The sequence below is a fragment of the Plectropomus leopardus genome, chromosome 8 (assembly GCF_026936395.1).
Source record: "Plectropomus leopardus strain MGB_pleo_1.0 chromosome 8, ASM2693639v1, whole genome shotgun sequence".
NCBI classification, from domain to species: domain Eukaryota; kingdom Metazoa; phylum Chordata; class Actinopteri; order Perciformes; family Serranidae; genus Plectropomus; species Plectropomus leopardus.
Window position 1 is genome coordinate 3,204,245 of NC_142183.1, and position 66,867 is coordinate 3,271,111.

At 40.2% G+C, this 66,867-nt stretch overlaps 1 protein-coding gene across 3 annotated transcripts; it reads left to right on the forward strand.

The window, feature by feature from the left end:
• The first annotated feature begins 494 nt into the window (after window positions 1-494).
• On the forward strand, window positions 495-33,755 carry arhgef37 (Rho guanine nucleotide exchange factor 37). 3 transcript variants are annotated; one of them, XM_042493493.2, is made up of 17 exons: window positions 495-633; window positions 2,778-2,877; window positions 7,601-7,800; window positions 8,135-8,235; window positions 10,880-11,367; window positions 14,076-14,205; window positions 15,178-15,325; window positions 15,461-15,660; window positions 15,811-15,941; window positions 17,603-17,707; window positions 18,598-18,711; window positions 18,922-19,091; window positions 19,990-20,137; window positions 20,254-20,382; window positions 23,152-23,347; window positions 24,096-24,265; window positions 27,973-33,755. In XM_042493493.2, the coding sequence occupies exons 5-17, from the start codon at window positions 10,891-10,893 to the stop codon at window positions 28,186-28,188; spliced, it is 2,334 nt and encodes a 777-aa protein (XP_042349427.2). In that variant the 5' UTR covers window positions 495-633; window positions 2,778-2,877; window positions 7,601-7,800; window positions 8,135-8,235; window positions 10,880-10,890; the 3' UTR covers window positions 28,189-33,755. The 3 variants fall into 3 exon arrangements, with proteins under 3 accessions (XP_042349427.2, XP_087936873.1, XP_042349428.2); XM_088080747.1 differs by having other exon boundaries at window positions 8,138-8,235; XM_042493494.2 differs by lacking the exons at window positions 495-633; window positions 2,778-2,877; window positions 7,601-7,800 and having other exon boundaries at window positions 7,962-8,235.
• Window positions 33,756-66,867: the final 33,112 nt, after the last annotated feature.

Consider the following 66,867-nt stretch of genomic DNA (forward strand, 5'->3'; position numbering starts at 1 on the left):
TTTTTGTAATGATCTAAAAATGTTATGCTTTTTTTGTTATTAATTAGATTGGGAGAGGAAAGGGTTGAATTGAAACCAATAAAAAATATTTATTAAAAAAGGGGTGTGAGCCTTAAATGTTTTGCGTGTGGATAAAGAATTTCCCCATAAAGATAAAAAAGAATTAACAACATAATTTAGACAATTGTGACATTTATCATCATAATAGCCAATTGTATCTTTGAGGGTATATGTATATATGTGTATCAATTTAAAATACATTTCAAATGTTTGAGATTGATATTTTGTATCTATCTTTATCTTTTTTTTTACATTATTATTTTTTTTCGCTGAAAGCTCTCCACCACATCTCTTGTTTTCTATATAAATTTGAGGCTCCTTTTTTTTTCTTTTTTTTTTTTACAGTTTTTATTATTAAATTGATAACCAGGCTTTTACTCTGAAAACCCCAATGGATACAATAAGGCTTTTATTTTGTGAAGTGAGGACCGGACGTGCTCGCTCGTGGTTGTCGCGCGCTGACAGGCAGTTAACATGACAACAGGTGAACGGGAGTTCATCGTCAGACACGCTGAGACAGCCGAGGACAGCAGGACGGGATAAAGACATGAGCAGAGGGACGGGGACAGAGAGGTAAGCGTTTACTGACATGTCTTTGTCTTTGTGTCCTGTCTCTGTCCAAACACGCGGCGGAAGACAGACCGCATCATCCCCAACCTTTAACCAAACGAGGGGTTCGCCTCTTTTTCCCGCTCTGTGGCAGTTTGCTAGCGACATTTGTTGTCTTTTTTTGTCTCCCAACGGACATTTGAAACATTAACGATGTCAAACTTGACCGCGTGGACGAAGACAATTCTCAAAAACATTAAAAAAGTCAAAGTGTCGAGTGGACCGGTGTCCGCCCACCTCTGCTCCCCTTCACGGTGAAGCCAAAACAAGCGTGCTGCTCTCTGTATTACCGTCCTGAACAACGCTAGCGAGCCTAAATTCAGACAGGCGGCGTCTTTGTAAACTAAATATACTGTTTAATGGAGGACATTTTGGGGATTTTTTTGTGAGACACATCTTTCATTACTCTGGGGGTGTCCTGAGGGTAAAAAAAACAACATTCACCAAAGGCACGTGGAGCCATGGTTGTCAAAGGAGGAATATGTGCACATATTTCACAAAATAATAATAATAAATAATAATAATAAAATCGTAGTTAGATAGCACCTTTCACACATGGAATGCAGATTCAAAGAAATATGAGAGATATGAATCCAACCATGAAGTATACAGATTACAAGAAGACAAAATAATAATAAACACAAACACAAAAAAAATAATATTAATGTTAACCTCTAATATACAAGTGGGTGTGAAATGTTTAAATGTTTACAAGTCATGTTAACCTTTAAGATCTGAGCTAATTGGCTTGATTTCTTTCAAAAAAATTGCAAGAATTTAGTTAAATTAAAACGGTTACAAGAAAATTACCTTAAAGTAAGCATTATAATAATAATAATAACAATAATAATAATACGCCAAGTAAGTGTTAAACAATTACATTTTTATATGTATGTTTTTTTTCTGTAAGTTAATTTGAAAGATATATTTAAGAGAATTGTAAATATAAGTTTCTGGATTTGTTCTTTGATCAAATCTAATAATTCCTACCAGATAATTTTCAGGTTATTTCTTGGTCACCTATAACTCATTTTTTGCAATTTGCGCAAAATGCGCAACAGTTCTTGCTGAGGTGCTTATTGTGTTTTTTTTTCTTTTTTTAAGAAATAAAAAAAAAAAAAAAAATTCTCTATTTTTTTTTTTTTTTTTTAGTTTTTCTCAATGTCATTTTGTGCCCTCAGGCAAAAAATGTCATTCCTGTAATATGTTCACTTGTTGCTCTTGGAGCTTTGAGCTCAAATTTCACATTAACTTCTTAAATACAAGTGTGTGTCAAATGTGTACAAATCATAATAACTCTTTAAAACCTTGGCTTGATTTCTCTGAAAAACATGGGAAGAGGGCGGCAAGCAACTTAATGAGAAATGGCCAAAAAATTAGCAAACATTTAGTTTTTAAAAAGTTACAAGAAACTAACCGAAAAATAAGCAAAAATCCCCCCAAAATACAATCACATTAAGACCTCAAAAAAGTGTCATTATTATTTTTTTTTAATTATTATTACTTCCTTCTGCAACATAATTTGAAACATTTATTTAAGAAAATTGTAAAAAATAGTTTTCTGGACAATTTTCTAGGAAAGTTTTTTGATAATATCTAATAGTTGCCCCCACCTAATTTTCAGAACATTTCTTCATCACCGTCACCTATTTTTTTGCAGTTTGCAGGACATTTTATGCTGAGGTGCTCATTATGTTTTGGCAGGTTTATTTTAAAGAAATTAAATGAATTTTCTGAGGTGTCAGAGGTTTAAAAGCCAGATGAAGGCTTCTGAATGCAGCACAACAAACTGGTATGGATCCAAGTGTTAAAGGGATAAATGCATTTAAGTTTAGAGTCAACTATAAACATGTATTTTCAGTTTCCACAGTCTATTTTAATGTACAGCATGTCATCCTCATGCCTTGTTACCAGGGAAATCTGTGTGCATAATATGTCATGTGAAGCTACTGAATAAACACACAACTTTTTAGCTTTTCTTTCAGATTTTCTTGGCTGATATAAAACAAAAAGAACAGACTGTAAAGTCTCATGAGAAATAGCACATAGTGTACAGATGTGAACAATAATGTTTAGTCTGTCTGAATTTGTTTATTTCTGTTGTCCAGTGATTAGGAAGCCAAGCTTACCACGATGTTTTCGTCTCTTTTTGCTGCTTCTGTTGACCAGACTGAAACTACACTGAGAGAAGAAACTTAACGCACAGAGGTAAAAATATGATTTTTGATACGTTTATCTCCACTCTGTTTAAGGGTTGCATTGGTATACCGGTTTCAAGGCATACGGTATGAAAATTGATGGTTATCATACTGTCTGCATTTACTAATCTATGGAATTGGGCAAAAAACTACAACAGGATGGAGAATATCACCTTTATTTTAGCTGTTTTCAAAAGTGAGACTTCATACACAAAATGGTTTCCAGTTTCAGTTATAGTAAAAAAAACTTTTGTTTTCAGTCATATTGTGGTTGATAGATAAACTTTATTGTCCTGCCTAAATGGTGACAGAAATTCTCCTTTGACAAGGTCAATACCATACACACAGTTTGCATAAAAACTCAATTAAAACATCTTAAAAACGCACTTAATAAAATAAAATTAAATTAAAAGTTAAGTTAATGGTACACACCTATGGTGGATGTAACCAAATCTTCTTTTTCATCGTCAGTTCACAGTTCAGCCTTTGAACCGTAAATTTAAGACTTTATTTAACTCCAGTTAGTTTGACTCTTTTTTTTTTTTAGTGACCTTTTCTTAACTCAGTATATTTTGCAGTACTTACTTGGTCAGTACTGAGTTGTCATCTGCAACATATTTATTTTGGAAAGAATACCTATAAGTACTTAAAGGTGTGCTGTTCAGGATTGTTGTTAGTGTCTGTAAACATGCTGAGAAAGTGAAAGTAAAGCTTCGTTCTCTTTTGGTATTTTACCTCACTGCACTTGCATTTCTGTGGTGCTGTGTCTCCTGGATGCCTGCTGCTGCTGGTCTTACACCTGGTCTGAACCTCTTTCTAAATCCTTGACCTCAGTTTAGATCTCTGGGGGTACATGCACATGAACATCCTGAACACAGAAAATAAGAAAAAAATAAGAAAATCCAGGCAGAGGGCAGAGTCTGTGCAGAAAAATACACTGCCACACACACTGAGAGTCAGTGATGATTGAGAGGGATTACTGCTGTATGAGTCTGTACACTGTATAGATATTTATCAGGAAAACTTTGCATAGTATACCTTGAACTTATTCAAAATCAAGGTTAACTAGCTGACATTAGAATAACTCACCATAGTCACACTGCTCCCATTTATCTTCCTCCTGGTGGCTGCAAGGTCACCAAAACTCCAATACTCAAAGAGCTTCTAAGACCACAGTAAAATGTAAAAGCTAAACAAGCCAAATAAGATAAACCACAATAGTTCAGACCAAAGAAAGCAAAGGAAAGGTTTGATTTCACCGTTAATCTGCTGTCACTCACAGTCATCCTAAAATAATCCTTCACTCATGATGTGTTAATGCTGCAACACCTTGAGACCAGAGAGTGTTTACTGCTGAGTGAACCGGCAGGACGTGATCATCACACATGTCAGCTTCAGTTATGTCCTCTTTCCTCAGCTGCTTGTCACTTGTCACTGCAGCGTAAACACCTTAATATGGGTTATAAATAGACTTCATTTCCAGTTCAAAGGTCCTCTTTAAGTGATGTCCAGGAGCAGCACATTACAGCAGTAATCTGAGCCAGTCTGTGATCACACATATTGATTGTTTCCCTGATTTCCCAACGTGCTGATAGCTGATATCACATGTCTGATCTCAAAGACTGTCATACAGTAGTTTCATCTTACCGCACTAACAAAGTCAAGCTATGCCTTTGTGTGAGAACAGGCATGTACGGCCAGGAAGTGGACCAACCCTGCAATTACAGAAAACGTGGGTCTACATTTAGCCTCCTCGCCAAGTCATCACTCCACCCAGCTCTGACTCCTCTTTCACCTTGCTGTTCTCGAATCACCTTCTCACTTCAGCCATGACGTTAGTCACCCTCCAAGTGCTCTTCAGTACATGAAGAGCTCGACACCAAGCAAAACTTCTGCACATTGATATTTAAATTTAAAGCAACGGTTTGGATCTTTTGAAGTGGGGTTGTTTGAGGCACTTTTCCATAATTAGTGTATTTCGTACAGTAGATGATGGTCAGCAAACCCCAGTTTGGATAAGCAGTCGGGAGTAATGACAGCAGCAAAACGTATTTTAGCCATCTAAAAAAAACCCTCAGTAACAGTTTAAGTATATGCTATATTGACAATGTTTTCAGTGGCTAATTTTAGTGGTGTGTTCACTGACAGTGGGAATGCAGCTAATCGTCTATACTTAGCAGGTTTAGCCGTGTATGAAAAACCTGCATGCAGGTGCTTATTTTGGTGGAAAAGAGGTATATGACACAGGCAGCCAAATCCAACTGTGAAGCCGTTAATGTTTTCAGTTCTCTGTCTATGCTCTCGTCAAAGTCACCAGACTCCACTGACGAAAACAGTCATTTTAGCTCACTGAACGCAGGAGCCGCTGGTCGACTGCTTCCATGATAAATCAGTATGTTTGTGTTGTTGTGAGACTTTGATGACTCCAGACCTGCTTATTAAAACACCAAAGAGACACAATAACACAAACGCAATACCTGTTTGAGGTGGAGGTAGAGCAGCAGCTCCTGTGTTCAGCGACATTAAATGACTGTTTTTTTAAATGGAGTCTGGTTATCATGAGAGTTATATAACAACTTCACTTCCTTGTTGGATATTGCTGTCTGACTTCATGGTAAAGCGGCAAAAATCTTCTAAATATAGTGTACTCTTAAACTGTTAATGATTTTTTTAGGTGTAATATATTTTGCTGCTGCAGGAGTGCATTGCTTAATATTTATCATCTGACTATGGATAAATACATCATATAACCCTACTTCAAAAGATCTGAACCTTTAATTAATCTGATAACAACAAGATAACGAAGCACAGCGCAGCCTTGGCAGATGTGATCTCAGTGCTTTCTAGGAACGAGACATTTTTCTGAAAGGCATATTTTAACTCCGAGGACTACGTTTGCTGTCAGAGTCACTGCAGAGAGTTTGATAAATGTCTGAGGTGCATTGACACTTTGCACAGGTCTCACTGTTCTGCAGCACACCTTAAGTTGTCGTCAGATCAGCATAAGTCAGCTGATTTAAAACAAACAAACAAATAAAAACCCGTCCTGCAGCATTCCTCCCTGACATACCGATGTGCTAAAGATTAGCCGCTGCCTCCCTCATTCCAGACGAATCGAGTCTGACTGCAATGAATCCCTTCATTGTCTGCGGGTTCATGCTAACATCTTTTTTAATTATTCTCAGGGCTCAGAGGCACAGACTAAAGTAGCCTGTGAGAAGTAGAAACAGTAAAGTATTCTGTTGAATTATCTGATTCTTGGGGGGGGGTTATATAGGAAAATACTGAAATATTTGTGGTTTCAATCAACAAACTTTTATAACTGAATGAAAGAAGTTTTGATTGCATCCTGTCTGCTCTGTCAGTGTTAAAACGCCACCCTTTTAGTTTTTGGATTTGCAGCATCATGGCCTGTCTGCACCTCATCAAACATCAGCTTTTCTGTGTGGAAGGAGGTTTATTGTGAGAGACGACAGATCGATCTTGTGGTGTAGAAGAAGCTGAAAGAAACGGTCACTGACACCTTGGTTTGGGACATGCCGCAAAATCTAGGGCAGCAGATCCACACCAACGGCCCGACATTAGGCTGGTTTCCGTTAACCCTCAAATTTCACAAATTGAAAGTGGATATAAAATACGCCAAATGGAAACACATCCATCTCCATGGTTACTGGGATGTTATTGTAAGCTGAGAAATTGCACTCAATGGAAACACAGTCAACTTGTGTTTATCAGTATTTCAAAAATTTTGCTTAAGTTTTGTGCAAATCTGTAATGGAAACCCACCGTTGGCCTGATGTGTCAGGGTCCCTAAACCCCATGCTTTGATTGATTGATTGATTGATTGATTGATTGATTGACTGATTTTTTAATGGATGCCGGAGACATGAAGCTATAAACTGATTCGCTGCATGATGGCCGATGTGCTACAAACCACATTTGAGCTTGCCTCAACTTTTGTTCAGTGCTTCAGTGACAAATTTAAGCATTGATCAATCATTTGTTTTAATTTCTAGCTGTGGTGCTGTTTAGCTAAGTTAGCTGATGCTACTTTAACTTTATATTGATTACTTTGCACATGGAGATGCAATGGAGCGGTGAAACGTGATGTGTGACCCAGACATTAATCAAAAGCATCAGTATTTTTGTGAATAGATACGAACTTTAGAAAATGTTCTGTTGTGGCGCTTTGAGTCAAGCAGCAGAGACGCACACAAGCCCAGGACGACTCAACTATCGAGCGCTCGAGCAAAACTTTTGACAAATCTTTGTGCAACCTATTTTCAAGCTGTTTCCTGGGCTCGCTCAGGGCTCGTTTTTGTTTATGATCAGGACACTTTTATGCTTTCCATCTGTCAGTTTGATCCCTCGCTGTATGTTAGACGGTCTTGTTTGACTGCATTTAAAAATGCTTTGAGCTCCACAAGTGAAATTCTCCTCCACTGTTGTGACAGGTGCCTCTAATGAACAGCAGATATCTGCACGGCTGGATACCTTCAGGGGAAACTTACTCTTTATTGAATGGAAGTAAACGGCTTTAACGTGGAATCTCAAAATACACATTCCTCATAACTTTCATTTGAATACTTTTGTGCTAACTAGTAGCTGCCTGGTGGACATGCAAGCACCTTCTTTACTTGTTTGAGATAAATCACATCTATAAATCTTTTATTTCCGGCTGAATAAATCCAAAGGAGTGAGCTCTGGATCTCTTTTTTGTTACCTTCCACCAGAAAATCCACACAATCCCTCTGCAATTGGAAGAGGATGGGACGTCCCGCCGAGCTTTTGTTTCCTGTGAGAGAAGAACTTCCATCACTTCAAGGCTCCGTCTTCATTGGTCCGTGTCGTGTCTCATGAAATCTCTCTAAGTGTCGTCCAATTCGTCCTTCACTCCACTGTGGGGACTTACAGCCAATGAGCGTCGGCCTGGGTGAGTGCCATTTCCTCTTCCCACCAGCTGCTGCAGTCAATCAGCTTATTCAGCAGCATTAGTGTGTGTTTGTGAGTGTGTTAGTGTGTGTGTGGCAGCCCTTTCCTCCCCCCTCCCCTCTTTTTCCTCTACAAAACATGCGGCCCACCCTCCTTTCCACGCCCATCCCCCCTTCCCTCACACACTCACACACTGTGTTTTTCTCTCTCACACACACACTCGTGAATATACACTCACACACTCCTGCCACATGAGGCCCAGCAGCAGCCTGCTGTTAGTGAGTCACTGGAGAAAGTTACACTGGTGTGTGTATGTGTGTGTGTTTTCAATGCAGCAGCGTCTCCTCTGCAGCAGATTTCTACTTCACTCGGGACGGAGCACAGCAAGACGGAGACTCAGAGGGGACATCGAGGTGAATCCAGGAGTCTGCACAAGGTAATGATCGCCTGATGTCACGTAAAGGTTTTTTAAAGATACTGCTGCCGTCAGGATGGTGCAGAGTTTGCTGTGATTTTGGTTCTGCTTGTGTGCAGCAGATGTTTCCGTCTGGAGATCTCACACACTTGTTTTGGGATGTTGAGAAAGTTTTTGTGTCAAGTTGTGAGAATCTGTTTTTCTGTGTGTTTTGGTGAATGATTGTTTTGACATAATTGTTTAGGAAGATTAGAAGTAATGCCAGTATTAGGGCTGCAAGCCAAGATTCTTTTCATTGTCGATTAATCAGATTATTTCCTCGATTAATTGATAAGTAATTTGGTTTGTAAAATGGTGAAAAGCATTGATCGGTATTTCCAAAAGCCCAAGACGTCATTCTTAAATGTCTTGTTTTGTCCAAAACCCAAAGATATTTAGTTAACTGTACATTTAAGAAGCTAGAATATGAAAAAATTACATCATTAAATTCAGTTTAATCGATTACCAAATCAGCTGGCAGTTAAGTTAATCATTGACACCTAATCAATTAATCAAACAACCATTGCAGCTCTAGACAACACTTTACCCTGGTTTCAGTAACCGTCCCAAACTGACACTCTTATGAGTACTTCACTTTTGGAGTGATGACGTTTTCTACAAGCTACTTCATTTAAATAAAAGCAGCCAAAGTACTCAGTACTCACCAAGTACATTTACTCAAGTACATTTACTCAAGTACGATTTTGAGAGACTTTACTTTAGTTCATTGATTTTGTGGCTCTTTATGCTATAGCCAATTCCTTGTTTCATGCCACCACATTTCAGAGAGAAATATTGTACTTTTTACTTCACTTTATTTATCTGGAAGCTGAAGTTAACATTCATTTTACAAATTAGGATCTTTCTGAATAAAAAACCCATAAGAGCTCATAAAATATGTTTTATATGATGTTAAATCAAACTATCTAACAGATTAAACAAGTACAGCTACTGTAACATTATGTATAAACAAGTGCCATGTGCTAACTTTGCCTAAAAATTGAGTGCAGACATCATTTTGATTTAGATGAGGAGCAATCAGATCAAACAGGTATTCTCTGCCAGCTTTTGGTGCAGTTTTGATTGTAGCTGCAGATTGATTTCTGTCAGTGCTAAATAAAGTTTTGAGGATTGACGCCCAGCTCGAGCTGTTATCCTCAGCACTGGGTCACCATATGCTGATAAACCCTAAACCCTTTGTTTGGGGAAAAGATAAATCTGTGAGGTAGGATTAAATCAAAATGAGGAACAAAAGTCACAATAACAAAAGAGTGGCAGACACCCAAAAAACACAGTGTGATGTGCATCCATGCAGATAATGACAACAAAAAAAGACTGAAAAATCACGAGAACATTATATGTTGTGGAAAATATATCACAAACTCAGAGAGAACCACAAACTGCAGCCTTCAGTTACATTAAATCACCCCGTCACTAAAGCAGAAACTGAACATTACAACAGTCATGATGGTATGAATTAATGCAGCGCTGTCATTCGAGACAGCTTCGCCAAGCTAAAAGAAACAAGTTAATATTTTTCCTTCTTTAGACGAGATAAGGACAGATTCACACTGTGCACCAGCTACAACAAATGAACAGGAATTTCTTTGTGTGACATTGTCACAGAAACATCAGTTTATCATTTATTGACGCAGTTTGGGAACAAACAGACAGACAATGAAACACGACACAGCAGTTTTACTGTGTGCGATCATGCTGCAGGGTGCAGCTGACGGTGAGAGTTTAGTTCTGCAGTTACCCTGCAATGTTAATAAATAGTTGTAAAGTATCAGACCGATGTCTCTGAGTATTAAACCACTAATATGAAGAGTGTGATTGATTTTTTTTAAAAAAAATTTTGAACATGTAAAAAGGAAATAAAGAAAATTATACAAAATACAAAATAAGACCTTTTTAGGACGACATTTTGGGCTTTGGGAAGCACCAATTGACATGTTTCACCATTTTCTGGCATTTATGAACCAAATAACTAATTAACCTGATGACCCCAAAGGCGTGTTAATTATCACTGCTCACTGACCTTTATGTTTAGGCCATAATAGCTGATTAGGGATCCTAGGTTCTTCACTGAGTGCTTATCCTTTTCTGGAGCACAAGTTTCTTGTGTTTGAACACAGAATTGAGAAAATAATTCAACAGTGGAAATAATCATTAGTTGCAGCCCTTCTCAAAGTCATGTATCACTAAGGCATTGTTTTGGTATCAGTTACGACACTCAGTGTCAAACTGGCACGAGTATTAAAAAGTGCCCCACCCTCCGGACTGTGATGCACGGAAGAAACTCAGAGCCTTGTTGTTGATGTCGTCATGAGTTACTCCTCACACAGACCCTATAATTTAATGACTGAGCCAGAAATAAAGCTGCCATTAGAGTCTGTCCTGTAAAGCCACAGAGGGCTGCCCAGCTGAACCATGTAATGGCTAATTGTCACAGTGGCGGCGGCTTTAGTCGCTCTGTAAGCAGCTTGCCAAACTCCTGGTGGGCCGACATGTGGTGCTCCTGCTCAGAGGGTCCAGGACAATGCATGACCCCCCCCACCCTTTGAGTTCAGGTGTAGTGAGTTTTCAGCCAACACATTTTCTAAACAGTGTTTCTCTTTGACAGTGATCTCAAACATGGAGGTGCCGCGGAGGCCTCAGTCCTCCTTCACTCTGGCTCTCCCCAAACCGGCCTCCTCTGCTCTGCCTCCCCTCACAGCTGTGGAGAAAGTCACCAACACAGATCCAGTGAAAGAGAAACTCCAGGAGGAGGAGGATGCAGAGAGAGACACGTTTAAAACAGAGGAGGACTCGGATGTTTCTGTGTTTGTGGAGCCACCGTCAGAACTTTTAGATACAAACTCCTCCGCTGTGGAAACGAAACTTTCCTCACAGGATAGTTTCTCAGAGGACAGCGTGATGTCAGAGGAGCGCCTGGCGGAGGAGGCGGCCGAGGCCAAAAAGAAGTGTGAAGAAGAGGAGGCAGCAGCTAAAGAGAGGGCGGCGCAGAGACAGATGCTGGCCTTAGAGGAGCTGGTCCAGTCTGAGAGGAATTACCATCGACTGCTGCAAGTGAGCACTGTGACCATCAGGAGCAACCTGCAGAAACTACAGGTACGAGTGACGTGTCTGCAGAGTTTCGATGCATCGGTTTGGAAAATACAAGGACCCCAAAAGATAGTTATTTTAAGTATATTTAATCTGTGGATTATTTTTCCCGTAGAAAATAGTAGAAAAGTGCCCATCAAGTATTTTGGGCCCAAAGTTTTATTTTGTTTTGTTTTGGTTCGCTTTGTGTGTTTGGTTTCAATTTTATTCAGTTCAATTAAACTCAATTTTATTTTATGTTATTTATAAAGCCCATTATCACAAATCACAATCTGCCTCAGAGGGCTTCACAGCGTGCAACAACGCTCTGTCCTTGGGCCCTCACAGAAACTAAGGAAAACAATCCTCAAAAAAGGTTAAAAGGTATGGAGGAAACCTCAGGAAGAGCGACCGAGAAGGGATCCCTCTTCAAGGATGGACAAACGTGCGATAAAGCTTAAACTCTCCTGTCAAATTAAGGCAATAAAAGAAAAAAAAAAGAACATTTAAATGTAGTAAAGACCAATAAAGTTATAGTATTTGACAAAATGATAGAAAATTAAGAGCGAGACAGCAAAAAAGAAAAAGAGGGGTAGAGACACTAACAATAACATAACAACAATAATAATAGATATAAAGTGATTAAATGTAATTTATGATGTCGTGTATTACGTGTTGACATTGTAGTCAGATGCAGGTTAGACAGCGCTGCAGTGCTGATGCTGCACCGGCTGTGTGACCGCTGAACTCGAGTGAAGAAAAGGGCCGTGGATGTGTTAGCTAGCTAATTATTGTCTCATTTTTGGTCTGACAATCAGAAAGAAATGTCTGCAATAAAAAAATATCAAATTAGTGAATGTATGGGAAGCACTGGTTATTGTTTGAAGCCTGAGCATACGCCCGCACTCGCTGGGCGGGAAAGGAAAGCTGCAGGAGGAGAGCATATTTCCCAATTCTGCATGATTTTTCATTTTTTCTTTTTCCAGAAAACTGCATACCGTAGCTTTAAATCTACCACATATCTGTATATCTAATATTTTTATCACAATTAAGGAAGCTGTCCTGATCATCTGCCACCATAGTTGTAAAGCCTGTAAAGTGTGAATACTGTACACAAAACAAACTGAAAAATGTGCAGTGCAGGTATGATTTTGCTGTGAAAAAGGCTGTAGGATCTGTAAGTCAATTGTACAGCATGTTTTTCATTTTGCCTTTTTAATTAATAGCTACATGTTGATTTGGCGCCGCAGCATCCTGAGGAACTGTTAAAGCCTAGGCCGCCCGCTGGATTATTACCGTAGCTTTTCATTATGTGTGAAGTATTGCTTATTACTGCTAAATAATCATTTATTATCACCGCAGTAATGACATGAGGCCTCATAAAACATAATGGAATCAGGCTTTATGGGCTGGAGGGACTGAGCTGTGGATGAAGAGGGAGGAAAAGAGATGAAAATAGAAAGGAGGAGTGGAAGAGCTGAATTATGACCTGACCAGCAGATTAACCGGTGAACAGAGGAGCAGTTGATGAGATGGACATAGAAAATGCAAACGTATGGACATAAAATGAAAGACTGGGTTGAACAGGGTATTATAAACACGTGACGGTGTGATGGAGGACAGACAGCAGGAGAAAGACTGAGGACACAGCTCAGTGAGGGACGGCTGGACAGAGAAACAGAATAAATATTTGAGTGAATGGTGCCATTGTGACACAGGAAAGTTGCTGTTTTGTTTTGTGTGACGATGTGCAGATTGTGCATTCGTCCAACAGTGCCCACTATTCTCTCATTAGAACAGAATGGAGACAAACAAAACTGTCTCTATCAGCTGAGCATCAGCTTTTTTTTGTGAAGGAGCAGGCACAAATGCACGTTGCACAAGATAAACATTTCATTTTAATACTGTAAAAATTCAATTAACTGCCCGGGCTGAACTCAACAGGCTTATATTTTGGACAGGCGTCGATATGGGATGGGCATCTAAATTTCTTTCAAAGACTTGCTCAGCAAAGATGGAAATACAATCAAATTATGTCTTTAACTCTTCGAGACCTGGTCTAATTGTCTTTTTTTAAAATTTTTATTCAGAAACATGGGAAGAAGGTAATGAGACAAAAGAAGAAATGATCCAGAGGTTACCAAGAAATCTGGGAAAAGTACTATAAAATTACCTGAAAAAAATCCAAACAAACAAAAATAGAGAAAGTAAAACCACAAAAAAACAAAGCAAAAAAATGACCTGGAAAAAAATGCTTAAAAATTGTAATAATTCTGTAAACTAATTTTGAATATATACAATAATGATAATTATGAATGTAGCTCACTGGACATTTTTCCTTGGCTTTTTTTAAATCACATAAAGTCTCCTGTGAGAATGTTTTTTGTCTTTAAAACAATCAGGCTGGATTCAGGCTTCATGGGGTTCATGGACAGAGCAGATTATGAGAAGATGAGCAGAAAAGTAATGATATGTAGAGAAAAAAAATGAAAAATTAGGCACACTGGCATGGCTATGGACTGAGTTTTACATTTGGGGGAAATTAAAGAAAATAACCAAAAAGGAACTCACCAACTCGATCCCAGCAAACCCACGATCAGCCGAGCGGTCACGACATCTGATGGAGTTAAATGATTGTCACGTTTGCATGTCCAAGCTACATATTATATAAAATCTTCTTGCATGAAAATCGTGCATGACGTTCACTGGTTTGTTTTTCTGTCTTCCCGCTGCAGCCGCCTCCAGCCAACCTGGACAGCATGTTTCTCTACATAGAGGACGTGATTGACGTGTCCAGTCGTCTCCTCAGCCTGTTGGACCAGAAGAAGGTTCAGCCTGGAGACCCTCTCTACCTGCAGACGCTCTGTAAGAGATTTGGCTTTTTTCATTTTTTTGTTTCATGAGTATTAGCCCAAACTTTTCCATCTTAGCTACCGGGGTTGAGTTTGTTACCTTTGTTTCAACATGAGCGTAATCAGCCCTTCACCAGGAAGTGCTGAGATTTTTGTTTTTGATCTCACGGAGGTTTTCCTCTGGTCGCACGTGTTGACAGGAAACAAATAAAATCATTGCACGTTTTGTTATCAGATGTGGTTTCACAGTCGTGTGAGAACGAGTTCACCTTGTGTCAGCAGAGTCCCTGCATGTCGGGATCAGTGCAGGTATAATTTAATGCGTTGACATTAGAGTTTAAGCTGGTGTAGCTGGAAATGTTGACTATACATTTGCTGTATTTGCACATGCTAAAAGTCATAACGAGAGGTGAAGGTGGAAGAATTTTAAAAGCTAAACATACTGCAGAAAAAAAATCTGACAAAATTTAAAAAAAATGTAATTAACTTATTTTGCTGTCACACTGCCACTTTTAAGACCGAATTGTTGACCAAGTGGTCAGTGAAAATAAAGGACGTTTCTTCAGGGTGTCTGAAGGTGTCTAAACTGTAATTCATTCTCACCTTTTGAACCCAACACTTTACTTTCTAAAGTATTGAATTTAAGTGGCAGATACCTGTAACAATATTTGATTACATTTGTTTGTCAACATGACGACACGTTATGAAACACAAGAGTATTATTTTTAACTCAAAGTCAGTGGTTCTTCAAATCAATATGACACAAGTGTCACTGAAAACATGGATTGTGGCTCATTTGTTTCCAAAATGAACTTTTTTTTCTTATTTGTACAAATTAATCTAAATAACCCACTATGTATTTTATATATCTGTATCTGTATCTGGGCTTTTTACCTTTTTTGTTTTCCTTACAAAAACTGAACAATACTATACTCCAGTCTCGTGCTCCCAGCATGAAGTCTTCATGTTTTTGCCTCCCTGACAGGTGATTCGTTCCTCAGCTTGTCGTCAGACATTGAGGCAGCATACAAAGAGTATCTGGCCAACTACAGCCACGTCACAGTGGTGGAGAACAGCTACAAACAGAAGGAGGCGCTCTGGAACGAGATTGTCAAAGTCATTAAGACCTCAGCGTAGGTTTGCATAATTTTCTTTTGCTTCACACTGGACCCATCTGAACTTTAAATAGCTTCAAAAATAACATCATAACTGGAGAAACAAGATTTTTTGTTCTGAAGTTTGTTGGTTGTTGCCACTCATCTCTCCAGGCCTGAAGTAAACGCCACCTCTCTGAGTTTCTTCTTGGTGATGCCGGTGCAGCGGATCGCCCGATACCCGCTCCTCCTGCAGACCATCCAGAAACACACGGACAGATCTCACCCAGCGTATGCACTCCTGGAGGAGACCGCTCACACCTCCATCGCCCTCAACTGTCGCATCAACGAGTACAAACGCTTCAGAGAAGTCGGTGAGACAAATTCAAGTCCAGTATTACCATGAAACGTAAAAACAGTTATTTTATGTGTATTACGTTGGTTAAAAAGTACCTGACGTTTTTTGTTCAGTCACATTTAAAAGGCAGGACTGATGCTGTAACTCCCTCATGTTACGATTGTAGCTGACAAATACAAGAAGACGGAAACTCTGACCATTAAGGACAAAATCAACCGCATCAACACCCACAGCATCGCAAAGAAGACAGCGAGGCTGAGCCAGCACTTCAAACATGAGACTGGAATAGTACCGAAGGTAAGATAAAACTTTAATGACTTTAAATAACAGCCTCCCTGCTGAAATGAGCAGCACCAAACTAAAGCTGGATTTACACTACAGGTCCTGATGCCCTATTCCGGTTTGTTTTTCTGTGTACGATTTTTTTGACCGCCTGCTTACATCCACTCTTTAAAGTGGCTTAAATCCGATATCTGCATTGACCCACGGTTAAACTTTGCTTACGCTTGAAACAACATAAACAAAAACTGTGTTTGTTTCAGTATGAACCCTGTATATTCACCTCCTGAACAGTTTCTTTGCCCCAAAGATTAACAGACGGGTAATTTCTGCATTTGACCACTGATTCGAGCTCTCATCCTCTGTTGTTGTATTTTCCGGTTTCCAAGCACCAATGCATCATCATCGCAGTTTTAGTTACGTGTGACTCACAATGCCAAGGAGTATCCAACCTATCTGCTCATCTGAATCATATCTGATTTATTTCCACATATAAATGAGGACTGAAGCTGAACTGAGAATATCCAATCTCATGCACTTTTTTCCTGCTTACACATTAATGATACATATCTGATCTGTGCCACAGGAGATATAAAAATCAGAAGTGGGTCACTTGAACCACCTTATGTGAATCCAGCCTAACTGACCCTGACTGATCACTGTCCCTTTTTAAAAGTCGGACATTAGAAATGACAAACCAACCCAGAAGAATCAAAGAAGCAGCACTTCACAGTTGTGTTTGAGGAGGTTTATAACTGAAGAAAACTCTTTCAGCTCTCTGAGCCACAGACAGTCTTACAGCAGACACTCCTTCCCTCAGCTGTAATGCAGTGGTTAATGATTAATCTGTGTTTTACCTGCAGAGAAAAGCTCCTATATGACTTGTTATTGAGCCGTCTTGTTTGCTCCGGCCTGCTACACCTCGTTTTGCCACAGTTACATTCGTCAGTACAATGAGGTCATTTAGGTCCGATCAAACAGGTCACATCCTCACATTTCTCCTGTGGCGTCGTTTTTTTTAAATAATTGCTTACATTTTCCTACATTGCCTTTTCTTTTTACATTTCTCATACAGTATAAAGGTAACAATTACACTGCATATACAATATGTAACATATTTGCAGCTCTGCAAAAACCCAATTTTCTGTGCATGGTCTGTCATTTTACAGATTTGCTATAACCTCGAGAATTGAGACGCAACCAAAGCCTTAGAGGACAAACTTGACATGTAGCACATTTACAATGTGTGTATTACTAAAAGTTCTTGATGAACATAGAAAGACTGAAGAAAAGCAGAACGTGAATGAACTCTGTGTCAAGAAACCATGCTGACAAAATGCACCAATGTACCAATGCACCCAGAGCAAATAAAACACATAAAGATATTAATTTTTGCAACTTTTGCTGTATATTTTAGCAGAGAGCTGACAGTTGTGGGATTTATTGCTTCTACAAAATATGCTTCCTTGAACATTAAAATCTGAAGGAATCAGTAATCTGCATGAGTCAGAGCCACGCCACCCTGACTGTATTCTAATAAAAACTAATAAACGCGAAGGATGGAGCAGTTAGAGAGTCTAGAAAAGGGTAGAGCTTATATTTACAGTCAATACAGGGTAATAAAGTATTTTTTATTTTGTTAATGATTACTGTTTGTCTCGCTGTGTTTTGTGATCCAGCTGGTGGATGAAGAGTTTGACGCTCTGGAGGGTTTCTTTTATGTTCTGGAGCACGGGATCCTGGAGCTGCTGGAGAACGTGGAGACGTACCTGCACCACCTACAGGTACGCTGCATTTCTTTATTATAGTAACCAAGAGATAATATGATGTGTTATTGAACATATTACTGTTCGCTGAGGCATCCTGCCTGATACTTAACATACCATCTGCTTTTATTTATTTATTTATTTGCTTTTTTGTTTGCTTTTTTTGTTAAATAAACAAGAAAAAATATGTATATATACAGACAAGGGAGAAAAAGAAGGAAGAAAAAATAATAATTAATGTTAAAAGGGCAGGTGGAATAAGCTAAGGCCACAGCCCACACCTTTTTTTGTTTTGTTTTTGTGTTTTTGTCTTTCTGTTTTCAGTGCTATAAAAGCAATGACTCGTTGTTTATTTATTGTATACTTGTGTATTTGAGTTCTATAAGTTGTAAAAATGACTAAACTGAACTAAACTAATAATACCTGCAGCTCTTAAATGAACACTGACAGACTGCAAACTTTGTGGTCACGTGTGACCAGTGGAGAAGTGGAATAAATGAAACAGAACTGTACATTTATTCTTGAACATGTCGCCGTGTGTTCCTGAGTCACTCTGTGTAAACTCAGAGGCCCCTGAAGTCCCTGAGGTCACAACACGAGTTTCTGTGTACCTTTCCGCTCTAAAATTATCCCTGTTATTTTTCTCTTTCTATTTGCAACCAACAAGGATCAGCACTGTATCCTCTTTCACACTGTCCTTCACACATAAGGCCCGATAGTTTCGGCGGGTCGTGCACGTTGTTCTCTGGCTGGGAAAATTGACAATTTTTTCACACAATTTTGAACATAAAAAACAAAATAAAAGCAAACATTGGTGATTTCAGTAATCCTGCAATCCAGTCCATTAATCCAAATTATCTGAAGAGGCGTGATGAGGGTTTGACAGCTCCTTCTTCGTTGGCCTTTAGGTGTTCCTGGCCTGCAAAACAGAGGAGTTTGACTTCGATATGGACGGAGAGAAGGCGCCTATCTGCTACAAGGAGATCACTACTGCTCTCAGACAGTGGATTCTTCCGACATTTGTGAGTTTACTCGACATCATTACGCAGATACCAGTATTAGAAATTCTTTATTTAACTTTAAGCACAGTAAAACAGATTTTACAGATATATTTGATGCATCAATAAGATGCACTTAAGTAAAAGACTAAATTATGGGCATATAAATCCCTCTAGTAACTAAAGCAAACACAGTATTTGTGAAAAATTGACCTTTTTCATGCTTCCATGTAGGAGAAGAGGATGAGGACGTTAATCCACAAGCCGCTGTGTGCGCTCCGTGACCTCCTGGTTGGCCCGAGGAACCTGATCAGGAAAAGGCTGGACAAGCTGCTCGACTACGAATTGATAGAAGCCAAATCCAATCTGAGCTACGAGGAGCAGGCTGTGGCCAACACGTACAGGTAGAGAGAGAGGAGGCCGTTTTAAAGTTACAGGCTGGACTTACGGGGGAAGAGTCTGAAAATATTCAACTGAACTCTTAAATGCCGTTGAATATTTTCAGCTGTTTGACTCACAAAAACAGTCCAGTCTGTCTGAGTCAATATACACAAATATTTCATTGCTATTATAAATATAAAAATCTTCTAAATTTTATGCACTACATGTAAATGATATCCCGAATAAGACATGTGGGATATACCAGTATTATTCTTGTAGTAGTGCATTCGGATACACGTCTTAATTTGGGTTTTTACTGCAGTTTACGGTCAGCTCTGTGCAGTGCATCCATGTCTCACAGCAGTTTGTAAGGCCACGGTAGAAATGCATGCTCAACAGAAAAGCCACATTTCTGGTTGTAAAGAGAAACACACCTACTCTGACCATTTCGAAAGAGTTTCAGATGATTTCAACAGTTTATTTTAATGTGTACAAATGTTGCAATGCGGAGCCTTTTCAAAAAGGTGGTTGAAAGAATGAAAGAGGGAGGCTGTGTTTGCACAGTCAAACAAGTCCGCCTCCAGCAGAAAACTGAAAAAATCATATTTTAATGCAAAGAAAACTATAGCTACATGTCTGTGATAAACAACATGTCAGTGCACATTTATCAGAGTATGCACGGCTGCATTTAAACAGTAGTATTAGTGGAATATTAATTTTCATTAGCCATGAAAACAGTTTAGACATTTTTGAAAATAAAGGCAAAAACAGCAATATTTTGTGCATGTAAACATAGTCAGTGTCTTTATTTTTACAGCTTCCTCCCTCTGAACGATCTCAGTCTATATGTTCACATCTAAAACATCTACATGATTACAGTCCAGAGTTAAACTAACACGTAAAGCTTTCTGCTCCTCACAGGACAATGAACACTTTGCTCCTCAATGAGCTCCCCCAGTTCAACGGTTTGGCTCTGCAGATGATCTGGAGCATGTTGGGGACGTTCAGCTGTCTGCATAAAGATCTCGCCTCCGACATGGAGCAGCTGTTCCAGAGCTTCGCACAGCAGGTAATCTCATACACGTGACGCGTTAATGTTGATGAGCGTTTTGGCATTTTTTCTTCAGGTACTCTAACCAACGAGGATAAATTAATTGAAGCTTTTGGTTTAATTTCTTCTTCTAGCTCCCTCACAGCTCTATTAACCCCAGTGCATTCTGGGAGTGGGCGGAGTCTGCGGTGCTGGAAGGTGCGAAGAGGCTGGAGACTTTGTGTCGAAGTGTCGAGGAAAGCCTCAATGCGCCCTTCGTCCAGGTGGGTACAGATGGATTATTAGATTGATTAGATGTCGTGTCACAGTGACTTTTTTTGGGATGTCACCTAGAATACTTATCAGGGAGTAACTCGTGTGTATCCATACTTTACTTTATTAACCCTCTGAAATCCAGGCCCATTTTTAAAGGTCAAAAACAGACGGACACGGTGAAAACAGACCGAAAAGTAACAATATCATAAAGACAACAGCACAACAAATCAGCACAACAGACTGTCACTGGACACCTGATCGCTGTTTTTTACAGACTACAACAGGTGCACAAGAAATTTGAGCTGTTTAATCGGCAATCACCTGTTCAGTACAAACACCTCAGGTTCCAAAACAGGAAGATGTCACTTAAGGTGAAGGACAAAATGTCACATGCGTCCTCTAAAAGACAGTGCAGTCAGGGACGCTCAAACCAGCTGAAACAACTTTTTGGACCTTCCGCGTATAAATTGCATAAAAAGTGTCGTTAAAGCAGAAGAGGGGAACATGAGCGAGACAAAATCATGGTTATTTGCTTCATACGGAGCTAAGATTAATCATCATAATCATCATATATAATCTTACAAGCAGATGTTTACTGTAAGCCAGCACAGCTTTATTAAATTTAACAAAATGTTAATGGAGGAAGTTCATTGCTTCAACGCAGCCGGTCAAAAAGAAAAAAAAAACGTGATTTGAGATGGCTGCTGGTGTTTACCGCCGAAATAGAGCCAACTATTTCAGCGTCATTTTTTGTTGAGAATTTTTTTTTTTTTAATTTACGTATTTTAAATTTAGTAGTGAAATAAAACATCTTCAACAAGCCTTTATCGTCAAAATTTTCATTGGCAAAATTAATATTTTATTCATGGTCACCGGTGGATAAATCCTAAATGTGTTTATCCTCTGACTTTTCATCACACACCACCAACAGGTGTGAACCTTTAGGTCATGACCGAATACATCCAAAACAAACTCCAACACTGAACCTGCTTATAACAGAATAGAACAGAAATACTTTAGTAATCCTGTGAGCAGCAGCAAAGAAGAGAGCAGCAACTGAATAAAATATTTGTTAAAAAGGCAAAATAATGCAAATATATGTACAAAGTAAGGCGCTTAACACAGAATAAAATAAAATAACAATAATAATAATAATAAAGATATGTACACTATAAATGGAGAACAAAAAAGTGGTATTCTGAGTGCACAGTTAACAGCACACTAACATTAGCTTGTTACTGCTCAGTGTTGTATTTGTTGAGAGGACAGTTATTGACAACAGTTTTTTTGCTTCTCATCGTTTATATCAATTATATAATTATTAGTAATTACCGCTTTGGTTTCTTGTAATCAAATTTCTGGCTAAATAAATAAGATGTCTTTATTGTAAATATATACGTTCCTGCTGCCTGTATTTCGCGCTCGACGACTATCAGTCTGAGGTCTCAAACTGGGTCACATTCCTTAAACCTGCCAGGCAGCTGCACAAATAACCCACTGACAGAGCAGGTTTCTCCGTCACGTCGCGTCTTTCTGTTTCAGGTTTAATAATAACAGCAGAGCCGACTGAAACAGCTTCTGACAGGCGATGATCAGTCAAACATAGATACAGGCTGAGGAATGTGCCAAGTCATCTCAGAGTTTCATACCTGCAGCTTTATGTCATTCGTGTGTCACGATGAATCTGTCATAGATGAGAAAAGACTCTGAATGTGCTTCGTCTCGTTCTGCAGCTTTCTTAATTACTTCCCGGCACGTTCGCTTATTCAGTGACAGGAAACGGTTAATGTTTTTGCTGAGCTGTCATACCGAGAGGGACTTAAACTTCTCACATGGTTCATTTTAGTTTATTTAAAAATGTGTTTAGTGATTCAGGAAAACAGCCAGTATTTAATATTTAAAATGTGAAGGCGCGGTCCTTAAAATACTGGATTCTGATTGGCCAACAGCAGAATCTTCTTTAATTTAAATGAAGTACATCTGCAGAATAAAGGCTTTCTGCATTCAAGGGTTGTTTATTTTCTAGTGCAGTGTTTCCACCAGTCCTTAAAAAGTCCTAATTTAAAGGCATTGCATTTATTTATCTATAAATAAGGCCTTAAATCAGCCTTTCAAAAGTCTTGAAAATATATGATTATCAAAAATGCTAATGTATTTGTTAACTAGTGATTTAAATGTAAACTAAAAAACAGGGGATATTAATGTATTTACTGCCATTAAAAAAATAAAAATCACAAAATAGTAAAAATCCCAAGACACTGGAGAGGATATATGAATCTTTAAAAAAAAAAAAACAACAACTTTTTTTACCAAATTAAACGTCACACAGATCAGGTTACAGGAACCAACAACATTTATTCACATTTTCCACTTCGGGTTAAATGAAAAAATACCAAGCTCTTTTTGAGATTTTTTTCATGTGTTTCACTCTAGAATTAAAGATCATCTAACTTTTAAACAAAAAGTAATTATGTTAATGTAAATATTTAGGCAGAAGTGTCTCTAATAAGAAATGAATGTCGCTCCATGTTTTGTTTTGTTTTTTACTGTAAAATTGGTCTTAAATTTGACTTCTAATTGTCAATAAAAATGATCAAACTCTCATTTAATTTCCTTAAGTAGAAGGAACCCTGTTCTAGTTAAATAAATAATTTAACACAGTCCTTTAATTCACACCTATCTTTCTCTTTTTACCTTTTTACATCTAATTAATATTCATTTTTTAAAATTATTGAACTCTTCATTCATGTGTATTTATTTGTTCATTTTCCGGTCAGCCTCTGAGTCCGTCCTCTCAGCGCCGTCTGAAGCAGCTCACAGACAAACACGGTTCTGGAAAGATCTACCAGGTGATGGTGACGGTGGTGGGCAGCCGGGACCTGGACCTGAACCTGACCAAAGGGGAGCTGGTGGCCATCATCAGCGAGGCCGACAGCCGCGGAGACAAACGACGATGGCTGGTCGACGCAGGAGGTGAGAACCAGCATCCTACCGCTCGGTCAAACTGGGTCATTTTTATTGTTTTGTCTCTGTCTTTGTTAAGTTCGAGAGTAAAAACTATGATGCACAATGTTTTATTCATATCAGGGGTGAAAACATTCAGTAGCTGGAAACACAGGAGTGACTGAAGCTGCGGTTACTGATATCATTGTGTAACGCTGCTGCAGCTTTTCCTGAATGCAGCTCTGTGGCGCCATCGTCTGGGGGTTTGGTGTTACTGCAATTAAACAAAAATTTAAACTCACTGAAACCGGAGCATTTTGGCTTGATTTCTTTCAAAAACATAGAAAGAAGGCAATAAGCAACGAGAAATGACCCAAAAATGAGTGAGGAAATAATACAAAAGTTATAAGAAAATTACCAGAAATTTGCAAAAAAAAAAAGAAATACAAATAATTATAATAAAATATATATTTTTTTGTGTAGGCTAATTTTAACTATGTTATTATAAAGATAGATTCCTTGAAAGTTTTCCTTAGATATTTGATGATTTTCCAGTGATTTTTTTTAAAGCTATTTTCAAGTCTTTTTTTGACAGTTTTTACTGATTTTTGGGTTTTTTTGAAAACAAAAGCAAATCGTGGATACGAGCAAAAATCAGAGAACATTTGCTGTTTCGCATTTCCTGCATGAATGAAGTGTTTGGAAGTAATCATCAGCTGCATCTCTTATGTATAATAACATTAAAAGCACCTCCTTCATCTGTGCATGCTTCCTGCAGGCAGGCGAGGGTACGCTCCTTCTTCAAAGCTGATTCGCTATCACACGCCAACAGACGACCCGCCACCTTCGCCACACCTGACCCTGCCTGACGGCATGACGGGAGTCAGGAGACACTCCTACACCCCGGAGAGCCGGACTCTGACGGTCATGAGCCAGCCGTGCTTCCAGGTGATTGACTGATGGCCTTAAACTTCTCTCTCACGACACACAGTCTTCCTGCGCTGCATGAATCTTTGAAATGAAAACTTTCTTAACGCTCCTTAATGATTAAGATGCATCGTTCATGTTGGAGCTGCACCACCCAAATATTGAAATGTGAAACGAAATATCTTAACATTAATATTTTCTGAACTAAAACATCGATCAGCATGTGTTTGTGGGCTCGTTAGTGAAATAGACTCGTAAATTTGAGCGGCCGTGCATGAGAATTGTCCCGCCCATGACATCGACCTCAAAACGCTAAATTATCCGACATCGGACTCCAAACTGCGAGTGTGTGTGTTCATTTCATTAATAACACGTTACAGAGTCGGTGTGTGCTGAAGCTGTGACTGATCGATGTGACAGCGTTCTGCTGCAGAGGCATCAATCTGTCACATGTCTGAGTGTGTGTGTGTGTGTGTGTGTGTGTGTGTTTTTTAGTGAATCCGTGCATATCCAGCTGCCATGTCTTAGTTAGGGCTGCACAATATTTTTATTTTTTTATTTTTTATTTTTAAATTTGTGTTGTGATGTCAACTGTCAACAAGCATGACAAAAACACTGCGAAAGATTGTGATGTCGCACTCAGGGATGTTTGTGTTATTCTAAATTGGTGGAAAACTTGACTTTAAAATGTAACTATTTTGTTTGTATTGATGCATTTTGTGTAGTATTTAAATCTTAAAACCTTGAAAAATGCTTAGAGTTATTTTTAAAACATGGGGAGAAATAAGACAATGAGCAACTTGACAAGAAATATCACAAAAATTGCAAGAAATTAGTAAGTTTAAAATTTCTTTTTTAAAAGCCAGGGAACAATGTCCAGAAAGCCAACTGAAAGCAGCACCATAGATCGTAAGCATACCGATTGGCACACACAGCTGTCAATCATGACCTCGGTCCCCTTTTTTTTAACATCAAATTACTAATTAAAACCAAAATTGTCATAAAAACAAACACTTGAACAAACGTCAGCGTGATAAGAACTACCTAAAATGACAGAAATCAGCTTTGAGAAATATTAATTTCAAATGCACCTTGACCTTTACTTTGGAGGATGGCGGGGTTTATGACCTGTACTGCAGCCAGCCACCAGGGGGCGATGGAGATGTTTGGGCTTCACTGTTGTGGTCAAACAGCTGTCACGTTGTCTGTCTTTATATACAGTTATGAGTCCATCTCATGAGACGGTAACAGTGCTCACTCGAAAGTTACAGCCAGAAATCTTGACTGAGGACTGAGTTTTACACAAGGTTTGTTTTCAGTGACCTAAAACGGCCAGAACACATAAAAAAAGCTTTAAGATTCGCCAACGTACACATGAACGCGGCCTGAAAACAGATATTAAATCAGTTCCACCTCTCTGCTGTTCAGCTATCCCATATAATATCGTTACCGCATATTTTCCTCATATCGTTAAGCTCAGAGTGTAATCATGTGTGGACCCATATCTCCAAGAGCTGGTGTTTGTGTGTGTTTGTGTGTGTTTGTGTGTTTGTGTGTGTTTGTGTGTTTGTGTGTGTGTGTGTGTGTGTGTGTGTGTGTGTGTGTGTTATTAATGGAAAGGTCCATAATTGGCTGCTTAACCTTGTAAGTGGGTTACTGTATAAAGGGTTAAGAGTTAATTTATGCACCGCTGCAGGCTAAGATAGAGCGTGCACATGTGTGTGTGTGTGTGTGTGCGTGTTGTGAGATTGATTTACATTTGCAACACACGTGAGTGTGAGAGGGGACTGTCGTGGCTTGTAAATTTGGGATGGTTTATGTGTGTGTGTGTGTACATGGGAGAGAGGGTGATTTAGGTGACTGGATAAGAAAGCAGAAGTGCGTTAGGAACCGTGTGTGTGTGTGTGTGTGTGTGTGTGTGTGTGTGTGTGTGTGTGTGTGTGTGTGTGTGTGTGAGAGATATGCCTCCATGCTGCCTGTTAAAGTGAGTGATTGCTCCACTGACCTTATAGAGGCAGTTTTTCACACCCGTTCCTCCCTAATTCCATCCCTCATGACCCTGAGTCTGCTCGTACACACAACATACACAACATACACAACACACACAACAGACACAACACACACAACATACACAACACACACAACAGACACAACAGACACAACACACACAACATACACACCAGCAGGCCTGCTGTTTTCCGCTGCAGGAAATTAAGGTTTTTGTAAACTACACCCATCTTTTGTTAGAAAAATAGAGATAATGTTTCACCAACAACCTTTAAAGTGTAGATGCAACATTCAAAATCTGCAAAATGCATCTTGATTGTAGCTTTCTCTGTGGCAAAGAGTGTAACATAAATATTAATGAATTCCTTTCTTGCTACTGTAGACACACAGGCAGTCTCAGTTAACCCTTTAAAAACTCAGAAAATTGGCTTTATCTTTGTCGAAATGATGGGAAGAAGACAATGGGAGCATAGGAGGAGGAGAAATCACACCACTTTGCTTATAGGGTTAAAAAGGTTTTGATACTTTTCAAATGTGTCTGAAGCAGAGAGAGAAAACATTAAAGGGTTAACACAGTGTCTTTTCTCAGATTTGTATCTGAGCATTTTGCCAAGACCGAAATAACCTCAGAGAGGCGACTTATAGCCTCCATCACAAACACAGCTGCAGCGTGAAGCGCCCTGCCACCGATCGCCACGGTCACTTTACTCTTTTTTTTTTTTTCTTCCGCTTGTCTCTGCCGGCAAAATGCTAATTAAATGCTAATTAATGTAGAGCGTCAGGGCCGAGCTGATGTCGTAGCTGAGAGGTGAGTCGAGGTGAAGAGTTTGTTAATGACACCGAGCAGCCGGCTAAACTCCGCTATTAGCACCGCCGCCGCTCTCTGTCATACCAACACAGGGCTCATTAGGAAGCCTTCACTCTGTGTGTGTGTGTGTGTGTGTGTGTGTGTGTGTGTGTGTGTGTGTGTGTGTGTGTGTGTGTGTGTGTGTGTGTGTGGTGATGAGATAAGGTTTGTCAAGACATAACTACTGGGCTCAACCTTTTCAGAGAATATTACAATGATTTGTGGTTGTATTAGTGTGTGTGTGTGTGTGTGTGTGTGTGTGTGTGTGTGTGTTCATATTTGTACCATGGACTTTAAAATAATGGACCTACCCACAGTGCTCTGATGTTTTGAAGCCTCCAGTTTTGCATTTTTACCATTTTTGTTTTTGGAGCCAAAAGTGACCATATTTGGGCGACAGGGCGGAGCTGTGCATTGTTACGCCTCCATCCTAATGAAGAGGTCGCCATGTTAACGACTCATCAATCAAAAGATAACCAGGTCCCAAAGCAGAACCGTGCGGGTCCATATCAAAACTCGACGTGCTCGATGTTACAGCCTAAGAATATGCATATTCATATCTCATCGTCAACATGCGCGATACAGTGACATACTAGCGTTTTCATTCAACTCAAACCAGAGCTCAGGCTGATGATGTCAAACTTAAACTGATAAACGTGAGTGTGAAAGTGTAGATTTAACCGAGCCTGAGATGGGCTCTCTGATACCGGCCTGCCGAACGTTACACTCTCCCTCCTCTGTTACCTGTGAGCTCACAGAAAAACAAAGTTATCTCCTCATTTTCCTCTCATGTCGTCTGTTTGAACTCTGCGTCACTACAGTACCCGGCATGGCTGACTTACTCTTGTGTTTGACTCTGCGTCCTCTCTTCCAGGTGCTGGCGGCGTACGATTTCACGGCGAGAGGAAACCACGAAGTTTCCATTCGGGCCGGCGAGCCAGTTCGCGTCCTGGAGCCCCACGACAAACGAGGGAACCCCGAGTGGAGTCTGGTGGAGGCGAGAGGTGGGCAGAGAGGCTACGTGCCCTCCAACTACCTCACTATCATGCCCATGGGGGCGGGGCCACTCGGCACGTATCCGCCCTTCTGATATCAGGGGAGAAAAAACAGCAGCTCGTATGACGGGAGAGTCTCCAAAACTGTCTCTCGAAGGCTCACAGCAGTATTTATTAATGAAGGTGCACCGCACTCTCACACAATATCCTGATTTTACATCGCGACCATCAATTATTCTTATTTTCGGCAACAGAATCAGTGTTTTTAAACACGAGCGCCGTTAAATGCAGTTTAAGGGCCACAGTGTTCGAACTAAAACGTTAAATTCTACTGAACTTTTCCTAAACCTACCTCCTGTGCAAATTAGTTTTAGTTTGTTTACACACAGTTATTTAAAATAAACTGCATAAAAGCAGAAGAATTAAAAAAAGAAAACACAAATAAACAAATAAAAATCCCTAAATTAACATTTTATAGAAAAAGACAACCAAAGATAAATGACAACAAAGAGCAGAAAAAGTAAACAGTCAGTGAACATTAATCTAATAAAAAACAAGAAGTAAAAAAATAAAACACAATTCAAAGTGTGAAGAAAAAAGAAAATATTTATTTTTATAATATAAACGCACATCCAGAAATAATTAAATGTCATGAATTAAATGTAACGCTAATTTCCTTTTAAAATTAAAATTTAAACATTAGAAAGAAAGCGAAGTACAAGTCAAGTCGCGTCAGTTTGATTTATAGAACCTAAAATCTCAAATTTGGGCTCTGCAGCGTGTAACACCCTCTATCTTCAGACCTTTTATCTGACAAATAAAGTCAAAACCTTCATAAGTTGGTGTTTATCTGCCTTCTCTGAGGCCAATTCTGCACTGAATTTTAAAATGACTCTTTTCAGACCAAAATAGTGCCGTTCAAAGTGGAGATGACACGAGTCTTACGGCGCTGTAAACCAACAAACGAGGGCTTTAAAACACCCATATCTCACTGTGATGTTGTTTAAAGTCTCTCTCTGTGCTACGTTATTTTAACGGGGTTATAAATCACAGTTTTCATCACAATATTATCATTTAAACTGACTCCACTAACATACATGAAACATGAAGGATAAAGGTCAGCTTATTAATAGCTGTCATAGACAAAAAAAGTTTGTTTTTTTTTTGCTAGTCACCGTTACTGGATTAATCCTGCGGCACAGGTAACGTTCAGCGGTCTGTCTGCTGCTCTGTGTGTGTGTGTGTGTGTGTGTGTGTGTGTGTGTGTGTGGACGGAAGAGGTGTGATCATCAATCTGATCAGTGATCAATGATCTCATATCAGTAAGCAGGTTTCCATCACAGATTTGTGCAAAACTTAAACAATATTTTCAAAATGTCGATAAAACACACGTAGCTGACTGTGTTTCCACTGAGTGATGATGTGTGACTTCTCCTCTGGTGATAACATCCCAGTAACCATGGCGATGGAAGTTCAAAACATCAGCAGCTTTATTTCTATTGCAGCCACCGCACTAGCCGTCATTATTTCCAATCCATGTAGGCGGGTTATGGAGCCGTGATGGAAAGGCGAGCCCCTGATTTCCACGATTTCACAGAGGGATTGTGGATTCAGAGGAGTTATTTGATGCAATAACAGCTCTTGCAGAGATTCTTTGACTCTGTGTTACACATCATGTGATCTATGAAAGCAAAAAATCAGTTTGAGGTGTTTCCGTGAGGCATGTTTTATATTCTCAATTTCAGTTAGCGTAGTTTAAGGGTTAATGGAAACCTGCCTATAGGTGCAAAGTGAAAACACTGACACATATAATCTTTAAAGTAAACCTTTATTTTTAAATTTCCATGGCACGTCTGCATCACCACCTTCTTCCTAAACATTCAAACAGAGACAGTCAGCAGCCGAGACCAAGACTGAGAGATCTGCTGATGTGCTTTCATGTTGATCACAGACTTTCTGATATCAGCAAATAATCAATATAACATCGTATTGTTATGAAACTTGTGATTTACACCACGTCAGCGAAACACAGACGGCAGAGAAACTAGTACGACCGTATATGAGAGCAAAATGCAATAAAGAAAAGGGATGAGTATCTTTTTAAAAAATGACAATAACAGCACCTATACTTGTACCCTTAAAGTGATCGGATACTAATGAGTACTTCACTTTTTTGGTTCCACTGATACCGATCAAATGAAGTGAAGCTGCCTAAAAGGTCACACACACGTGTAACGCAGCCGCACATTTGAATGTTTTGGCGTTGTCTTGGTACTCTGAAGTGCCGAATTCGTCATAAACGTAAGGCTGGACCTCAGCGCAGACTGTGTGGGCCGCAGCTGCAGTCACGGACCAATCACACGTCGCGTTAAACTGACGTTTTGAATGAGTGTGTACTGATCGTTTCGGTCGATATCTGGAAGGTACTGAGTGCCGTAGTAAAGACTCTCCCCCAACAATTCATTCATTTCAAAGATTTCGTTTCTGGCCTGGTGGGCGTTCCCGTTGGCGTGCCGGACAGCCAGCCGCTGCAGGATATTATGGGACACACTGGACACGCTGGAAAACAGGAAGGAACTCCGGCATGAGCACCGAGGAGGAATTTAACTCTGACGGCTGAAGGACGATCTTCAAGTTGCACTGCGAATCTTTTATGGTCATTATTACAAAGCACCAGCGACGACGCCGAGAAAAGTCGCGAAGGCGAGAAACGAGGGTCAGCTGACCCCTGTGAGACGAGGCATCCCATGATCCTCGGCGGGACAGAAGGACACTTCAGAACGATAGACTGCGTGTTCTCATCAGAGTGTTGGCGAGCTGACTGCAATATTTGGACACGCAGGGCAGAAAAGTGTGTGTGCACGTGTGTGATATGAAATGAGGCTGACAGGTGTGTGTGTGTGTGTCTGTGTGTGTCTGTGTGTGTGTGTGTCTGTGTGTGTGTGTGTGTCTGTGTGTGTCTGTGTGTGTGTGCAGGGTCTCCTCCTCCTCACCTGGAGGTGGCAGCAGCTCTGTATCAAGACTGACAGGTACACAGAGCTCTCATCATCTCAGACAGTGTAATGTGATGTAAATGTAAAATGTCTTCAGGGCCGAGAGGAGAGGAGAGGAGAGGAGGAGGAGAGGAGGAGGAGGAGGAGGAGAGGAGGGGATGTAAAGATACAGGAAGGACTTCATACAAGAGCAGAAGTGAAAGAGTTGGAGGGAAATGGGAAGGATGTGAGGAGGAATGTCAGTTTTCCTTTTAGTCTGAATGTCGATTTTGTCTCAGCCTCCTTTACGCTGCTTTAAATTCGCTCTTCTCGTGTGTGTGAGTGTGAGAGAGAGAGAGAGAGAAGGCTGCAGATCTGTAGCGGATGTGTCACCGTTGTGCTTTTCCATTCTCTGTGTTCGTATTACAGTGCGAAGCTCGACTGCTCTTCGAGGTTTTGGGCGTGAAAAGGTTTTAATCGCAGATATACAGCAGTATAGAAAGGACCGAGGCGACCTACTTCTGTATTCACAGGCACCTGATGATGCCTGTTGCTATGGATACTGTTCAGTTAATGCAGGTCGCGTTTCCCTGTGGCGTTTCTTCGAGTTGGATGGACTGTGGAAACATTTACAGCCGGATTTAAGTTGTTTTTGTCGGTTGTGCAAATATTTGCCACTTCAGTGTCATGTTAACTTCTGAGGTCAGCGTGTTTTAAAATGTGGGACAAAACAACACTCTTTACTCGCTGCAACCTTCCCAAAAAGTCTGTCTTATCTGTTTCACCCTTCAAAACCTCAAAAACACAAGAGAAAGGCAGTGGGTAACTTTATAAGAAAGGGGCCAAAATTTGCATGAAACTGGTAAAAAGTTGCCAGAAAATTACCTGAAAACAACCAAAAAAAAGTAAAAACATCAGAAAAATGACCTGAAGAGAGTGCTAAAATTAAAATTTAATTTTGTTATTTTTTGTTTGTTTTTTATAATTATGGTTTTCTTGACATTTTTCCCAATTTTATAATATTTTAAGAACTATTTAAGTATTATTGAGTAATTCTCTTATGTGTCTAAAATTATATCACAAAAAGGAAAAAATTAGCACTTTGTTGAGGTCTTTTTGCTTCCTTTTTTCCCTTATTTTTTGGGGAAATTGTAACTTTTTAGTTGCGCGTTGCTTTTATTCCCATGTCTGTGATTGATTCGATGTGTTTGAAGCATTTGTTGATGGCTCTCTGTCAGTGACTCTGTTGTTCTGTGATTGTCGTTATTGAGCCTTTCGGTAACTGCAGACCAGATTTTCAAGAAAGTAGCAACATTTAAATCCTATGATCTTTTGTCCAACATGGCTCTGAAAGTCTCTGAAAGTGGACGTCTTGTTACACGTTTTGCATAAAATTGAGCCTTTTGTCCAGCGGTGCTGCATCAGCTGCTGAGGATGTGAAGCAGAGGGAGGGAGGCGCTCAGCTGGAGCTTCGTCTGAATGTCAGGACGGAGCGGCGCAGCGGGGGTGTGTGTGTGTGTGTGTGTGTGTGTGTGTGTGTGTAAGAGAGAGAGAGAGAGATGCTAATGGACCAAAATACCAAATGTCCTCAAGGTTAGTGAGAGGAAGGAGACGCAGAGAAAATCCCCCAACCTGACGACATTTTACCTGCTTTCACCTCCTCAAAGATCAGTTTAGGGTTGAAGGAACAATTCAGCCATTAAATGTTGTTAAAAACAGACGGTGGCATTTAAACATTATAGTCCGGCATTTAATCCACTGTTTTAATTTGTTAAGGAAAAAACTGTGATTTTGCCACACTGAAGTTTGAATCTATTTGAAAGTATTTTCTTATTTCTTAAGAAAACTACTAAGATAGAAGAAGAAGAAGATACTGTAAAAATGTAAGTTCATGACTTTACCACAACCTCAGAAACACTGAGAGCCACGAGCCTCAGATGAATAACTATGTTTAAGAGGTAAAGGGTGTATTTTTCCATTAAAATCTACTTTTTTTTTAATCTGAAATTTGAATGTTAACTGTAGATTTTGGTCTCATATTTCAACTTTCCACCACTAGAGGGAGCAGGAGACCGAGGTTGGCTGTTTGATGAGAGCGCCTGTCATTTGATATTGTGCGTGCGTGCGTGTGTGTGTGTGTGTGTGTGTGTGTGTGTGTGTGTGTGTGTGTGTGTGTGTGTGTGTGTGTGTGTGTGTGTGTGTGTGTTACCTCTGTCAGTATTAGAGATTGCCAGAGAGCGAAGCACGAACATAATCTTGTAGGTTTTGTTCATACAGTCCAGTGTACCTGTGATATTCTGTATTAACCTGCTGTTGAAGAAACGTGAAGAGTTTCATGTTTAACCTGCTGATGATCTGGTTTTACAGTTCAGCATTTCTGTTTATAATTTATTGTTTTGTTACCGTGTTTCGTCATGTTATTGTTTTTAACTTATTTGATGCCGCGGGGCGACCTGACCTGAGATGAATCATGACGTCTTTGAAGTTTTGCCAAAGTTATAATGTTGGACTCACACACACACACACACACACACACACACACACACACACACACACACACACACACACACACACACACACACGTATTCACACGGTAGATGGGAGTGTCTGCGGTGCAGCAGCAGTATCTGTCAGGGCAGATGTGCACTGACCGTCTGTGTGGCTTCAATAAAACTAAACACCAACCTGTTCATTGTCCTCACTCACACTGATATCAAATCCCGACAGATATTCAGACACAAACGACATTTTGCACCAATGAAAACTCTGTTTTAAAACTGAAAAAGATTTGTAGTTCACATCACTCTCTGAAAAGTAATTTAGGAGATCTATCACCACTGACTAATTAAATGCATGGTTACAGGATCAGAAATCTAATTGAATGATTTCAGAGAAACTGTAAACGTGTCACTGAGCACAGTAGTTTGATTTCAGGACAGTAAATCAAACTTTCAAAATCCAGTCAGAAGAATTAAAAAAAACTTCATTTCCTCTGAGAAACTCCAGGAGTGCGTCCTCTTGTTCTCGTTCTGTTGTTATCGACTCTTTTCTGCAATAACTTCATTCACTAATGTGAGATGCAGCACTTGTTTCTGCGGGAGCCGCCGTTACCGATCTACAAGCAGAGACCTGCATTTCACACCATCGGCTGTAACGCAGTTCCTTATTGGACGCTTTAATTGTCAACAATGGTACTGATCCCTGATTGGCCAAAATTGGAGTTTAATTTCTGGATACGAGGCAGGCAGCGAGTCCGGACTCATACAAGACGGGTTTCTATTAAAGATTTGCGCAAAACTTTAGCAATATTGTCAAAATATCAATGAAATGCAATTGCAAGATGACTGCGTTTCCATTGAGTGATAACATCCCAGTAACCATGGCGATGGATGTTCAAAACATCAGCAGCTTTATTTCTATTGCAGCCACCAAACTAGCCGTCATTATTTCCAATTCAAGGCCACGTAGGCGTGTTAAAGAGCCATGATGGAAAGGCGAGCCCCTGATACGTGGGAGCGGCCACGTATGAGGGATTTCTGGGAGCTGATAGTCCACGATTTCACAGAGGAAATGTGGATTAAAAACTTTCTCAGAGTTATGTGATGCAATAACAGCTCTTGTAGCTCCTGCTGCATCATGAGGGAGCCAGTTCCTACTGACAAGCACATAGACACAGCATCATGTGACCTCACAGCGTCATGTGACCTCACAGCATCATGTGACCTCGCAGCATCATGTGACCTCACAGCATCATGTGACCTAGAAAAGACGAAAACAATCGAATTGAATCAATTGAATTGCCTGAATTTCCACCTCATGCAGCGTTCCTAAGTGACGTGTTTCCAATAGTCATATTTTATATTCGCAATTTCAATTTGCACGCTTCGAGGGTTAATAAAAACCCGCCTTCAGAGAGTGGAACAGGATGGTCTTGCAGGTTATCACAGTGCCAGCCTCTCGCCCACATTTGGTCAGTTTTGGCTCCAAACACCAAAATGCTGGACTCAAGTCTTCAAATGGCAGTCCACAAATAAGTGGACGATGTCAGAGAGACGACGTCCATTATCTATGCAGTCTGTGACTTTGACACTTTGGAGGACAAACTTTCATCTCGCCGCTCGTCAAGTTTAAATTGCAGAGAAGTCTTGACTCATCAAGAGCTTCTTCCTTCAACATGTGATGCCCCAGAGCAGCAGAAACCCGCAGCTGAGCGTCGGCGGAGCAGTTTACCAGTTCTGGCAGATTCTTACAGCCTGAACATGTTTGCAGAGTAAACACGCTTCCTCACAGGTTTCGCTCTCTGCAGCGAGAACAGGCCCGCCGCCCGAACCGGTGCGATTCTTTACACAGCAGCTGTCGCCACATCGTCTGCAGCGGATCTAAGACACAGTGTTTACTCTTCCTCTTCATCTCGTTGCTGAGATTGATTCAGCGCTTCAGCATCGCACTCACTGTGTCATTCTTCTCCACAAGTTTTTAATAAAATAATTCTTAAATTCCAATTTTCTCTGAGCCGCCTCAGTCGTGTTGTTTCCTCCGGAGCAGCAGCAGTGAGTTGGAAGCGCTCACAGGTACCTCTTTCATCTTCGTGCTCCTTCAGAGCAGCCGTGCAAAAATAAATGCACAATAGAAAGCTGGAGCAAACACACATTTATATGCTGCGTTTAGCTCTTGTTTTTTGTTTCGGGTGAGTTCAGCGTCGCACTCAGTGCTCCGTTCGCCCGCTGTGTGAATGTAAAGCAGCAAATGTTTCCCCACAGAAACAAAAATGCTGCCACAGTATTTTTTATATTCCACACATACTTTGTGTTTTGCAGTCGAGCCGAACGTAAACACTCAGATTTGTGTCTCTCCTCCTGTCAGACGCCGTTAGAGCTCTGCTTTTACCTGTTTTGTTCTCTCGGTCGTGATCAGACAGCAAACGCGCAGCCTTCAGCTGCTCTAATGGCTTGTTTGTCCGTCATTAGCATCAGTGTGTGTTTACTTTAAGGCCGACTTTATTTGAGTTATTGATAAAGAGACGAAGACAGAAATGCTAAATAGGGGAAGTGAGACAAAGAACTCCCAGTATTGATTCATACTGACGGAGAAAAACACAGGATGACAAATATTAACGATGTGAAAACACGAGCAGGAGGGGACGAGACCGAAGCAGCGGTTTGGCTCTTTGACGGTTTTTGGGAACAAATTGACTTTCAAGAGTTTGGACAATAGTGGAGGAAGTAAAAATACAACCCTGTCAAGATAGTCCTACATTGGAATTGGTACTCAAGAAAAAGAAAGTATGTATAATCGGGAAAATGTACTTATTAAAGTAAAAGTATGCAATGGGGGGGTCCGGTAGCTCAGTTATTAGAGCTGGCGCCTCGTGTGCAGAAGCTTTGTCAAGTTAAGTCAGTTTTATTGATGAAGCCCATTATTCCAAAAACATTTAGCCTCAGACGGTTTAGTGCGTGTGATATCCTTCTGTCCTTAGACCCTCACATCGACCGAGGAAAAACTCCCCCCAAAAAACCCTTTTGTCTTCGCTGCAGCAGCCGTGAGTTCGATTCCAGCCTCGGCCCTTTGCTGCATGTCATCCCCTCTCTCTCCCCCTTTCATGGTCTGTCTGTCAGATCAATAAAGGCGTAAAAAGTTCATGAAAATAAAGTTTAGAAAAAAGTACGCAATGCAGAAAAACTACCAAAAAAACCTTAAAATTATATTAAAAAAAAGAAAAAAATCCCTTTAAAAAAAAAACAAACTTCCTGTGATTGCACCTTGGTGAAATGTAATATATTGGTCTAAAACACAAGTAATGACTATTTTTATAATGCCTGTAACCTCCACGTGCGTCGCTGAGCGTGCTGCATGCTCGCCGCAGCTGCAGCATCATGTCGGCCGAGCGTGTTTTGTCTGTTGTGTTTGGGGCTGCAGCCGCCTGTGGAGTCTGAGCGTGAGTGTTTGAGCCGAGCGTCTCCACAGGGACCGTCAGCCGGCCTAAGCGGGCACTGGAGTGTGAACTGGAGAGCTGGTTTTAGGGGCTTTTAGAGCGTCACTGAGCGAACAAACGCTGTCCCCGTGTTTGTGTGGAGGCACGTCAGGGCGCGCTCTGTGCACGCTGCCTGTGTGATGCGCCTGGGCAACGAGTGCCGTGTGTACAAAAGGACATATGCATGCATGAATATCTTATGGCTGTGTGTGCATAGACCTCCTGTTAACGCCTGAACTCAACATATAGATCCATTCAAGCATGTGAGTTCAGTTTTCACAGTGTGTGTGTGTGTGTGTGTGTGTGTGTGTGTGTGTGTGTGTGTGTGTGCTGCTCATTAATGCTTACGTCAGCAAACATTTTTTGTCAGCAGCCGTTTGATGCTGTAGTGCTCCTTCAGGCGTTTCATGCCCTCTGAATGACATATGTGTGTGTGTGTGTGTGTGTGTGTGTGTTTGTAAATTGGTCTTGTTCTCTGAGTGTGCGTGTATATGCCCCCCTGTGTGTGTGTGTGTGTGTGTGTGTGTGTGTGTGTGTGTGTGTGTGTGGCTGAGCCTCAGCAGTGTAACAGTGAACAGATCTCAGTCTATAAATATCTTGTCCACTAACTGACGCTGAGCTAAAAATAGACGCACCGCTGAGGCTGCTGCCTACAGGACAACACCAGAACTGCACTGTTTCATTTATTTCTCATAAATTAGAGCCGCCGGTGTTTGTCTGTGAGTTCAGGGAAAGACTGAAATTCAAATGTGAAATATGATTCAAAGAAATGAGGAAAAATGAAGATGGCAGAGATTGGGATGGGTGGAGCTGCAAATAACAAATCTCAAAATCAATATGAAGATTAAAAACAAATCACTGTGTACAACCAAATACACAGAGGGAGAAACAAAATACTGAAATATATCATTTTTACTGTCAGTTGTTGGCATAGTTTCCATGCTTTCTGCCATTTCTGCTGCCCTGAAACGTCACGCAAACGTCATAACTCAGCGACTCGGGTATCATCGAAATCCTCCAATTTTCCACTCATAATCAGACTTTGGAGGGTCGTTATGTGCTCGTAAATCATAAATATGGTATTTCTGAGGAGCACATGAAAGCAGCATTATATCAGGCATATTTGCAGGGATATTGTTTGCCTTTGTTTGAGAAACAACAGTAGTGAGGTGACAGGAAGTGAATATGCGTCATTAATTGGGCCTCAGTGTTTATGTGTCATTGTGTTCATCATGTCTGACATAAAACAGTGTTTGTGTGTGTTTAAGAACTGTAGTGTGTACCAGCGTGTTGAGTCTGCACCTAGAGTGTGTGTGTCTGTGTGTCTGTGTGTGTGTGTGTGTGTGTGTGTGTGTGTGTGTTCGGAGCGACAACGGTCAACCAAACTGTTCGTGTTGCTAATGGCAGCCTCAGGGTGAGAGCACGCCATCTGCGCCTCTGCGTGCAAGAAGTGTGTGTGTGTGCGTGTGTGTGTGTGTAACAGAGTGTGTGTTGCCCAGTCGCTACCTTAGTTACAGCTGATCCTGAATGTCATGATTTATAGTCAAAAGGGAAAGCAACACACACACACACACACACACACACACAATCTGGATTGGATGCAGCCAACTCTACCACAACATCACAACACACTTATGAGGGCGATGTGCTAAGTGTGTGTGTGTGTGTGTGTGTGTGTGTGTGTGTGTGTGTGTGTGTGTGCGCGCTAAGTGTGTGTGTGCGCTAAGTGTGTGTGTGCGCGTGCGTACATGCATGTGTTTGGGGTGACAGCTGATGTCTGAAATTAGGAGCAGCCAAAGTCAAACCCCCTGAGGAGGTGGAGAGGTGCTGGGCTGAGCTGACGTGACACACACACACACACACACACACACACACACACACACACACACACACACACACACACACACACACACTAATATCCTTTCTCTCACATCTGTGTCACCAGGAATTAAAGATGCTTCATGCAGCAGCACTTTATCATAAATAAATCATCAGTGTTTCACTCGGTGTTTTTCCGTGTTTGTTTTGTCGCTCGGTCTCTGTTATCTTCGAGATAATTCCGTTTGAGAGGACGTGTCTGATTACGTGACTGCGCAGAAATAATAAAGCCACATTTCAGAGACTGGACCCTTCAAAAACTGAACATTACAAGATGAAAATATCAACTTTATTTTCAAAGATTCTAAAAAACGTGCCAAGAAATATAATTAAATATATTTTTTAAATTCTCATCCCAACTTGTCAAATACCGCCGCCTTGTCAGTGGTCCTACATGTCAGAAAATAAAACGCAAGGTATCATCAGCTTTGGACGCTCAGGGACGTGTCAATTTACGCTTACTACAAACATTGTGTCTGTTCAAAATACACCTCAGCTTTTCCACAAAAGGCACCGTTTCTGCTCGTAATACGCATACAATAGCCCTACTCAAAAAAAAATAGCAGTGATATGAAAACATTGTAAGACTGTCCTCGTGTACACGGATCCTAAAAAACAACCAAAAACTCTAGTATGGATGTCAGGCCAGTGTTTGGTGTAACTTTGCAATTAAACACCATAGAAGAACACGAGTGCAGCCGTGATGTCACCGTTTTTTAGGGATCTGCACATCGCCGGTTTACACGACGACAGAGGGGTCAGCGTTTTCAAACGATTACACTCTGGATCACGGTTTCGAAAGGTTGCGGGCCCCAAAACATAGTTGTCGTGTGAGCTAAAAAGGTCAAACCACAACAAAAGTTTAATGTTTCATGCATAACCGTTGCCACGTGAACGGCCCCTTAGTTTTCAGGTTTTCTTCGTTTAGGCAACAAAAGTTCATGGTTAGGTTTAGAAAAAGAAACGTTGGCTTAAAGTTAGTTCATTTATTACAAATGTCATACAACGACACCTAACGTACGTAATGAGACATACGTCACTGCGTTTTTATACCTCTGCGAAAGGTGCCGGAGTGCATCATCGAGACGCTGGCGTCCACTGACAAAGCGATGGTTATTTTAGCTAATTCGTATTTCAAACTTGTAGGATATCGCCGTTTGGTTGGTGATTTTGTCGTAAGATACTGACGCACAAAGACACCATTGCCAAAGGTACGATATAACACAGAGCAGCATCAGTTCATAATGTGGCCAGACGCCACTTTTCTCCGCAGTGTGATGATACTCTGCTGGACGCCATCATTTTATTACACTGCAGGACGGCACCTGTTGTGGCGGTCTGATACGCCACTCAGTGGCATCAATTTAATTCACTGCCAGTAATTTAGATTTTAAGCCCCTATAGTTGCAGGCGATGGGAGTCTGATGGTCCAACAAACCCCGGACTTTCACCCAGGAGCTGGCTGTTCGCTTCCAGTATTAATGCTGAGCCAAACTACGATGTTTTTTTTCTAAACTGACCACGCGCTTTTGTTGCACAAGGAAATAAACGTAAACACGAGGTGTTTTACTGACTTTGAGTTTATTTTGAAAAATACTATTTAATCAACAGATACCATTCATTTACTGTGAAAACAGACGTTTTTTGTGGAAAGACACAATGCATTGAACGGGTGTAAATGCCGCGCCATACCTTGACATCAACAACAGATAACGGAGGATATCTAGCGCGTCATATGTAGACGTGAATGACTCTGACCAGGTGGCGCTACGCGATGTTTAAATAAGAAAATGTTGATATTTGACAAGTTGCATTGTTGCATGCGTCATCGTGCATCAGTGTTTTCACACCAAAATCACTCAAAAAAACGTGGGAAGTTGAGGAATTGCGAACAGGCTGAACTGCACTTCAACATATCTGTGCTCATCCCTCCAACCCAGAGGTGACTGAGTTTAAAGTCATTAGACACACACACACACACACACACACACACACACACACACACACACACACACACACACACGTGCTGCAGACTGGCTGACTTGAGTTATTTCTCAAGACTGCAGCCGTGATGTTTGACAGCCTCCGTGAGTCACCTGTTAGTTTAATTTCCACAGCTCCTTTCTGGATTCTTCGCTTTATTTCTTTTTCTTTGAGCCATCACAGATGTTTCTCACAGCAGACGTTTAAATTTGCCATAACAGGAAATCTGCCGGTGAGACTAATAACATTAATGATGGCTCCCTTCTATCAATGAGGAGGCACATAAGATACACCTGACGCTTAATCACATTTACAATGCAGCCATTGTTAGCTAATGCTATTACTTTCGCCTGCGCCTGACGAGTGACAAACTGTTTTCGGCATCAAAACGTTACAAAAGCCAAATTATTTCACATCTGTTTACAAAATATTCTTGTGAGTCACTGTGATTGTGATCTGAGTGACAAGAAGTGTTTCACCACAGACACCAGAAGATGGACTGATATCCAGAACAAATGAGGTTTACAAATAAATAGAGGGATAATTTGTTGCTTCAAGTTTTTGGTTTTGCCAGAAACAATCACCAGGAGAAGGTGAGGTCATCAGAGACAATAACTTGTAGACAGCAGGCGTACCTCAGGGGTAGGTTTGGGTTAATGTCATTAATTTTGGCGTAATTTCAGTTGTGTTTTACTTTGGCTTTCCTTGCAATCAGTTTACGTTAAATTGTGGTCGCATATGAGGTACAAGGTAGATTAATTTGTCCTTTTTTTAAACTACGTTTTACGAAAAACTGAATTAAAATTTGTCCTTGAATCCTGCTACGTCTTTTTGACGTTGAAGGAGGAGAATTCAAAGGAACCTATAGCTGTTCACCTGCTCACCTCAGCTCCACTGATATAGACAGGAGTGTGTGTCTTTGCCTCCTTCTTCCTAAAATCAGTTTTTTTGGTTTTGCTGACGTTGAGCAGCAGGTTCTTCTCTGTGTACCACTCTGACAGATGGGGTCAAAGTCCTGTGTTTGTTTGACCACATCCACCCGATCACCTACATATACAGACTTCTCGCTCTTTGTACTCTGTCTTTGTTCCCGTCATAATCACTACAGCCACTAGAGGTCTCTACCTAACAATAAAGGTAACTATGCGTCGTAATGAGCCGCTGGTACAAACAACCTGCAGTAAATGAGCGTTTTTTCGGGAGGGCGGTCTGGTATGTCGATGTTTATGTTGACAGGAAATGCAGTTTCTGGCCACAACACAATATCTGTGGACCTCTAACTGTCCGTGGCCTTTACACCGTCAAGTTTTTAATTTGTTTTCCTTGACGCTCTACATGTTCAGCAGCTGTTGTGTGTTTGTTTTGCCTCGTGTCCGAGGGTGGTGTCCTGCTAAAAGGTGACATCAGCACATTCCCTCTAAACATGAGTTAAATGTGGTCAGTGGCTCTAACCTGAATTATATTCCTGCACAGGATGTTCTGTGTGTGTGTGTGTGTGTGTGTGTGTGTGTGTAGTAAGCGATGGAAACACGCTCACACATATTTATTTCTGAACCTCAGCTCTGCTGTGGTATGTCATCGGTCTCCTTTGTGCTATTTCTATATTTCTCTTTGCCTTCATCTTCTCTATCGCCATCTACGACATTTGGCACCAAGACGCCAACTCATTTTAAACTTGTGTGTGTGTGTGTGTGTGTGTGTGGTCATTACTGAAAGCTTAAGCTCATTAGTCCAGTGCATTTTGTCATAATTATAATGCAGCTTTCACAAAATTACACAATATCAGTCTTGCCAGTTTGTAGAAATTTTTGTTTTTCCGTTTTGTTACGAGCTCTCTCTGAAAGTATTTTAATTTCGGTTTGGCAGCTGCAGCACTGCAGCGAGGTGTTGTGTCAATTTATCTGCAGGAGGAATTTCCACAACACATAAAGTGACCAAGTGAATAGTTTTTATCTGTAATCGATCCTTCTCCTATAAAAAAAAGTGTTTTTTCAAAAGCCACAGGTATCTCTGTATTGACGTGTTCAGTATTGATCTGCCCGTCACTTCTCAGGATCACATGAGCATTATACTCCCTGTGAAATGATCAGTAAAACTGAAGCCCAGCTGAGGTAAAAAATATCAGTTCTTTGATTTGAAAAAGGGCATAAAACTGTGTTAATAGAAAAAAAAGATAAGTGAAATACATTTGCTTTGTAATTTAATTTTTTATTCATTTAAACACATTCACAATATAGAGGCATGTCAAACTGGTCCACAGGGGGGCCGGTGTGGCTGCAGGTTTTGTTTCCAACCAAGTAGCAGCACACCAGACTTAACTCATTTAATCAACTGATCTCCGTCTTCAGACAGCTGATTGGTCAAACTGTGTGCTCTTGGTTGGTTGGCACAAAAACCTGCAGCCACACCGGCCCCCCTGTGGACCAGTTTGACATGCCTGATTAGACATAAAAATAAAGATAATATAGGTAAAAGAGGATCCACAGCCAAGAAATAAAGGGAATAAAATGAAACCAAATTTTATAAACTAAACCAAAGGAAAAGGAAAAAGCCAGACGAAGGTCCCAGCAGGATCGAAAAGTCTTTAAGAAACTTGTGTTGCAGGCGTTACCTTTTTCCCCTCGTGAAAGTGTTTTGAAAGCCTTGCACCTGCGCGATTTCTGATAACTGTCCTTTTTTCAGTTCTTCTGTAATTCAACCACAGGCCGGCGTATTTTACAGTAGACGCAGTGACTTTAAAAGGAAAAAATTTCAAATGTTAATTCACGGTAAAGAAAATTACAGAAATCGATGGCCTTCCTACTTCATAACTCCAGGAATTTCAGCAGCTGATATCAGTGCTGGAGTTTTGGAGGTGTTTGGAGACCAGGAGACACATCATAAACGGCAGTGTGTCATTTTTTTATGACTCTGTAAATATAAAGTACACTGCTGCTGCTGCAGACTCCCCTCTGATAAAGAAAGGTTAGAAAATAATCACACACTCAGGCGCTCTGTAAACGGATCCACGGCGCTTCAAATGACCCCAACGGAAACTTTACTGCCAGATGATGAGGAGCAGTTTATATTTAGGCCAAGACCCTCATGCTCTCACACATATCAGATGATTGTTGTCTTAAAGTTTGGCGTGTCCCGATGACACACAGACACACTGGGACGCATGCACGCTGCACACAAACCCCAGTGCACGCAAATCCGTCCTCCGTCCTGCCTCTCTGCATGGTGCAAACACACACACACACACACACACACACACACACACACACACACACACACACACACACACACACACACACACTCGTATCGGTCTCATCTTTCAGCCTGGCCTGTCTCTCTTCATTAGTCGGCTCACTGTGTGTTACATTATACAGAGCGTGAGCGCAGCTGAATGGCATCTCAGTTAAAATATGGAGGACACTGAATACAGTCTGAGCTTAATGTTGTTATGTTATTTGATATTTGAATGAATATTCAAAATAACTGCAGTGAGTCACTTTGTTTTTACTCGCTTTAGTGTGACGCGCTGTTTGCTTTTAATTCAGTTTTTAAAAAATCTGTTGAAACTGACCTGAATTCATCTTAAAAACGTTCTGCTCTCTGATTGGTCGCTGGATAAGGTTACAGCATACGTTGCAATCCTTCATAAATAGCTTTGGCTGTGATGTTCGCTCTGCGGTGGGATTCTTGTTGTTTTTCTGTTCGCTGTGACACAGATTATTGCGGTTTATGTTAGGAGAGTAAAGGCCTCAGCAGCAACCAGGCGCATTAATAACAGTACCACTCTAAAACCGTGCGCTACATCGCACAAATGCTTGCATGATGTTGCTTCAAAACCAACTGGTATGTTGATTTTGTTTCGTTACTTCTAAATCATCTCTTTTGTTCCCCTTACATCAGTTTTCTACGACTACAGCTAGTTTTTCTGGAGCTACAGTTCGACCTGCGATGCCTCGATTGGCTTATTTTTCCATGTTTGTAATGTAAGTGACAGAACTGAGTCTTTATGTGGCCTATTGTTTTCCTCACTCTAACCCCGTATAAAAGCTTTGTCTGTTTCAGAAGCTTTTTTGGAGAAAATAATTAAAATAACAGATGCAGATGCAGATTCAGATCACAGCCATCGAGCCGTGCATTACAAAATAAAGAACAAAAACAAGCACACAGAGTATGTTCACATTGAATATGAAGCGAATATTGGCCTCGCATTACCAGGACGTTCTCACTCTGAACTTGTCAAATACGCTCGCTCTGTCAGTGCTTTTAGTGTACGAGCGTGACACCAAAAGCCACTTTCTGCATCCAACGGGAACGTGGTCAGCGGTGTCAGCTGAGGACGCGGCCAAACATAACCAGTGGTGTTATTATACAGCAGGTGCATCCACATGCAATATGCACAGGCGTTAAGTAGCTACGACTGATGGCTGAAATCAAATCAGATGATGTGAACACGGAGCCCCATAAAGCAGCATGAACCAAGACCTTAACTCTTTATTTTTAACATTGTCCACGGCAGAGCATTACAGCTTCACACCTTCGGTTGTTTACTTTCCACAACAAAAGGCCAACTTGAATTAATCAGAGCATTTTGTGAAGAAGTAACTCAGGTTACACAAGTACAGATTTTTGCCCACTTTTTTTTTTCCAAGGGTTCTCCTGTTTTGTTTTGCAGTAGTAAAAAAGTTTGTCCTCGATTTTGCACTCTTGGTCTCAACCAGATCTCAACGCTGATACGCCTTTGTGGCACAAAATCATGCAAATTTCTCGCGAAATTGGAAGACTTTAAACTCATGCAAATAGCACAAATTTAAGTTATTTTCTGGACTCACACGGCCGCGAAAAAAAACAGCATCTTTGCATTAACTTTGTATGTGACAGCGCGAGACGTTCGCCCCACGCTCAGTGAAAATACCATGAAAGGTAGAAATGGAAAGTAAAAATTAAAGCAGCAGCTGAAGCCTGATAAAGATCATTATCATATGTTGATATTTCTAATAAAGATATTCTTATGTTGAATTTGATCTCTCTATCGGTCTCTTTACTTTCTGTGGATGAGCTGAATGCCTGAAACTTAAGAATGTTGATAGCGATCATGATTTTGACCCATTTCTGTCTGCACGTCCTCGGGCAGAAAATCTCAGAAACACTTTAAGAGGAAACTTGCAGAAAGGTTCGTCACGGGGCGACAAAGACCTGATTAACTTCTAGGGAAAATCTGACACGTGGAACTGACACGTCTTGACACTTTCATAGCGTATCCGTGCAGCGAGTGTCATCTAATTCAACTTGCATCTATTTCATGTCACTCCGAAAGTCTCTTTTTATTCCAAACCGTCGACCCCACAGCTCTACTGTTCGCTTTTGCACATCTCCTTTTTCCAAATTCCAAAACAATAATTATTGCATTATTACTGCCATTGTTGGGGGCATGTGACCCCTGACCTTTGACCTTATTAACTGCCACCTCAATCTGCATAAAAGCTTCAGCTACAATAAATAAATGAGATATTAAAATGTTTTGGCAAAGTATTATTTAGCAGATGCTTACAAATGGAAATCTGCACTTGGAGAAAGTTGCAAGCAGCAAATTTTCTCCAGTTTGTCATTTTTAGGTGCAGTTATGATGCAGTTGATCGTTGAATCAGCACATTTATGGCTCCATCATTCTCGTCAACGTGATATCTCAAGAACGCCTTGAGGGACTTTCTTCAAATTTTGCACAAATGTTCACTTGGATGCAGCGATGATCTATTTAGATTTTGGTGGTCATATGTCAAAGGTCAAGGTCACTGTGACCTTGCCTGTCTAATATTTATGCACAAGATATCTTTTATCTGACTTTTAATCAAAACAATGAATACAGCGTCCACTTACACATTTTTAAAGTGGCTACAACCAGAGCCGGATCTAGACACTTTTGTGCCCAATGAGAGACAACGGCGGAGGATGAGAGCGGAGCGGACATTCGGAGACACCGACGGAGACACCGGCGGAGACACCGTTGGACAATGAGAGGAGCGGATCAGTCAGCATCAGTAACTTGTCTCCGACTTTGTCTTCAGTCCGCAGCGCTGTCAGGTCTCACGGTGCGGGCTGGTCAGCAGGTCAACGATGAGAAACAACAGGGGCGCTGAGTTTAGGATTATTTCTCTCTTTATTTGTTCATTTGTTATTTTCAGGGCTGAACATGAAGAAAGTCGTTAACGGGCGCAGAGAATTATTATTGGGTGGGTTTGTTTTTTTTTGTTTTTTTGAGGGCGGGCAGCGGCGCCCCTTGATATTAACCCTTGCAGGGTGATGTTGAGCGTGCCCTATCCAGTAGAAATTCTAGTTTTCATATGCATTATAAAATGATGTTTCTCCTGATTATTAAAATTAATACAATCTACAATTATTGTCCTGCAGACTCTGCACACCCGACCATCCACCCTCACCTCCATCCTGTTAGGTTCACCTGCAATAACAGCCGTCATACAGCTTCATCTCCTGCCTTTGTGTATCTGCTGAGGGCAGTCTCACATGATTTGTTATCTCTAATCTGTGACACACGAGGCTGCAAACACACAACAAGACAATAACTAGAGGTCGCGACCTCCCGTCACTCGGCTCCCTCTTTCCCTTTATTTCCTAGAAAGAGCAAAATCCCGCTGTGACCTTGCTCTGCTCGATTCACCTCCGAGCTCGAGCTGTAAAAACACTGAAATAAAAAAGGATAAGTGGCTATCCGTCTTAGAGGGAGATGGGGAGATACAGTGAGGAGGTGGGGGTGGAGCGGAGAATTGGGCAGAGAGGAGATGATGTTTTGGGAAATGTGGAGGAGAGAGGAAGGAGGAGGCAAAAGAAGAAGGTGGTGAAGGAAGAGTAAGAGTAAAGGGAGTAATTAATCAATCAAACACAAGCAAAACTGTAAGACAAAGTTCTTTATTCATGGTGAAAAAAGCAAGACTTTGTAATTAACCTGATATTTCACATGATATTTAATCCTTTAAAAACTGAGTAAATTGTTTTGATTTTTTTCAGAATCATGGAGAAAATGAAGCCATGACCAAATTGACAAAAAATGTCCCACAAATTCCAAGAAATTAGTAAAATGTGATAAGAAAATTATCCCCCAATAATAGTTTTAAAAAAGAGGGGAGGTTTCTGAAAAAAATATCCAAAAAAACAGGGAAAAATGTCTTGAAAACTATATTTATAATCACAATAATTGTATATTCAACATTATGGTACAGTAAAAAAATGACAACCAATCCATATTTTTTCCAGGACCTTTTAATGTCTTTTTTTGTTTGTTTTTGTTTTGTTTTGTTTTTTTTGGTTTATTTTGTTTGTTTGTTTGTTTTTTTTTTAACTTTTTTTCATATTTTTAGGTAATTTTATAGAAACTTTTTTACTCATTTTTTGTTAAATTTCGGGCTTTAGCTTGTTATGCTGTCACTGGCCTCTCTCCATGTTTTTGACAGACATTTAATCAAATTACTAATCAAACGCCCCATTGATAAAAAACACCAGAGGATAAAACCCATAGATAAAAAATAAAAAATAACTATATATAATAATTATATAATTAAGAAAAACAAATAAATGAAATACTCTGATTAAAGGATAATGGGACAACAGTGCAGTAAAACAGTAAAACGGGTACATTAATAGACGCAGGAGAAACAGAAAGGAGGGGGGGAGAAAGAAGAGGGGGAGGAGAAGACGACGGGTTGAAGGACAATGTGGTCAAAAGAGTAAAAGGAAGCAGAAAGAGGAGAAAATGACAGGGAGGCAGGAGATAAAGGAGAGAGAAAAGGAGAAAGGGGAGGTCACGTTTATCACTAAACCTATAAAGACCCTGTCAGTGTAAAGACGGGCGGACGGAGGGCGAGGAGGGAAAAAAGAGCGGCAGCGGGTCTGAGGGCGGGAAGAAAGGGCAGAGGAGCACATAAAGGATTCCACTATATCAATATGAAGGAGCGAGGGAGCGGCCGAGAGCTTAAGTGATTTTGTCAATAAGATGTTCTCCTGCTGGCCTTGACTCACAGCCGCCTCTCCGACTCCCTCTGAGATCGTTTTTTATCCTTTAACCAGCAGCCGATAAATGACACGTTTCACTAGCGAGAGGGAAGAGGTCAAACCATTTTACTGCTTATAACGTGAATAAAACCAGCTGCTGGTTCGCTTTAGTGGACGCGACCTGTTCTTGAGAGCGCTTAGAAAAACGTCAAAAACAAAGATGGCCTCTTGTTTTTTCCGAGGCTTCCGGTTCGTGTGTGCAGCCTGTTGTCACTCTGAACTCGTCAAATAGTGCCACGGCAGTGTTATTACTTGATGCTGTCCTTCAGCATTTCATGCACGTGCAACCGGTTTTGTTCTCATGTGACGCAGCCCATGCGTGTCGCATGTGGACCCACTCAGTGCTATCCGACCCTCCCTCAGCGTAGTCTCCAGTTGGACACGGAGGGTGGCTTCGCATCACACTGGTGCGCCGAAAGCACTGACAGAGCGGCGCTTTTGTCCAGACGACTACATTTGGACAAAAGTATGGAGGTAACCCTAATGCTATCTTCTAGCTTAGTTAGCACAGTACGTTTACAGTTATGGTTAACTGTGATAATGCGCATCGTTATTTGCAAAAACTCGTCAAATAGCACCGCTCCGTCGAGTGAGAGTGACACCAAAAGGTTTGACGGCGTCAGATGAGAACATGCTCCGACAGAAACGGCAGCATTATTACTAGATGCTGTTCGGTTCAGCGTTCTCCTGTGACGTAGCCCGTGTGTTTTGCATGTGGACGTGGTCAGCGGTATCCGACCGTCCCTCAGCTTAGTGTCCAGTTGGACGTGGAAGGTGGCTTTTTGCGTCACGCTGGTACGCCGAAAGCACTGACAGAGCGGCATTATTTGCCGAGTTCGGCTGGGAGCTCATACAACCCGCTTCAAAATATCTGAAGTTTCCCTTTAAAGGATAATTCCAGTTTCTTATTTCCGAAGCTTTGGTCGTGGCGTCTGCTGGTTATGATAATATTGTTTAGTAAAGCAGCCGAATCTCAGATGGGATCAGATTGCGTTTCATCATTCTGTTATTCATTTAAGTCGGCGATTATAGAAATGCAAATACAAGCACAGCAGACCTCCGATGCCATGAGAAATTTGCAAATGGAGAACGATAATCAGATCTGCAGAGTGTATGAGTCATGTAATGCATGCTAAAACACAGATAGGGACAACGACAATGAAAAGCATACATTTTGTGTGTGTGTGTGTGTGTGTGTGTGTGTGTGTGTGTGTGTGTGTGTGTGTGTGTGACAGTGGGAGAGAGAGAATGTCGGTTTCATATCTGAGATTGCCCCGGGTACATGGTGTACGTTACAAATTGTGGTGGAACTGATTTAGAATGCATTCACACACACACACACACACACACACACACACACACACACACACACGCATGTGCACACACGTTAGCAATTTTGTGCACACACCCACACAGACTCCAAACTGCACACGCTCGTACAAAAGCAACTTTCACACATGCACTCACACAGTGAGCCGGCGTCAGCGGAGCAGACAGATGCACGGTGACGGGGCCGCGGCACGCCGGATTAATACACTTAGTGTTCCACATGTCAAACTGCATCACTGCCATCATGAACGTTTCGGGCATCTCTCTCTCTCTCTCTGATTACTTCTACCACCGCAGCCAGCTGTCGAATCATCCAGTCAACCGGTCGCTCACCCAGCGGCTGACAGCACAACACACGCCCACCCGCTCGCTTACACAGGAGGCCAAACAGCCCGCCACCCACATGACCACCCGTGCACCAGTACATAAAATAATGGAAGTAACTACCGTGACGTCACACATTGTTTGCAGACTTTTAAAGCTTCGATTCTGGTAATTTGGTCATTTGCCATTTTGCTTTTGGAACCACAGATGACCATATTTGGACAAAAGCGTGGCGATAACCCTATTGATAGCTGCTAGCTTAGTTAGCACAGTGCGTTTACAGCTATTGTTAACTGTAACGGTGCTAATTTTTATTTGCAAAAAACAGAGTTAAAGGCATTATTTTTTGGATTTTGGATAATTTTTGGATTGTCTGGATCAGTTTCAGTTTTCTTGTGCTGCATTAAGACACTTTATGAGACAAAACATTATTTAAAAAAATGTGACAAAAGTTGACAAAAAATGACCTGAAAATTATTATAAAAAATTATATAAAATATTATAAATTATTATATATATATATATATATATATATATATATATATATATATGTGTGGGTGTGTGTGTGTGTATATACAATATTTTTTTTCTTTGAGTTATTTTTTTGTATGTTTTGGGGTTTTATTTTGCCTTTTTTCAGGTAGTTTTTTTGCAACTTCCTATATATTTCTTGCAAATATTTGGGTCTTTTCTTGTTAAGTTGCCTTCTTCCCATGTTTTTGAATGAAAGCAGGCAAATTTGCTCAGGTGTTAAAAGGTTAATGAAGTCTTGTCTTATCTTGTCTTAGTACTGTAATGCATTGGATGTGTGCACTAACAGACATGTCCACCCCGTGCACTCGTCCTCTCGGGATGTGCAGGTGGAAGCTCGAGGACAAGTGCAGCGTCCAACACATCTGTCATGTGGATCCTCACCGCCACATGGACTTGGAGTGTCACCCAGTCTGACGGACAAGAAGCCAACATACCGGTTCGAGAGCCAACTGGCGAGCCGGTCATGCAAGGTCGATAAAAAGCCGAAGGTCGAGTCCATAAGAGGCCTGACACGTGCAGAATGCCGCTGCCATGACAGGAGATGTCATGTGAGAGGATCACAGGGGACCACAAAGCACTTTGTGTACATGCGTGTTATCTCTCCGCTGCTGTGGACGCAGCGTGCTTATGTGGCGCAGATATGAGGTGTTGAGGAAGCCGAGGGTCACGAGGGAAGCAAACAGTCGCAGTAGCTGCATTCGTGCCATTTTAGGATCCCCCTGCTGCTGTTTATGGCCACCATTCACCTCCTCGGTGTGGTGGTTTATTTTGGCTTCCTGCCCACGAGGGCCACTGACGCCCCGATAATGTTCCTGCGACGATCGCTCCTGATTACTGAGACACTTTGCTGCTCCGCTGACTCGAACTGCAAACTGTATACAGCCTAGAAACCTGTTTTATCAGTAAACAACAGCAGTTTGAGTTCTGAAAAATTGTCTTAAGACTGCTGCGTTGGTCGGTAACACTTCCTTCCTCCGTCAGCGTCTATTGTTGAGTCGCCCTTGAACAGAATCCCAGACTGCCTCGGCGTTGCTGTTAAGTGCCCACAGTGCTGTCCGAGTGCACTGAGAAGTAATAAAAGTTTATTTTTATCGCACATTTCACACCGTGAAAGCAGCTGAAGCTTCCTCACAGGCAGCGCTGCTTCTGTGCGGCACAGAGGGCACAGCCAAAATAAAAAATATTAAGAACAATCCAATGTCAAAAGAAACTGCAGCAACTTATTTGTTTAATAAACCTTCAGTATCATGCAGACAGATCAAGTGTCCCTCTTCATAAAGCTCCCAAAAATGTATCACGATGTGGCGCAGACTATAAAAAGTGAAAGAAACTGTAAAAACACAGTGTTGTTGGGTCATGCTTCACCTGTTTAAGATTAAATCAGTACAGGCCTCAACAGTAAAACTGACATAAAAGCCTTTTTTTCTGGCCTTGGGGGTTTAAAAATGCATTTTTGTGTAATTTGACTTTTAAACTGAACTTTTTTTCTTGTCTTTTTCATGTCAAGTGTAAAATGGTTTCCATAAATAAGCATATTTGTGGTGATCCAGTCAACCCTTCATCAGTTAAGTCTCACTGACTTCCTCACTTTAGAGGCCCAGACACACCAGGCGTGTGGACGGCACGGAGCCAGGCTTTGTTTCAGAAAAGGATGAAGAAACTGAAGATAAAATACTGCTGGAAACATAAAACAGGTGAGTACATGCAGTCAAGACACAAGAACACCTGGGGAGGAATCGAGCCTGCAGGTAGATTTTCAGAAAGAAAGTTTTATTCATCTTAAAATGAAGCAAACAATTTACACAATACTACCGGTACATATTCTCCTTCCTCTCACCTGCAGAGCGATTTATCAGTGTAGATAATTTTGTTTTGAGCTGCAGAAATGTCTTCTGAGATCAGACTCACTACATCGTTAGCAGCTTTTAAATCTTAAAGACTTTCTTTTATAGAAAAAAACTTAAAATGATGCTGGTTCTTGGTTTAATCATCCCCCCACAGCCAATGTGTGGTACTTTTTACACTTTAAAAAAAAAAAGCCCTGTATTAATGCATGATCACGGTTTGCATTTTATTTTATTGTTGTTTTATTGCTGCTTTGTTTTTATCTCACTTTGTTATCTTTTTAAGAAAAGTGCTATTTAAGCAAAGTATTATTATTATTATGATTATTATTATTATTATTATTATTATTATATTTTTTATTAATATCTCCAATATAACAGCAGCAGATGGTAATCAAGTTGTGGTGTTCAAAGCGCCAAAAAAAACCCCAAAAAACATTTTACAACGTTTTGTTGAGGTTGAATGCAGCCCAGGTACCCCAGGCCCCCCCCCCGATGTGGCAGGCACTTGGTACATTCTGACTGTTACTTCCTGTATTTAACACTTCTGTTTTAAGTTTTGCATCTTTTGCTCCAACCTGTCAACATGTTCCCCCAGCAACCACCTGCAACTAAAATCACTGACAACTCAAAGAAACTGAGATGAAAATGACAAAAGACAAAGTTAAAGTTGACTAAATGTGCACATTTCACAGGAAACACTGCCAACAGCTCAAACTGTGAGTATGGTTTCTGAAACAAACGTCACGTGTCGTCTTTTATCTGTGTGCTGATGTGTGTTTGCAATGTGCATTTAGTGAAAAGTCAATGTGGAGAAAATGAACTCTTAAAGTGTGAACTTTGGAGAAACTAAGGTGTGTGCAGGAGGGTTACAGTGGCTTTGTGGGTTGAACAGGCCGCAGAGTGAAGCATGAGTCATCAGAAAGATTTTAACATTTTACCTGGAAAGTGTGGGATTTTGATACCTAGATTTACGAGTTTTGACAGATAAAGGAGACTTTGGGGATAAAAGCTCGAAAAATTATCATACTTGGCATTTCATTTCGGCGAATGTGCAGATGGCAAAGCTCTCAGTGATGGCCTGTGGTGATGAGACAGGTGGATTTTCAGTGCACTTTAACCAAACTCTTTAAACTCGTTGCACCCTTTTAAGGCACGTTATCAGATCGAGCGCAGACGGTGCGTCAGCATATTCTGTCTACTTTCACCTGCATTCAGCAGCATGTGACACACTTTCCCAGACAAAGTGCTTTACTCAGCAAAACAACACAAATATTTAGCTTTTCTGTATTTGAGCAGAGAGGATAGTTTCTTTTTTTATTTTTTTCTTCTGAATAGTTACAAAGATTCATTTATAAGTTGTGCCCCCTCATCTCAGTCTGAATCGTCTCTGTTTCCAGTCAGGAATTTATTTATTGGCTGCGACGGTGATGGAGCTGTAAACTCCTGCTGGAGCGTGACAGTTATCCCTGAGCTGGATCTCAAAGTGTTTAAAGCTAAGCCTTTTCCTTACAGTGGGCTTTTTGGAACGAGCCTGCGCCACATGCCTCCGCTGGCTGCAGGCCACTCTGGACACACACACACACACACACACACACACACACACACACACACACACACACACACACACACTGTGTGTAGGTATGCGACCCCACACAGATGGAAATAGATATAAGCACCGTAGCACGCACAGCAGATACAGAGTTAATAAACATAATACTCATGGCTTCGACTTTAGTGCTTTTAATGCACTTCTTTCATTAAAATATAAATTTTTAGTGCATTTAATAATAATAATAACTTTATCATATAGCACATTTTAAAAACAGCTTACAAAGTGGTTTGATAAATAAAGCAAAGCAGAAGCAATAATTGTTTCTTGCAGAGGCAATTTAACCCTTTGAAACCTGAGCAACATCACTTTTCTTGTGCTGCTTTCAGATGCCTATCTTCAGTATTTCAAACACAGAGCAGATTTTTTTTTAAACATGGAGAAAAATAAAGAAATAAAAGAAAATAAAAGGTTCAACAAATTGCATAAATTTGAACTGTTTAGGGAAAAAAAGAAACTGCATTTTTCAAATTATTTTACAGAATTATTTTAGTTTTCAGCATATTTCTCAAGGTCGTTTGTTTGTTTTCTCTTATTTATTTATTTATTTTTTAAAGTTTTTTTTTAAAAAAGTATTTTCAGGTAATTTTCTTGTACTTCCAGCAATTTGGACCATTTGTTGTTATTGCCCTATTTTTTTTAGAAACCCTTTACTCAGGTTTCAATGGGTTAATAATAAAAAGTACACATTGTACTTGCAGTACTGATGATGATGATGTTGATGTGAGAGTGACAGTAACAGTACATGATAGATGATGATGGAGTGGCAATAATAGTACATATTGTACTTGTAGTATTGATGTAATGATGATGATGATGATGATGATGATGATGAGAGTGACAGTACATGTTGTACTGTATTGATGATAATGATGATGACGGGTACAGGGTAACAGTACATATTGCACTGAGCTGTATCACAGTATCGGCCTTCGTGGCGTCGGTCCTGATGCTGCATTATTGTGTCACGACCTGTTGATGATGTTGTTTACTACACTGGAAATTGTTGACGTTGTTAGATGTTTGTCATATTTAATGCTCACTAAATGATTACAGGCTCTGTGGATTATTGTGGCAATTTATTAATCTGCTCCCGTGGAGCTTAAATGTGCACAGGTGCAAGTCAGCCTGTGCAGAGATTAATGTCAACTGATGTGTGTTTCTGTGTCATCGTGTTTGTGCGTTAATTTTACTGTTTTAAGAAAAAGAAAAAAGCTAGGAAAAATTATATTTCTAATTATTATAAGTAATAAATTTAAAAATATCTAACAGGGTTATTGTGATTTTAAGTATTTTATCTAAGCCTTGTTTTTTTATTACAGTTTTTGACTTTTTCCTTTTTCTTTTTTTGCATTATTTTAGGTAATTTTCTCGCACTTTTTAAGAATTATTGCTAATTTTTAGATATTTTTTTTCTCTCAAGTTGCTCAGTACCTTCTTGCCATGTTTTAGAAATAGACTCAAATAAACACAGTTTTAATATACCCACAAGAATATTTGACTCTCTCTCTCACACACACACACACACACACACACACACACACACACACACACACACACACACACACACACACACACACACACACACACACGGCTGCTGTTCCAGAGGCTGTTATAACAAGGCTTACATGTCAACAGTGACGCAGACTTACACTCTGTCGCTAAACAACAAAACTGTTGACAGTGTAAGCAGCCAACATAAAGGATTTCAACCCAAACCCAAACAGTGCTGAGCCCGATAGGGGAGATGGTGATCTAATCAGAGTCCATGGGAAGCAGCGCTGCAACATTGCCTCAACAATTTACCAAAGAGATTTTTTTTTACTCTGTTAAATCCACGGTAAAGCAGGAAATATCACATGATGGCACCTGTTGTGTTTAAAGTTAAAAAAGGACCTGATTTGTGGCTTTCTTTTATTTATTTATTTTTTACATATTTTAATATTTTTAAAAAGCTACTTTTTTACCTCTGAGCACTCACTGTAGAGAAATTTGTTTTACAGTCTATCAAGGTGCTGCGTCAGACTTACAGAAGTCATCATTGGTTTCCCATCTAGGCGGAGAAACTCACTCAAAGTCACGTACAGTAAACTGGTGTCAGCAAAAATGTACACATGATCTTTGGACAGTGGCCATGCGTTGCTGTGCGCAGTGCCAAATGACGACAGTGATGCATGCGTCTGCGGCCTGCAGGGAGCAAAGATTACTTTGTATAATGGAGAAGAGTCAGTTTGAATATGAATTCACAGCTTCACGAATGCAGAATTACATCCTGAGAACCAGACAAATGTGCGAGCTCATTTTTTTATTTTCTGTGGCAGATGTGTCCGTTCCTCCAGCCTGCTCTCACACCAAAGTTGTCAAATTCGTTCGCTCTGTCGGTGCTTTCAAGATCACGACAATAAAAAACAACCTTTTCACATCCAACCAGAACCAGAACGTTTTTCTTAAAGTTTGGGCAACATTCTATATAAACATCAAAAAATTTTATTTTTTTAAAATCGTTAAAGTATCACATTGCATTTTCACCAAAGAAAAAGGTCCTGTAATCTCAGTCCTCAATAACATTTTCTGAATGTTGCTTTGAAAATGTTCTTTCTTGTTGTCATTTAACATTGAAACGTTTTATAAAAAGAACATTTTATGATCTGTCTCCTCTTAACATCACCAAAACATCCTCAGAGTGTTGCAGTTATAACATTTGGTCTTAGTGAGCATTTAATAATAATGATAACAATAATAAATTTTATTTGTATAGCACCTTTCATTCAAGACATGCAGCCCAACGTCCTTTACAAGAAAGAAATTAAATGCACCAAGTGCTTCACATCAAAACACATAAAACACATCATAAAACCTGCATGTAAAAATAATTGTAAAAATATTTAGTTTGCAGAATGCATAACATAAAATGGAAAAAAATAACCCACTGACATTATTAAAGCATAAAAATATTTTATATAAAATGCAGAAAATCAAGTAAAATACAGCATCTTAAAGATGTGCAGCAAATGTGTAACTTTACAGGAACATTAGTTGAATGACAAACGTTCTTTGAACATTAGATTAAAATATTTTCTTTAAAACATTGTTGCAACTTGTAGGAAACGCTCGCCATTGTTGTGGGAACGTTCCCTGCTAGCTGGGAATGCACTCGGACAGAACCGATGGTATTGTTATTATATGCCAGCAGACGGCCTGATGCCACCGGGTGTGTCCACACGCACGGATGGCGTCACTTGAGAACGAGTGCGCTTACAGGGCAGGCAGGATGGAAAATGGCTGGGCCTCCCTAATGATGCTTCACCATTACAGCGTCTCTGCATGCTGTAGTCTGTCTACATTTGTCTGTCGCTCAGTGCTACGTCGTGATCCGTTGCTATGATTGGTTGTAGGTCTGTCCAAGGCATCACAGCATTTTGGTCTACGGGTGTTGATGACGCTCCTTACACAATGAAAATGACTTGAGGTTCCAGACTGTGCATTTGGCATTTGGTCAGGTGATGTCAGGCTTTTGACTTTTTGCAGCGCTGATATTAAGCAGTGAAGTGAAATGCTGATGCAGCGTCCTTGTTTTGCAGTATACCTGTGCTTCTCACCACACCTGTAGGCAGTTGGTGCTCTCATTCTTCTATGTGTGCTCCACCTGCTAATTATGTGTCTGGCACGAACACAAACATGCTGGAAATGCAGCAGGTTGGTGGGAACATACCATGTTTTACTGGTGCTGTAATGATATAGTTGTGGATGGTTTTTGTGGTGTGTACATAGAGGCTTCTCCTGTGTGAGACTGTGTGGGATGCAGACTCGCTGGCTCTTAAAGTGTTTGTCATACAAATGTGCTTACAAAACAATGAACACTAAAAACATTTTCATTATACTGTGTTATGTGCACTGTAAGGATATTACAGGGCTTTTAAATTGCACCCAAGAAGGCGTTGTTCTGTAGTCGGCCTGCTATGTTGAGTATAGATGGGACCAAAGAAATTTGACATATTGCAACATGGCATTATTAGTGGTTACCATCTAATGAGCGCAGTGCTGAGATGAAGCAATTAGCTGGCCAGTGGGACACACTCAGGGACTCACATGCAGTAACTTGCACAGGCTGCTGGACCGTCTACCCAACATGCTTCACTGAAGCTGTCACAGATTGGCTCTTTGCAGTGGACTTCCACATCAACATATTAATCTCCAGGTATCCTTGTATGTCTGCTGTCGTGATATCAACAAATGCACATGCTGGGATTTCGCTGCAAGTGTTTATGTTTAAAAAAAGACAAGCAATGCAACAACAACATATCCATATGCTGGCACAGATGGTTAGGATTTGGCAACAAAGTCATAGATGGTTAGGATTAGGGAAGGAGGCACATGTTCGAGCCCCCAGGAAGTGCGCTAGGCTCTGATGCAAATTTGACATTGTGGCCAAAAGCTGAATTAACAACATTCAGGTCAATCAGGTGATGCCCACGGGCCCAGATAGACTTTTTTCCCATTGACTTACATTGAGAAAGAGACATCTATATATCGGTGGGTAATTTTGTGTGAGTGTCAAAACCCCTGCAAAATGACTCAATTCACTAAATAAATAAACTGACTTGACTATTTAGATTTAAGACATCCAGGTTTGGAGAGATGATGATGATTACATTTTTTCATGCCGAAATTCAAACTAGTGAAGTGCTAAACCGGAAGTCAGTCGCTCTGCTGGTGGAAGTTACCCGCTCGGGCACACTCAGCTGCTGCAGCTCTCTAATGCACAAGCCTTATGTGCACGTAGATCTGCGTATTCCAATGAGCAGCACTTATGGGAATGAACGGGGTCCTTCCTCCATGGCTGTATCCAGACTTTCTTAATACATCTATGATTCAGACAGGAAGTGGACAACAGACTCCTGCATGGAAGTCCAGCGTTTGTTTGACTCATCCAACACCCTTCCCGACCACCCTATAGGCCCCCTCGCACTTCTTATATTACATTGTTACTGTTAGCATTTCATCCTGATGCCGTCAAGTGGCTTATCATGCTGACAAACAGGTGCAGTCCAGCTCTCCGGTGACGCTACTCGTCCTCATAATATGGATGTGAAATGTGCCGTCCAGCCATCCGCCGGCGTATAATAACAGTGACCATTTCTGTCAGGCAGCCTTCTCAGCTGATGCCATCAGCGGCGCATCACGCTTATGTAAAAGGTGGCTTTTGGCGTTATGATCTTACACCAAAAGCACTTACAAAGCGGTGGTTTCTGACAACCGTGGAATCAGAATGGGCTGGTTCTGCTGCTCCGTCTGTGCCCAGAGTACGCTCTGTGCTCCGAGACTGTGGTGCAACGAATGATTGACCATCGTTTGCTGCCATATTAATGCCATTAATGTGGTTCACTTTAAATGAATAATTAATTAATTAATTAATTAATTAATTAATTAAATCATATTTTAGTATATTCTCAATGTAGACAGTGTTATCATTTGAATTTTTAAAAGTATGAATAGGCTACATGAAAAGTATGTCATGACACCTCCAACTCCAATATAGCAAAGTCCAGAGGTAAAGCCCTAAAGGACGATAGGTTGTGCAGCTTTGTTTCTTATTATTCAGCGTTATAGTTGAGGACATGTGCACATTATTATAGACTTTGGTGTGATGCCATAGAGGACTGCACTGCCTTAAAAATTTTGTGCAAAGTAAATATAATGATCACTATTGTGACAACCCTACTGAATGAACTTGGCACTTAATGCATCGGCAGAGAGTCACTGAGAGCGTGCTGTCACGTCTCAGCAGACAGATTACGTGTTTATCTTTTCCCTCGGGAACCCTGAAGTCATCACACACACACAGGAAGTATTTGTGCAAAAGCAGTGTCGGATAACGGAATCCAATCTGTAGTTTTGTTGTCCAGCGGGGAAACAGTTGCTGTGAAAACATCATACCGGGAATATTTTGGATCCTGTGCTTCCAATCTCGTGTTTTTCCACATAATATCAGCAGACGGCAGACAAGACAAACATTTCCTTGCTTGGTTGGTAACACAGGCAGATGAGGCTAAAGTTGACTCCCTCTGTTCTCTGTCTCTGAGTGTGTGTGTGTGTGTGTGTGTGTGTGTGTGTGTGTGTGTGTGTGTGTGTGTGTTTACAGTGTCTTGACACTGACAGATGAATCAGGTCCAGACAAACTTTACAAGTTGGTAAAAATGAAAAAAGCCTGACATGTTATCTGTCAATCTGTCTGTCTCCAGGATGCATCTGCCTGTTACTGTCCCCCCTCTGGTCCTCTGTCCACTTGCTGTGTCCAGCTGTCACCAGTAGGGGGCTGTGGGGGGACATACATTCCTGTCCTCAGCAGATTGATGAGTGCCGGTAAACAATGTTCTTTCTGTCTTTCCATCTGGTCCCAGATGAGGCATCATTTAGTCTTTCGGTCTCCTATACAGACTTCCTATTAGCCCTCTGTGATGGGCTATTACACACACACACACACACACACGCACGCGCACACACACGCACACACACACACACACACACACACACACACACACACACACACACAATGTAAAGCTGGGAAATAAGAACACTGCACCAGTAAAGGTGGAAAATCCTGTTTGAACATCTCAAATTGGGAAGGTGAAAAGATCTTTTGTGTTAGCGACGTGTGAATGAAGCCATATTCTCAGAGAGAAATAAACATTTACACGAGCAGATGGTGGATTACAAATCAGAATTTGTGTATTCTGACTCATTTGTGGGTCAGTGGAGGTGATGAGATGTAGTTCGATTACACTATAATTATTAGAGTGTATTTTTTTGTCATCATACATTGATATACATAGAGGTTTATTACGTCGACAGCTTAAACTTGCGGTTATGTCACTTTATGTGTAAGTTTAAACACAGACGATAACAGACAATTTTGTCACAAACAACAAAATTCCAGGACTTTTCCAAAACTTTTGATGATTTTTACTAATTCCATGATGTAATGTGAAGCCTGTTTCTAAGTGGATTTTCAGAAGCTGAAAGTTAACGAACTGTTCAGTTCACGTGTAACTAGTTTGTTTGTTTGTCACAGAAAAAGAACAAAAAAACCTCAAAATATATATAAAATATAAAAGATCTTTGGATACACCTTTAACCAACCAGAACGTAGTTGAACTGAGAGTTAAACATTGAGTCCTGAAGACAGTAAATATATATATTCTTATATATATATATTCTTTCAGGCTGCAGCTTTTATATGTAACTGACATGATATCAACTTCTCATTTAACATTCTGCAATCAGCAATTAAGAGTATTTTCCCAAAAATGTTGAAGTGTTTAAGTTTTAGAGTCAGAGAGGACTTTTTCATTACTTTTCATTTAGCTAGAAGTTTCCCTCTGCCACCAAATCCTTATTCCCACAGGACTCGTAATTTGTAATCCTCCTGTAATTTTTGATAACTGCAGAAGACGTCTGTGATTTTGTGATTTTAAATGCATATCAGCCATGTCTGTAAAAAAATTTTGTTTTGTTTTTGTTTTTTTTCCTCCGTCGTGAGCGCACCTTTGTCTGACTTTTGGCCTTTCAGCGACAACAGGCAACTGCTTGAACTTTAAAAACTTTATATACGTGACCTGCTTAGAGCCGAACAGCAGACAGACAAAAGAAGCTGAATATCAAAATACAAAAATTTAAAGAAGGTGATAAATTTGTTTATGCGGCTGCAAAGTAGCTACAAAAATCTGCAAGTTTAAGTAAAACAGCTTCAGTCTAACACTGTGTTATTAAACAATAAAAGATAAATCCCAGTCCGTGTGTGTGTGTGTGTGCGTGCGTGCGTGCGTGCGTGTGTGTGTGAGTGTGAGTGCTGGATGGATGAAAGTGAGAGACAAGAGACTGTTTCTGTCCCTCAAGGACATTTGGCCAGATTACTCTCTCAGGCACACAGGGCTTTGGCAGAGGTGGGTACAGGCAGTCCATAAGATAAACCTTTCATTAAGAAGCTCAGTCCAGATTGGATGACGTGAGGTGTGAACTGGTCTGGACTGGATTCACTGGTCACCTGCCTTCTGTAATCTTAGAATCTTACTGGCATTTATTTTTTCCATGTTTTCTTTTTACATTTTGTCTTTAACCCTGGCTGGATTTCTTTCAAAAACACAGGAGGAAGGCAGTGAGTATTTTAACTTAACAAGAAATGGCCCAAAAATTGGCAAGAAATTGTTAAAAAAAAAAAAAGAAAGAAAAAAATTACCTAAAAACAAGCACAAAAAAATAAAGAGATATATACTTATATTTTATTCTGATTTTTTCTCTAACATATATTTCTTTTATGATTATCATTTTCTGGACTTTTTTTTAAATCATATGTATGTTTTTTTTTTCTTTTTGCAATTTGTAGGACATATTTCCCATGTTTCCAAAAAAATATCAAACCAAATGTCAGAGGTGTAATTTCATGAGAAAGTGAAAACTGATGTCATCAAGGTGTTAAAGGGTTAACCCTACTTATTTTTCCCCCTTTCTTTTCTTTACGTTTCTTTTCTTTTCTGTGTTAATATTGTGTCTCTTTGCCTCTCTGCTTAACTTTTTGCGTCCCTTTTCCTCACCTCATTCCTAACTTTTCATAGCAACACACATTTTTGCTGTTTCTTATATTTCTTCTGCACTGAGGAGGTTTGATGGACTCCACGCGTCCCGTCTGTCACGTTTGGGGATTTATGTGTGTGTTTATGTGTATGTGTGTGCATGTCCACACATACATCACACCGGCACATGTGGTGTGATTATTTCAAAGTCAATACACTGCAATCACAAAACACATTTTCTTTTTTTTGTGTGTGTGTGTGTGTGTGTGTGTGTGTGTGTGTGTGTGTGTCTGTGTCTGTGTGTGTGTGTGTGTGTGTGTGTGTCTGTGCGTGCTAACGTCTCTCTCGTCACTCAGACTGGATTCATGCTGCTCCTCTCTGGTCGTCTATTAAACATGAGCGTCGGTATCTGGATGGCAAGCTGCTGCCAGCTGCAGACACGCTGCGTTTGGTGATGAGGTGACTCAGAGTTCAGAGGACTGAAAAATTATTTTTTGTTGCTGTATTTTATCAAAAAGACAAAAACGAACCACCTCAACGGATTTGACTTTACTTTCTTGAAAAGCCACGAGACGCTTCACCTCTCCCTGCTGGCGAGCTGTGTTTTCGGTTTGCAACACAATCAAATGGACTTTAACCCTTTGAAAGCTGGATTGACATCAGTTTTCTTAAGCTGCAGACACCTTTCACAAGCTATTTGACCCTTTGAGACCTGAACAAATTGGTTTGATTTCTTTCAAAAACATGGGAAAATGGCAATGAGTCACTTGGCAAGAAATGTCCCGCAAATTAGAAAAATGTTTTTAAAATTTCCAGAGAACTATATTCAAAATATTTATATATACATATATATATATATATGTGTGTGTGTGTGTGTGTGTGTGTGTGTGTATGTATGTGTGTGTATATATATATATACATATATATATATATATATATAATTTTTCAGGTAATTTTCTTTTTTTATTGTTTTTTTGGAGACAGTTTTCAAGTAATTGTCTGGGGTTATTTTGTTGTTATGTCTAGCTAATGTTTTTAATTATTCATTCATTTCATTAGTAAAAACAACATCAAAATAGAAGCCGATTGTGCAGATGAAATACAGAAAACCCCCAGAGGTTTATAAAATAATCTCACCTCAAAATAAATTACAAAAACAAAGTAAGAACCGTTTAATATTAAAAATTATTAAGAAAGTCTCTGTCATTTCCTCTGAAATTTCTCATTACCTTCCTCTGTTTTTGACAGGAATCATATCAAATGTATTTGATATGATTTCATATATGAGCAGATTTTTTCACCTGATAATCTGGATAATCTTATGTATAAAATCTGTCTGATTGTCTCACTGCAGATGTTTTCTGACCCATCAGACTTTATTGTCGGGACGTTGCTGCGCAAAAAACGAAAGAGACGACGCCAAAATAAGATCCATGTTGTCATAAACTAAGAACATCATTAACAGTTGTTTTGGTTTTTGCGCTTTACGGTAACTCAGTATTTGATTTTGTTTTTACAGCTTGGATGTAAACTTACAATTTAAAAAATACACCTTAATTTAAAGTACTACATAGTAAAAGTAGACATATAATAGACATATAATCAGTTTAATTTATGCTTTCCCATATTTTCTTCCTATAATGTTTATAAAGTTAAAATGTCAGATGTTCATATCGAATGTGGCCAAAGTTTTAAATAATGAGGTATGTAAAAGTATGTTGTTGTTTTTCAAATTTTTTGGATGTTTTTTTGTATCAGATCTTAATCTGAAAAGTAACTTCAAGTTACGGTTGTCAGATAAATGTATTGGAGTAAAATGTACAATAATCCCCTGTAAAATGTAGTAGAGCAGAAGTATAAAGCAGCATAAAATTAATGGCAATACAGTCGTAAAGTACACCGGCCTCAACATAAAGCAAAGTTATTGAGTAAAAGTACTTAGTTACTTTCCACAACTGCTGTAGGAATATTACATACTTTTATTCACTCGCAGCTTCTGTCATCCCGCTCAGTTTGACCTCGTTGTTTGGTTGTAAACACGCCGCTGATGAATGGACGGAGAGAGAGCGAGGGGGTGTGGCTTCTGTACTACATGTACTATGAGAGGGACACACATACAAACACACATGACCATAAACATGTATGTGTTCCAGTGACATCACGCATGTTGGTGTGTATGAGAACAGATAAGTGTGTGTGTGTGTGTGTGTGTGTATGGGGATGTGTGTGTGTGTGTGTGTGTGTGTGTGTGTGTGGGGATGTGTGTGGGGATGTGTGTGTGTGCGTGCTTTTGTGTGCGCTGCCCTACTTCCAAAATAATCAATATTGTTATAAATTAGACTTGAGGGCTGAAACAGGACGGTGACCCTGGTTCAACATGCATGTATCCATGTACATGTACACATGATGTGTACAGGCTGTCATCTGTGTGTATTGTGCATGTGTGTGCACACTGGAGCTGTGTGTGTGTGTGCGTATGTGTGCATGTGTGTGTGTAATGATGTGTATGTATGCTTTATGAAGTGTAGCTGTTTGTGTGCATTTTTGTGTGTATGAATAATAATTGCTGCCTTCATAAATGTGTGTGTGTGTACGCGCGTGTGTGTGTTTACTTTTTTCCATTCAGTAGTAATATGTAACATGTACATTTACTAATATTGAACTTTTTACCACATTTACTTTATAGCCTTGATTACTTTGCAGATTCAGATAATTAATACAAAACGTAAATAAACTAATAAATAATGTTGTGCTATTGTGCGTGAAAGTACCCAGCAGTATCAAAGTATGTGGAAAAAAGTGATCAAAGTATTCAAAATGAGCTCCAGCTTTACCAGCTGCATCATTAGTCATAATTATAATCAAATAATAGCTATAATATATTTGATTTTGAAATGGGCAGTTTTGCATAATGAGTAGTTTTACTTTTGGTACTTTAGGCATTTTTTGCTTCTGATGCTGCATACTTTTACTTAAGTGAGAGTTTGGATGCAGTACTTTTACTTTGAACAGAGTAATTCTGCACTGTATATGTGAACTGGATTTTTTTTTTGTCTTATCGGGTTAAACTCTGAGCAGAAACTCGACCTGCTGCTGTGAACTTATCAGTGCTGCCGGTTGAAAATTAACCAAAGAACTGGAACAAATTATTATTAATTGACTTATAAAAAAAGTCATTACTCAGTGAATTTTTATCAGTTTAGCTGATAACATTGTCTCCCTGAGAATTTCACTTTTGCCATTTCCTGTACTTAATAATCCTGAAGATTGCAGTGCGGGTTGATTTGGTAAATATTGTGGTTACTGATGATAAACTGAAAGTGCAGTTTAATGCAACAGTAGGAGGAGGAGCTGATGTCTCGCTTTACAGTGCAGCCAAACAAACTCACGTTGTCTTAAGTAAAACATCAGTCAATAATTCAGAAACTGCAGAAAATGATTTCTTCTTTTGTTGACATATTTTTGATAAACATTCCCGGTTGGCGCTAAGCTTGGTCACAAATATACCGTGTACTATTGTGTTTGCATTAGCAGTAGCTTCATACTTCTCTGAGCTGTAAAAGTGTCAGTACCTTCTGTTGGGACATTATATTGCATTTTTTAAATTTATTGTCTTTTAGGTCATTGTTGTTATGTATAGTTTTTTAACTTACTGCTTGGTGCGCTTTACAAATTGCCCCTCAGGGACAAATGAAGTGT

Excerpts from the sequence above, each read along its gene's own strand:
- arhgef37 (XM_042493493.2), top strand. The coding sequence starts at position 10,891 with ATGGAGGTGCCGCGGAGGCCTCAGTCCTCCTTCACTCTGGCTCTCCCC. Across the intron at positions 14,206-15,177 it reads TCTCTACCTGCAGACGCTCT|GTGATTCGTTCCTCAGCTTG; the intron begins GTAAGAGATTTG and ends CCTCCCTGACAG. Across the intron at positions 15,661-15,810 it reads CAAACGCTTCAGAGAAGTCG|CTGACAAATACAAGAAGACG; the intron begins GTGAGACAAATT and ends TTACGATTGTAG.